The following is a 60,948-nucleotide window of genomic DNA, read 5'->3' as shown; positions in this document are numbered from 1 at the left end:
ATACAGTACAGGCCACAGAAAGGTTCTTTGCCGACATAGCACCTTATGGAGAGGTAAAGTTTATCCGTTCAGACTATGGCAGTTTACAAGTCGAGACTTCAAGGCACTGTTAAGAAAGAACAGCATTACACACGAGATGTCAGCACCATATTCACCCCACCAAAATGGAACAGCACAGGGAGGGTGGCGAACGCTGTATGATATGGGCAGCTGTTTTCTGATAGAGAGTAAGGTATAAGACAAGCTATGGAACTACGTTATCCAGATGGCTTACGTGAGAAACAGGGGCTACATCAGACGCACAAAGAACATGCCATACAAGCTGTTAAATATCAGGGAGCCAAATGTATCCAAACTACAGAAATTTGGATCAGTGTGTTTTGCTTACGAGCAAGAGAAAGGCAAGCTGCAGTCAAGGTGTGAACAGGGTGTGTTCATAGGCTATGAGAAAAACAGCCCAACTTACCTGGTGTAGTATCCAGACACAGAGAAAGTTCACAAAGCACAGGTTGGTGAAATTCACAACCGAGACAGCCATAGAAAAGGAAACACAAATGCCTGAGTCACACAAAGAATGTAGTGATAGAGAAGTACATCCCATGGTCAACAAAGATGAAAATGATGAATGTGTGAATGTACAAAATCAGGGTATTCAGAGTAGTGTTTCTGGGGCTTTACCTGAACAGACTGAACGCACACAGCCGAATAAAGTCACCGAGACTGTAATCAAAAGGAACCCACCAAGAACCAGGCCACCACCAGGTTACCTGAACGAGTTTGAGACCAAGGACACGGTTGACAAACTGCAAACATGCATGGACTTGTGTTACAGAGCCATATGCAACATTCCTCAAACCTACCAGGACGCCATAGTGTCACCCAAGTCAAAGCAGTAGAGAAATGCAATGGACAAGAACAATGGACTGGAGGTGAACAAGGCCTTCAGCCTCACCCAGTTGTCACCGGGAAAACAGGCAATGGGGGGTAAGTGGGTCTATACACTAAAGAGTGACATCAACGGGTCAGATAAATGCAAGGTGAGGTTTGTAGCGAAGGGATACAGTCAAAAAGCAGTGACTGACTATGAGGAGACATTCTCACCCACAGCTGACATGACGAGTGTGAGAGTAGTGATGCAAAAGGCAGCACAGGAGAATCTTGTCCTGCACCAGATGGACATCAAGACAGCCTATTTGCATGCACCAATTAACTCTGACATATACATGGAGCAGCCACAATGAGGATCTGACAAGGACTAGACTGAAAACAAGACTTAAATACACAGTGACTAAACAAGTGAACCACATTAGGGCAGGGAAGGCAATCACACAGGAGGGAGACACGACTTTCAAAATAAAACAGGACTTGAACAACACAAACAGAAAACTCAATCCCTGACACTCCTGTCTACGAACCTGCTCCACAACTAGCTTCCTCTTCTCTTTGGGACCTGCTTTACTCCACACCGGTTTGCCTGGGCCAAGCCACAAGCCTCCCCAGCCTATTTGTACATTACCCACAATCTCTGTATGCCTAAGAGTTGTTTTCTCTTCCTGCACTGCCATTCTTGGATTCCATTTTCTCCCCTTGGTTGGGTTTGGAACCACCTTACTAACTACCACATCTTTACTCCCAGATAACAGGAGCTCTGTCCTAACCTTAGTGCATTTAAACTACTCCACTAGACTAGATACTGGGAGCTGAAATATGCCTTTCCCATACAGTGCCATAGTGCTTAAACATCTCAGAACACCGAGCCACTTCCTGATGTAAAAGCTTCTTAGTCTTTCAATTTTCTCTGCAGCAGATATTGGAATCTCATATACCGACAGTGGCCACATCAACCTGGGAAATAATCCAAACTGCAATCACCACAGCTTCAACTTTCCTGGAGGTCTTGATTTGTCTATTCTATCCGCTCCCTCAGGAACATCCATCCGAAACTGCACTACCTGTTCTCCGCCATGCAAATCTGTCTTGTACCACCTACCTAGGCTCTTTACTGGTTTTTCCCGACTTATTGGAATTTTACTCTTCATCTATTACAAACTTTCACTTAATCTCCCTCTGCTTATTGAGATACTTCTAGACATACTACACTTCACTTTCATACTAGCCCACTTTAAGTTTTTATTAAGTTTCTCAAGTACTCTTTTCATAAATGGCACTGTTGTAGTTATCAACGTCATATCATCCATATATGTATGTATGTATGTAGTTTTCTCCGGCCCCCTCCCCAATGGGACCAGTGATGACATGTACAGCCGCATGTCGTCATTTAACCGCTGGCTGTCGAGGTGGTGTCCCGAAAACAACGTGGGCTACATAGATAACTGGAAGTCTTTCTGGGGGAGACCTGGTCTAATTAGGAGAGATGGTGTCCATCCCACCGTGGACGGGGCCGCTCTCATTTCTAGGAATATGGCCGATTTTATTAGAAATCGAAAATTCTGACAATCCCGGGTCGAGACCAGGAGGCAGAGCCGCAGTTTAACACGCTCCTCTGCACCTCAGTCAGAGCGGTCACCTGCTGAGAATAGAATAGAGCCTCTGTCTATGTTTAGGTCTATAGAAACTGTGTCTGTCCCCCGACCACCTAAATTTAGAAAAGTTAAAAAACCCAAATTAAAGAGAAGAGGAGCTAAAAACAAAAACCTAACTGTAATTAAAACAGCCACAAAGTCAGTCTCAAATAACACTGCGATCAAATGTGGACTGTTGAACATTCGATCATTATCATCAAAATCTCTACTAGTTAACGATCTCATAGCTGATCACCATATTGATTTATTTTGTATAACTGAAACGTGGCTGCAGCAGGATGAGTATGTTAGCATTAATGAAGCTACACCCCCAACTAATTTTAACTTTCATATCCCTCGTACCACAGGTCGAGGAGGGGGGGTGGCTGCAATATTTCAGTCAAGCCTATTACTCAACCCCAGACCAAAATCTGGCTGCAGGTCTTTTGAAAGCCTCACTCTTAGTCTTTCTCACTCAGACTGGAAAGGTGAAAAACCAGTTCTGTTAGTTACAGTATACCGTCCACCTGGTCCGTACTCAGAATTCCTATCAGAGTTTTCTGAGTTTATATCAGAGTTAGTACAGATAAAATCATTATTCTGGGAGATTTCAATATACATGTTGATGTAGAAAGTGACAGCCTTAGTTCTGGGTTTCTTTCCCTACTAGACTCAATTGGCTTTTCCCAGCATGTGAATGAACCCACTCACTTCTACAATCATATCCTTGATCTTGTTCTAACATATGGCATTGAAATTGACAAGCTAACGATTCTTCCCCAAAATTCTCTCCTGTCTGACCATTACCGCATTACATTTGAGTTTACTTTAATGGGCTCCACAGCATTGAGGAATAAATTCAGCTATAGAAGATGTTTATCTGAAGCTGCTGTGGCTAAATTTAAAGAGAACATTTGGTCATCATTCCCAACAATGCCATATCTAAATTCAAATGAGGATTTCTCCCATACGCAGGTTGATGACCTTGTGACTAGCACTATGGCCACACTGTGTTCGAATCTCGACAATGCCGCCCCTCTCAAAAAGAAAGTATTCAATCTGAGGAGGATGGCTCCCTGGTATAGTTACCAAATCTGTGCCTTAAAGCAGACATCAAGGAAATTAGACAGAAACTGGCGTTCCAGTAAGTCAGAAGAGTCTCACAGAGCCTGGAAAGACAGCCTAAAAACATATTAAAAAGCTCTCGGCAGTGCTAGAAGTTCATATTACTCAGCACTCATAGAAGAAAACAAGAGCAACCCCAGGTTTCTCTTCAGCACTGTAGCCAGGCTGACAGAGAGCCATAGCTCAGTTGAACCAGTGATCCCCTTAGCTCTAAGCAGTGATGATTTTATTAACTTTTTTTTACAGATAAAATTCTCATGATCAGAGAAAGAATTTATCAGCTCTTGCCTACGTTAGATAAAAATCTCCTACTGAATACGGCAACTTCTGAGTCAGCTGCGACGCCTCTTTTACATCTGGAATCATTCTCACCTCTGAATCTCTCAGAGCTAGCTTCTATAGTTTAATCATCCAGACCGTCAACCTGTCTATTAGACCCAGTACCAGCTAGCCTCTTTAAAGAGATCTTTTATTTAATTGAGCCGTTCATTCTAGATTTGGTTAATCTGACTTTATTTCTGGGTTATGTACCTCAGGCACTTAAGACTACGGTCATCAAACCCCAGTTTAAAAAGCCTAATCTTGATCCAGATGTTTTGGCAAACTATAGACCCACATCGAACCTTCCATTTATTTCTAAAATCATTGAGAAAGCTGTAGCAAAACAACTACACGAGCATCTGGATGGGAACAGTTTGTTTGAAGAGTTTCAGTCAGGATTTAGAGCCCATCATAGCACAGAAACAGCGCTGGTTAAAGTCTCCAATGACATTCTAATGGCCTCAGACAATGGATCAGCCTCCATACTTCTCCTTCTAGATCTTAGTGCTGCATTCGACACCATAGATCAGAATATTTTGCTACAGAGACTGGAACATGAAATTGGAATTAAAGGAACTGCACTAAGGTGGTTCAAATCCTACTTATCACATAGACATCAGTTTGTTCATGTAAACAACAGCTCCTCGTCATGTACTGTAGTCAGTCATGGAGTCCCGCAGGGTCCGGTACTTGGACCAATCCTCTTTACACTTTATCTGCTTCCTCTGGGCAACATTATAAGGAAACACAGCATCAACTTCCACTGCTACGCAGACGATACTCAACTGTACCTATCAATGAAGCCAAATGAAGTCACTCAGATAGTCAGACTGCAGGCATGTCTTGAAGACATAAAAGTCTGGATGACTGGAAACTTTTTACTTCTCAACTCTGACAAAACAGAAGTTATTGTACTCGGTCCTAAGCACCTCAGAAAAATACTATCCAATCATCTCATCAGTCTGGACGGCATTACTTTGGCTTCCAGCTCCACTGTAAGAAACCTTGGCGTAATTTTTGACCAGGACATGTCCTTTGTCCCTCACATAAAACAAGTTAGTCGAGCAGCTTTCTTCCACCTGAGAAACATTAGGAAAATCAGAAACATCCTTTCTCAGGATGATGCAGAAAAACTAGTCCATGCATTTGTAACTTCTAGACTGGACTACTGTAACTCATTACTATCTGGATGTCCAAACAAATCTCTGAAAGGCCTTCAGTTAATTCAGAACGCTGCTGCACGAATATTAACAGGAACTAGAACAAGAGATCATATCTCTCCTGTGTTAGCTGCTCTTCATTGGCTGCCAGTAAAATATAGAGTAGAATTCAAAATCCTTCTTTTAACGTATAAAGCTCTTAATGGCCAAGCTCCATCATATCTCAGAGAGCTCATAGTTCCTTACTGTCCTAGCAGGCCACTCCGCTCTCTAGATGGAGGTTTACTTGTGGTTCCTAGAGTCTCCGAGAGTAAATCTGGAGGCAGATGGTTCAGTTATCAGGCTCCTCTTCTATGGAACCAACTTCCAGTATCGGTCCGGGGGGCGGACTCTTTCGTAATTTTCAAGACCAGGCTTAAAACTTTCCTGTATGACAGAGCTGATAGTTAAAAAGTTAAAGTCCTCTACTCTTTAGGTATGCTGCTATAGGCCGAGGCTGCTGGGGGAAGGACTGAGCTTCTCTCTCTCTCTCTCTCTCTCTCTCTGTCTGTCTCTCCCTGTCACCCTCTCCCTCTTTCTCTCTCCCTCCCTCCTTGCATGCGCTGATAAGAACCATCCTTCCCAAAAAAAAAAAAAAAACACAGTTTCACCCAGTTCTAAGCATTTATACTGCATTTACTAACCATGTTCTGCCAAAGTCTCTGTCTCTCCCAGTTCCTCTCCTCTCTCTCCCTGTCCTCATCCTGCAGGTGGTGACTCATCTCCATCCCATGTTCCTGCAACACCTGCTGGTCCCATATAGCATGAATTCTGTATTACAGCTCAACTCCATGAACTTCATGCAGCAACATGTTCCTGCCTACACCCACCCCCCCCCCATCCAATGCCTGTCTCACTCTCTCTCTCTCTCTCTCTCTCCCACTCTCAACCCAACCGGTCGAGGCAGATGGCCGCCCCCCCTGAGCCTGGTTCTGCTCGAGGTTTCTGCCTCTTAAAGGAAGCTTTTCCTTGCCACTGTCACCAAGTGCTTGCTCATCAGGGGATCTGTTGGGTCTCTTTAAATAAATTTATAAAGAGTTTGGTCCAGACCTGCTCTATATGTATAGTGCCTTGATGTAACTTTGTTATGATTTGGCGCTATACAAATAAATCTGATTTGATTTTGATTTGATATGCCCTAATTGGTGTAAGGCCCATCCCATCCTGCTGCCTCTCTCCACCTACAACCCACCTAGAAGCTTTAATAATTACCTCCATTGCCATTGTGAAAGCTAACGGAGAAGTTTACACCCTTCCATTATACCTATTTCTAGCCTCTACCAACCAGTTGTAAAACCTGCTGTACTTAAACATAGTCTGATGTCCTGGAAATATGCTCTTAGTAAATTAACAACTACTCCAGGCACTCCAAAATAACCAAACGCCTCCCAAATAAGGCTATGTGGCACTGACCCAAAAGCATTTGCTAAGTCCAAGAATATCACATGCAAATCTTTTTTCTCACTCTTGGCTGCCTGAATCTGGTGCCAAATCATGCAAGTGTGCTCTAAACACCCTGTGAAACCTGGTATTCCTGCCTTCTGTACTGAAATATCTATAAAGCCATTCCTTTCTAAATAACTTACTAGTCTCTGTGCAACTGCACTAGAGAAAATCTTCCCCTCTACATTCAGGAGAGAGATCATATGGAAGTGACTCAGGTCTGAAGACTCCTTCTCCTTTGGAATAAGAACACCTCCTGCCCTGTGCCATGCTCCAGGAATAAAATGTTTCTTCCAAACTGTTCTTATTTGCTTCCACTAAAGTTTTAGGATATCAGGTGCACTTTTATAAGCCCGGTTGGGGACTCCATTTGGCCGTGGGGCTGAAGAAGCCTTCACACAGCTGATTACCTCCTCAACCTCCTTCCACCTAGGTGGTCTGACATCCATTTGCTGATCTGAAATCTTTCTACACCACAGGAGTAAATTATGTCTCCCATTTCTCTAATCTATCGCTCTCTATCAGCTCTGCCATACAGAAAGATTTTCAGCCTGGACTTGAAAATTGCTGAAGAGTCTGCCCCTACTGGGCTACAGGGACAGTAAGGAACATTGAGCTCTCTGAGATATGATGGAGCTTGGCCATTAAGAGTTTTCTATGTTAACAGAAGGATTTCAAATTCTACTCTGTATTTTACCTGCAGCCAATGAAGAGCAGCTGACACAGGAGAGATGTGATCTCTGTTTCTAGTTCCTGTTAATACTCATGCAGGTTGCAGGCCCTGTTTAAGTCCTGTTCTTAGCCCAGACTCTGGTCCACTGTTTAAAAAACCTGTTAAAGCTGGCAGAGGACTGGCCGAGCAGACCTGAAGGATGTACAGTGCAGAGCAGCTGGTCAGATCAGAGTAAATTAAATGAGATGGAGAGGAGAAGTCCTGGATCTGGATCTGAGTCAGACACTGACGGTCTCCAATGTGGCATAGGAGCCTCTGAGGAACCAACCGTGATGTGAGATACATGAGTCCATCAGGTTCAGTGGGGCAACATACTTCAGCATGTGAAGACTGAGACAAGGACCTGATGGAGCCAGTTCAAAGGCTCCAACAGATGGCAGCTTCCATGTATCCCATGATCCATTGCAGCATTGATGGAAAGGTGTGAGTACACAGATGACCACACTGTTATGGTCAGTGTTGATGACACATCACAGACTGAACTCAAAGGTGTCATGCCATCTAACTGTGTCCTCTCCATGTCCTTCAGGTGATTGACCTGAGTCCTCACATTACACTTCCACCATCACCAGCCCAAACACATTTCCCTCCCATTCATACAGGTGACTGTGGGCATTGTCCTGTGATCTCCTTCCTCCTCTTCCTTCCCATTAATAAAGATTTACACACGGTGACTAAATGACCTGAGATTTGTCCTACGTAGGTGACAGTTCAGTTAAGATTCATCAGGTGCAGAAAATAGATATAAAAATATATGAATAAAAAAGACTTTGACTTTGAAAGACGCCAGTTTTCACTGCAGTTTTGGTGTGACATCAGTGACCTTTGGGTTGAACTGGGATATCAAAAGACATCTTGGCTCAGACGACAGAACAGGAAGTAACATTGCTGAAAGAAGTTCATGCTGTTTCGTCCTGCTTTCCTGATGTGATGTCTTTATTTTTGTGCAGAAAGCTGAGGAGCACACATGGCAGCCAGAGGCCGAGGAGGCGAGCCCATCTGTCCCACTGTCATTTGTGTTCAGGTCACCTGAGGCTGTGAGGGGCGTGTCCTCTGAAACCTGCTTCTGTTTGTCAAGCAGATACTTGATGATGGTTTTAATCTGATCAACCAGAGCTGTAGAAAATCACTGTGGATTCTTTCAGATAAGCTTAAAATGGATCATTGTCAGATTGAAAAAGAACAATCTCATCTCTCAGGAGACCGGCTCTGACTGTCAGGACCACGTAGTGTCATTTCATGAGTCCAGTGTTCTGGCCTCCTTCTCTGCACTTCCTGTTTTATTTTGAAGTCTGTTTTGTACTCCTGTCTTGTCTTCCTGTCTAGTTGTGCCTGTATGATTGCTTTCCCCGCCCTTATGTGTTTCACCTGTGTCTCACTATCTCTCCCTCTCCCTAGTGTATATTAGTTAGTTAGTGGTCCTCATTCCTCCTGTGTCAATTTGTCTTTTTGTTTCCCAGAAGTGTTCCATCCTTTACGACCCCGAGTATTTCCTTGTTGTGACCCTTGTTAGTTTATTGTTGCCTGAGTTTTGCCTGCCAGACTGCTATACCTCTGCCTGAGTCTCTGATTTCCTGGATTTGACCCTACTTCTGAATACACAGCCACTGAGCCTGCCTGATCCCTGACTCCTCCACTGTGTTCACCCGGTTTGTACTTGCTACCAACAGGTAATAAACCACAAGAATTACAGTTTAGCTTCTTTGACATCAACAAACTTTATATTTTGGCCACAGTAAAATCTAAAGTCTAGCCTTAGACGGTGAATAAAACGTGTTCCTGGTTTGTTTTCCTCCTCATATGGCATGACAAAATATTACCAGTGTCAAAATAGTATGAATTCACATGTCTTCTGTACACTATGTACAAATGATTTTTGTATCAGATGTATGCTGTTAATGAAAATGTCATGTGAATTTTTTTTTTTTTTTTTTTTTTTTGGGTTCTTTGAAGATTGTGCAGCTCTATTTCAATTTTACATACTTAATGAAAAAGACTGCCTCCTACCAGCATGAACAATCATGGCTCAAATGATGAACTTTGATAATATGTTGAAGATGTTGTAAAACTCATTTGATCTCAATAATGGAAAAGGAAACTTGTCATGATTAAAAGTTTGATGCTGATGTTACCCTTTTTTAAAGTCAAATTCCAGTTTAGGTGCTTGTAGTTACTTGTGGTTGTAGGTCAAGTTGAATTTTTACATCAAATCACTTTCAACAAAGTCAAATGTATTTTCTTTATTGCATCTCAATATTCCTAGCCTTCACAATAATTAGACCAGTTTGTGCACTTTCTCTTTTGTAAAATGAATTTGTGTCAAGCAGTATCATATATAAAATCTGATTTTCATTTGAACTCAAACTTTATGGTCTGAATCATGGTGAAATTAATGCACTAAAAGATCCCAGTACAGAAACAAAATTATTGTAATTCACTCATTCATCTTCTACCTCTGATCTCTGGGTGAGTGGTGGGGTCACGCTGGACAGGTCTCCAGTCCATCACAGAGACAGACAGACCTATGGACAGTTTAGAGTCACTGATGAACCCAGACATGATGTCTTTGGAGGCCCCAGGCTGGGAACCCAACCAGGACATTCTTGTTTTGAGGTAATAGAGCTAACAACTATACCGCCATGCTATAATAATGATGATTATAATAATTATTAATATAATTATTATTGATGATAATGCTAATAAAAAACAATAATAAAGGTAAAGACATAAAAGCCCCCCACTAATCATGATAATAAAAAAACTTTTCATTTTGACTGAGCCAATCTTTAAAATTTAAAGCTTGTTAACTGTTTAGCTACGCTGTTTTAAGGTTAGACTGATGGGGGATTCACCGAATGCCTCCCTCTCTTAACCCAACCGGCAGAGGCAGAAGCACTCTCAGTATGGCTCTGTCTGAGGTTTTTTCTTCCACTGCCACCAAGTGTTTGTTCTTGGAGGATTTGGAGGGCATCTTTAAATAACTCCATAAAAAGTTTAGTGTAAAGAGCCTTGATGTGACTGTTGTGATTTGAGGTCTTAGAAATGAATTTGATATAAAATAGTGTTGACATTCATGAACAAACCAAATCTATTGAACCATTCTTTAACACAAACAATGGGAACTGAGTCGCAGTCCTTTTAATCCCCCCCCCCCCTCAGTATTTCACACACATCTGCCCCAGCGTTTTTTCAGGTATGACATGAATAACGTAAGTCAGAGTAGTTTTATTTAAACAAACACGTTTTATACAAAGAGTAAACCCAGAACAGTGATTTCACTGTCAGCAGAGGGATGCAGCACCACCATGTGGACTGTTCACAATGAATGCAGGTCAGACATTAAAAGCTAGTCCTGAAATGTCAAATAAAATTATAATCAATGTTTCAGAATAATCCAAACTCAATTATCCCATCAGTATATTGGTGGGTTGATTAACTTTGATTGATTTTTGATCCATTATTGACCAGATAAAATGAGTTACCCCCAGGCTGTCTGTTTAAAAATGTGCCAGCCTTTTCAATGACTCTTTCAAAGGAACTGAGCCACAAGATCCAGCTCCTTTTTGAAAAGCTGTAAATCCCATCTCTAATATTAAATCATTTCAATTTCTTATGTTGTATGTTTATATAAAGCACACTTATGAACTTCAGTATTATGCACATATGAAATATACTTATTGTTGCTGAGCTTTTTTGGAAACAGCTGTGCTATTCTGTGGGTCAAAGGTGAGTCCAAAGGGTCCCAGAAACTCTGGAAGTGGGGTTAAGGTGGTGTGAGTCTGTTTGTGTTCTTCAGGTTTATCCAGCAGGTTAAATAATCCATGTTGTGTAAACCCGTTTGTGTAAATTTGTCAAGGTGACCAGAATGAGCTCAGATAGGTACTTCCGGTCGTTGAAGGCTGCCTTCATAATAAATGCTAAAACACAGACAGGACTCTGCTTTAACAATGGGCTGTTTTTTTTTGTTTTTTTTTTTTAAGCTGTATTTAAGGAGAGTTTGTGTTAAACAAATTATTGATTTGTTCAAATTTTATTTAATGTTATATTTTAACCTTTAGCCAATAACCTATAGTATCTAGTGAACTGGGCAGCACAGCAGCGTAGTAGTCAGCACTGTCGCCCCACAATAAGAATTGTCTGTAGGTTTGAGTGCAAGTGGTTGGACAGACTGGAGACCTGTCCAAGGTGACCCCGCCCCTCGCCCAGAGTCAGCTGGGATTGGCTCCTGAACCCCCGTGCCCCGGAAACAGATGGATGACTGGATCTAGTAAACTGTGAGACACATGATGAACACGACTCGCAGTAAGTTCATGTTAGTTTGGAACTACTGTTTTGTCACATAAAACTTAAAACAACAAAACACTTCTGTCTTTAGGGTAGAAGTAGCTATAAACAACCATCACAGCCAGACTGCTAAACCTACCTGCAGGTCTCTGGGTTTTGAGAGGAAGCTGGAGGATCTGGAGGGAACCCGCAGGGAGAACATGGAAATGCCACTCAGAATCCAGAACCTACTTGTTGTGAGGCAACAGTATTAACCTACGACCCATCGTGTAGTATTTCCAGCCACAATAGGACAATTTCCAAAACTTATTTCTGTTGTAGTGCAATATTTGAGCATGATGGATTCGATCCCGGATCAGCTCAGATCAGAGCCTGCCCATCATTCAACACCTCGAGCACATTTCTATCCAAATCATTGCAATACAGAGTAATATGAAGTAAAATTTCCAAGTTGTATCATGCAACTTTCATCCTCTGACAAAAAATACATCAAGCAAGACAAATTCAAATAACTTATTTGTTTTACAGATGAAATAATTTCATTATTTCTCATAAAATGCTCCACCCTTGGGACATAAACCCCAAAATAAAAGCAGTTATTTTGTGACAGTGGTCACTGAGTCACATGGACAGTCTATCCAGCCGTTTTTATTTTGAAGGTGTAGACAGGAAGTACAGTGTTCCGGGACGAGCTCCGGCAGCTTCCTCAGCTTACTGACCGCAAACAAGATGGCGGCGCTTCGAGTCGTGGTGCTGTCGGCAGGTGGGAGAGCGCTGCTGGCGCCCAAAACTATCCCAGTGCCGAAGGTAGGTGGCCGGGGAGGGGGCCTAAAGCTTCTACGGAGGTCTACAGGGCTGGCCGACTGGAGGGTCACTGGCACCCCGCTGATATTACCCAGTGACTGAGCGGGTGAGACAAGGTCACCGGAGCTTCCATCGCCCCCAGGCCGTCGGTGACTTCGGCGTCTCCAAGTTCTCCGGTGTTCCGTCCTCCAGATCCGGAGAGACCGGCACGGTGACAGGATACACCGGAAAACTGGAGACTGGTGAAACCGGGAGCCTGCTCCTCGTGTAGCCCGCTAGCCATTTAGCTAACAGTGCCGTGGACGCAGCCGGTACACGGCTCAGTCAGTACGGCGAGACCCAAACCCATTTCCTGGTGCGGGAGACCGGGACCGGGTGTTTTTGGTTGTGTCAGTCCTGAACTCCGTGTGTAGCGTTGTTGGTTAATGTACTACAGCTAATCAGCCTGCTAGTGAGTTAGCATTTGAAGGTCTGAGAGGACTTCCGGTGTAGGACAGCGTCTTTGGGTTTGTGTTCCACCAGTTCATCTTTGTCCCTGGTCATCCTGATCCATGTCATATATATGCATATATGAGCTCCTCTGTCCCGATCTTAAGGCCCCTTCTTCTGGCCCTCAGACTCATGTTCTTATGAAGGACTCAGTAACTTCTTTGGTGTAAACTAACTCAGGGTCACCCCAGCAGTAAAAGCCCCATTTACAAATGTTGGTAGGTCAAAGTCACCTGATGAGATACTCAGATTAAACCAAATCAAATGTATTTATAACGAGCCAAAACATAACAGAATTACATAAACTTTACATACAGAGCTGGTCAGAGCAAAGGAGGAAGAGAGGAAAAACTTTTAAGTGGCAGAAACCTCAGACAGAACCAGACTGGTGGGGGGAGGCAGCCATCTGCCTCATCCAGTTGTGTTGAGAGTGAGAGAGATGTAAAGTGGGCAGAGGGATGGAGAGAGAACGAGAGCAGGAGGGGAGAAGATGCAACAAAAATGCAGCACAACATCTAGTTGTCTGCAGGGACTGTAGCTGAAACACGCAATCTGTCAGAGAATATTAACAGCAGGTAAAAAGACTTTTAGCAGAAGGTGTAACGATGGAAATGAATTATTTTGCAGTGATTGAAGAGTTTGTTAGTTTTGATGTTCTCAGGTCAAAGGACACCTGTCAACTCACTTGTATGCTCAGACAGGTATGAGATAACCCTCATCTGTATTTCTTCTCCTCATCCTCTGTAGGCCAACATGTCCTTTGCCACCCTGCCACGGAACAAAAAGGTTGCTCTGACAACGCTGGGTGTGGTCACAGCCGGGGGGGTGGGGCTTGCTCTGATGCTGCACCAGTCTGTCAAAGCCTCTGACCTGGAGCTCCACCCACCTCAATACCCCTGGAGCCATGCCGGTCCTCTGTCCTCTCTGGACCACGCCAGGTGTGGTGGACACACAGTTGGCAGGCGTCTTTGACATTTGGGGGGCAACTTACTCACCTGAACATCTGTCTGTTTCTCCCCAGTATTCGCCGTGGTTACCAGGTCTATAAGCAGGTGTGTTCTGCCTGCCACAGTATGGATTATCTGGCCTTCAGAAATCTGGTGGGGGTGTCTCATACTGAGGCCGAGGTGAAGGCCATTGCGGAGGAGGTGAGAGGGGGTCCCAGGTAGGGTCTGTTCATCTGGCAGGTGGAGACTGTGACCTGTATTCTCTCCCTGTTGTCTCAGGTAGAGGTGGTGGATGGCCCCGACGAGAGTGGTGAGATGTTCACCAGGCCTGGGAAGTTATCAGATTATTTCCCCAAGCCCTACCCCAACCCTGAGGCAGCACGGGCAGCCAACAACGGAGCCCTCCCCCCTGACCTTAGCTACATCGTCAATGCCAGGTAACCATGGAAACACCTAACAGTAATGAAATCTCCTGACTCGTAGTTGACTTATCATTCTATTGTCTCCATAGACATGGGGGGGAGGACTACGTGTTCAGCCTCCTCACTGGATACTGTGACCCTCCTGCCGGGGTCACCGTCAGAGAGGGACTCTACTACAACCCCTACTTCCCTGGACAGGCCATTGGCATGGCCCCGCCCATCTACAATGAAGTGCTTGAGTATGACGACGGTAAGGATACACTGTGTTTGTGTGTGTGTTAGAGAGAGTCTGACACCAAGGTGAAATACTCATATATGACAACAGAGACTAGTCTGGATCTGGGGTCTGTGGTCATGCTAATGTTGTGTAGATAACTGAACAAATGTTATTCACATTTGGTGGTGATGGTTGCTATAGGAACCCCTGCCACCATGAGCCAGGTCGCTAAGGATGTGTGCACCTTCTTGAGATGGGCTGCTGAGCCGGAGCATGACCAGCGCAAACGCATGGGACTAAAGGTAGGATCTGTCAGGGACCTGGTCTAGATTTCTAGAGTCTGACTGATGATGATGATTAAAAACAACAACAATAATAATAATAATAATAATAATAATAATGTATTTTATTTATAAAGAACCCTTAACAATCCTCAAAGGTGCAAAATTTTGGGGGGTGGGGGTCGCAGTGGTGAGGTGAATGTCAGAGGGCTAACTTGTCTCTACTCCTCCCAGATGCTCATGGGCTCAGCCATCCTGATACCTCTGATCTACTACATGAAGAGACATCGGTGGTCTGTGCTGAAGAGCAGGAAAATTGCCTACAGGCCGCCAAAGTAACAGGAAATCAAGGCACCCCGTTCTGGGCCTAAACACACAGACAGGGCTGCGTTCAACAACCCCACAATGCTGACCTTGGTCACATGAACACATCCTGCCCTAGGGGGAGCTAAACGAATATGCATCGTGTTCCTGTGTCGAAGGATTGTGTGTCTGATGTTCCCGTTGTGGTGTGATTGTGTCAGAGTTGTGGTGCCGTTGAATGCAGTCTCTACAAAGTTAATGTTTGTTTGATTTGCATTGCGTTGCCACTGGTAACAGATGATATCATCTGCTATCAGTCACTGATAACTTCATTGATGGCCCATCTTTGTAAGATACTTAGTAACGACCGAAGCAAAGGCATGATGGGATCTGTGTGTCAGACTGTGGTCACCTGACGTCATCCACATTTTGACCTCTGACTGTACAAATAAATTATGTTAAAAACGAGTGTAGTGCCTAAATTTTCTGCAGCAGGGCTCTACATGAGGAACTGACGTCATACAGCATCATCAGGTTGACAGGTCTCAGGGAGTCCAAGTCTACGTGGACTTCTGGCCCGTTGGAGTTTAATAAACACGAACCTTCTTGTCTTTGTCCATAGTGATGAACTGGACCTTAATCTGACCATCCAGGGAATAATTCCTTTAAGAGATAGAAACCTCAGACAGAACTAGACCTGAGGGGGTGGGTTTGGGAGTGCAGTGCTCTTTAAACTTCAAACTAGATTTAAAGGTGAAAATATTTGAAATACAAAGCAAGTGTTCCAGTTGATTGAGAAGCTGCTGCATTGTGGTAGATGGTAGATTACTGCAAATGGTGGGTAAAAGCTGTTGAATTTTGGCATTATGATTTTATTTGTAAAAAAGCACCATAAAATCATTGCTGCAAAGAGCTAAAGGAATCAGTGGTTCCACTGAGCTGTGACTGTCAGCCTGGCTACGGTACTGAAGGAAACCTGGATTGTTTTCTTATTTCGGCCTTGAATAGTCAGCTTCTGGCAATTTGATTTTTTTTTTTTCTATGTTTTTAAGCTTTCATTCAAGGCATCATCATTGTCGTCTTTGTCATTGTTGAATGCTGCAGCTAATCTGTTTTCCCTCCTGCTGCTTTGAGCTTCATCTGCATCACAATACGCAGCTTAGACTGAAGGCATCAATGAGCTGCTCCTCATTGTCTTCATCATCATCAGGTCACAGCTGGAGTCAGTGCTCCAACACAAACACGCTGATTTTCTCCATTGGTGACTCAGAAGAAAAGAGGACACACACACAATGTGTGTGTGTTTGCCCTCAGAGTGTCATTCACGTGTAAAAGACAGTCCTCCTTGTTAATTGGTGCCTAGTTTAAATCCTCCAGTCCCATTGAAACCACATTGTCTTCCTGCTGGTTCTCAGACCGAGGTGTATCACTTCACGACCTGGTCTGCACTGCAGTCAGACTGGATCATTTCAGGGCCTGGTTTTCACTTTACTCAGACTGGATCACTGGTAGCTGGTTGATTGTGTTCATGGCGTTTTCTCCTGTGACTGTGGATGAAGGTACCAGGTTTTCCATCAATCACATTCTGGAGAGGCCTGGAACTATTATGAGGCTCCATAGACCATGGGCAGGTGAGTTCAGAACCTTTTTCTGTTCAGGTGAGGCTGGAGAGAGACTGGTATATGGAAGTCACAGCCAAGGATCCTGGTCCTGAGAACATGAGGAAGTTTAAAAAACTCAGACAAAACATTTTAGAATAAAAGTTTTTTCCTTGGGGCTCATTACAAATCAAGGTTCTGCTATTTGATGAATTCTTCTTCAGTCCAGCTGATACTTAAGTTCATTTTAAACCTGAATTTCAAACCTTTAAACCACACGTTTCAGTTCAGGAGAAGAATGTTTAATTTAAAAGTTGTTGAAAGTTAATAACTTATTCAGGTTTTATGTTCTGCTAACAGAAGAAGAGGACATAGGAGGCAACTTCACACCTTGTTATCATCAACAGCAGCAGCAGGTCAACTCCTGCAGACCACCATCAAACTGGTTCCCTGGACGCAGACCTCGCACCAACTTCACCAATAGCCAGGTAATGAACCAATTAATTAATCCATCAATTAATCAATCCTCAGAGAGATCCTCTCATTGTGTGTTTGTTTGTGTGCCAGGTGGTTGTCATGGAGACAGTGTTCCAGGTGAACTCTTACCCAGGTATCCAGCTGAGGCAGCAGTTGGCCCAGAGACTGGAGCTGGATGAAGACCGTATCCAGGTGCTGAGACTTTGTTTGTTCAACAGCTGGTGGACAGAGATCCAGATGTTTCAGCAGAGCTTGTCCAGCTTCCTGTTCTCCAGAAGTTTCTGGCAGCTGACTCCTCCTTTCTCCTGCTCTTAGATCTGGTTCCAGAACCGGCGAGCCAAGCTGAGGCGGTTCCTCAGAGAAACCCGTCTGTGGCTACTCCAGACAGCTGTGGGTGACCTGGGGGTCATAGGTCAACTGAAGAGCAGGGATGTACCAGGTGATCTGGCCCAACGGTTGGCTGCCCATCTCCAGCTCCAGGAGAAGGAGTGGACTCTCTGACCCTGATCCTGTCTGTTTACTTGTAAATCTGTCATTCATGTCATCACTTTCTTTTTCCTTTCTTGTAAATTGTTATTTGAGGTAAGACAAGCGATACAGCGTGGATTCACATTGTCTCATTATGTGAAGAAGTTTCTGTTTCCTCATAATAAAGCTAATCAAAGTATCTGAAACTGGTCAAGTTAGTCATCGTTCTGGAAGATGCTCAGTCTCAGGTTCATTCCTCATAGGTCAGAAAAAAAGAAATATATTTTAAAAATTGCATTTACTTTGCTTCACACGAAAAAAGACGAACAAACCCACCAAAATTAATTTATAAAATAATGAATAAAGCATCAAGTCTTTGGGAAGGATTAAAGCGTCAAATACGCGGCCGGCTCTGATTGGTCCAGTCCCCAACCCGTGACCGTCCCGGAAGTGGAACCGCAGGACCGATGTGTGTCTGTAGTGCAAGACTCTGTTGGTAACAGCTGTGTTCAACGGCGGATTTATGCTTCACAAAATGGACACGTTGAACAAACTGAAGCAGTTTGACGCGTATCCAAAGACTCTGGAGGATTTCCGGGTGAAGACCTGGGGAGGAGCGACCGGTGAGCGGCAGATTTATCCCGGAGCGGCCGGTTAGCCGCCGCGGCTAACAACAAGGCTAACTGATTCATGCCTGTCTTTACCAACATTTACTATCACAGTTACAGTGTTTGAGATTAAAGAACTACTGACAATCACAGACCGAGTTTACAGTAAGGCGTCTGCTGACGGCAGACATACAGAATATTAAACTGATTTAATACCTTTCCGTAACGTTGTAATCATCAGTCCATGTCATATACGAATATTCAAAATAAAACTTTATTGATTCCCGGGCTTAGACAACATGACATACGAGGTTTTATGGAGAGTGATGAATAATCACAGTATGTGAGAGAAAAAACAGCTCGGCCATGATGACACGGTTGGTCTGTTGTGGACTTGGTCGTTGACTCCTGGACAGGAAAGAGGCTGCAGAGAAAAATTATATTAGAACAGATTTGAACTTTGATCCACTCTCTCTCTTTGTGTCTCTGCAGTGACCATCATCAGCGGTGTCATCATGTTCATCCTGTTCCTCTCCGAGCTGCAGTACTACCTCACTAAAGAGGTGAGTTCATCGTGATATCTGATTGGCTGTAGGTAAAACGGAAGCTTCTCTGCTCTGATTGGTTCAGGTGATGGGAGAGGGGTGGTAGAAGAAACAGTTCAAACGCTCAGCTAATTCCTGTTCGACAGGTCTGATGTTTCAGTGATGTGTTGTGTTTGTAGTTTAACCTAGACCTCAGACTCACATGTGTATGTTTGTGTTGTGTGTCTGTGCAGGTGCACCCCGAGCTGTACGTTGACACATCACGAGGAGACAAACTAAAAATCAATATAGATGTTGTCTTCCCGCACATGCCCTGTGCCTGTGAGTATCTTTGTTAATATCTCCCAATACTCCCTCCCCCTGTATCCCTGAGTATCTGTCTTAGCTAATCAATCAACCTCCACCCCCTGAAGACCTCAGCATTGACGCCATGGACGTAGCTGGTGAGCAGCAGCTGGATGTCGAACACAACCTGTTCAAACAGCGTCTGGACAAAGACCTGAAGGCTGTGACCCTGGAGGCAGAGAAACATGGTATGACCCCACCCCTTAAGTCACATGGTCAAACATCAAGGAATCGCCACGCTGGTGAGAGGGGCCAACTAATTGTCTGATCTACCTGATGATCACAGACCTGGCATTGTTGTTCTTGTTGTTGTGGTGTAGAACTTGGTAAAGCTGACGATGGTGAAGTGTTCGATCCCAGCTCACTGGACCCAAACAGATGTGAGAGCTGCTACGGCGCAGAGACTGAGGACTTGAAGTAAGACACACAACACACACAGACAGTATCTTCTCTCTGAGCCTTTATTCACCACCCCCCACCTCCTCAGATGCTGTAACAGCTGTGATGATGTGCGGGAAGCATACAGGAGGCGGGGCTGGGCCTTTAAGAGTGCTGACACCATTGAGCAGTGTAAGAGGGAGGGGTTCACCCAGAAGATGCAGGAGCAGAAGAACGAAGGCTGCCAGGTCTACGGCTTCCTGGAGGTCAACAAGGTCCTGTCCTTACCTGTCCTGTCTTCAACTGTCCTTTAGCCCCCCCAACAAAAGTAAATCAGGAGGCAGATTTTTCAGCTATCAGCCTCCTTTTCTGTGGAACCAGTTAAAAACAGTTAAAAGTTCAAGTTTAATTAGTCTTTAATTATGCTGCTACAGGCTGACTGCTGAGAGAATGACTGAGCACCTCTCTCCAGTTGCGTCTCTTTAAAAGTTACTCTTTTTTTTTCATTAACTGCCATGATTAATCATTTCTATTATCAGTTCTTCTGTTATTCTTACTTGCTGCTAATATTTACCAATGCACGTGTAGTGGTAACAGCCATTAATCCTCCATGCATATGTAGGTTTTTGTTTGAATTTTGGGCTGCAGCTATCAGTTATTTCTGTAATCCAGTATTCTTTTACTTCATTGATTAATCAGGTAATCTAATAAATTTTTCCTCTTATGAATAACAATAGTAAAAAGGAGAAAAATGGCAAAATATTTCATTAACATGTTTGCTATATTATGTTACCTTGTGTTGGCTCAGCTCTGTGCCATTAACATTTGCATATCACATCAGTCCCATTTTAGAAAAAAATCCCACAATAATTTTTTGTCGTAGAATTATTCGAATTACTCGAGACATAATTTTTATTTTGTTCTCTCTCCTCCTGCTATCATTCTCTCTCTCATGCTCCCCCCAACCAGTTAAGGTAGATGGCTCCAATCTCCCAGTCTGGTTCTTACTACTCATAAAGGAAGTTTTTTGCTCCATTGTCACCAAGTGTTTAATCAAGGTTGATTTGTTTTCTCTCTTTAATAAGAGTTTGGTCTTGACTTGCTCTATGTGTAAAGAGCTATATAAATTAGATTTGATCTGTGAGGACAGAGCCTGCAGTGATGTTGTCATTATGATGCCTAAGCTCACTTTCTGTTGCTTTGGCAGGTAGCGGGAAATTTCCACTTTGCTCCGGGCAAAAGTTTCCAGCAGTCACACGTCCACGGTAAGACATACCACCACCTCACCCCAGTCCAGAACTTGGGGACCAGGTCTCTCTGTTCTGCATCATCCAAGACCTGATGTCTGGGTCCAGTTTTCAGTCCATCACATCTTCATCTTTCTCTGTATTCTGAGTCAGCTGATCCTGAGTTCTTTATCCTCTGAGTTTGTCCCCCTGTTGTACTTTAACCCTCTAAACACAAACCTCTGTGTTAGTGTTGTTGTGTCCTCATGTCATTAATCAGTGTTGTGTAGCCACTCACACCTGTTGTGTACCTGTGTCTTCTAGTGACTCTTCTCTCTTCTTTCTGCAGTGCACGCTGTGGAAAGTAAGTCCACTTTTTTAACTGGTTCAATTACTGTACTGTACACAAATTAAGAGGTACAGAGGACACAGGATTTAGGAAAAGTACAGAGGACACAGCCACTTGGAGTGTTTGACCCATGAGACTAAGCATTTCTCAATAATGGTCTCTGACTCCCTGTGAACTCTGACCCCTGTAGTTCTGTAGGTGTAACAGTACAGTTTACACCTTGCTTGACTTTGTGGGTGTTTGTCCTGTAAAGCTGCAGATTGGAGTCACTCTGACTGCACCTCACTGTGATGACAGTGTGACCCTGCTTTTTCCTTTGTCCTGATCATGGGAGAAGATTCCGTCCCATCATTTGATTTTAGACCAAAAAACCAACAGTTGGATTGCCATTTAAACCAATGAGGTTCAAGGTCAAAGTGGACAGGAAATGTGTACGCTGCCGTTCATCTTTATCTTTGAACTAATGATCAATCAGACTAACGGCAGATCAATAACTGAAGACACTTTTGAATGATTATACCGAACTGGTGGAATAATGTGACACTTTTGTGTTTCAGTTCACGACCTGCAGAGCTTCGGCCTGGACAACGTGAGTCATTATCACCACTTAGCTATGACATCACTGTTCCTATTGTTGTATTTATTATATATGTTAATTTTATTAGTCCATGAGTCTGTTATTTTGTCAGACCAGAGGTGTCTGTTCTGCTGCGCTGACTGAGCTTATTGTTGATTCAAAACACCTCATGTCTTAAGATAATTTCCACTGAAGACATGTTTGACATTTTATCTTATTTGTGTTTACTGTTTATGCCATCCTCCTGCAGATCAACATGACGCATCTGATAAAGCATCTGTCATTTGGTAAAGATTACCCCGGCATTGTGAACCCTCTGGATGGGACAGACGTCACAGCACCACAAGGTCAGTGATGGGAGGGCTTCATAATGCTCAAAGTGATAGTGTTTTTCTCTGTGTGCGTGTCAGTGTCTGTAAACACAGTAGACCTGGGGGATGTTTATCAGCTAAAGCTACTGTAACATCTCAGATACACACATCACCTGTTCTTTCCCCGAGAGCCACAACTTAAGCATAGATACAGAATCACTGATGGAAGTGGGTGACGTAGGCTCACACTTTGTTGGAGAAACAACCTCATGACAAGACAGGTCAGTTTGACAGTTAGCACAGAATCTAACTACCTCTGTTCCCCTCTGAGTCTGTGTGTGTCTAATGATGTCACAGGTGTGTGTTCTCACTCTCTACAGTTGATGATCTGCAGACTACAAGACCAGGTTTAGTTCTCTGCTGCTACGAGAATAACTCAAAGTCTGACATACAATCAGGAGAGTTGTGGCTCTCCCACTTCACACAATCTAACACAAACACTGAAAACACATTGAACAAACTTTTATTGACAGAACTAGAGGCAGGGTGAGGGCGTGAATGACAGCTGTGGTTGTTGATTTCTGAAATGTCCCATAGCTGTTCAGTCAAACTAAGGAAGAGGAAGATCTTCCTCCTCCTTAGCAGCGGATCCCCATTCCAATGGCCATGAAGGTGCCAAATGTCCCCCCGCTCTGCATCATTGTCTTCCCCACGCCCCCCATCAGCTCCCTGCCACGCATGCCGATCCTGGATGAGGAGACATTGTCAGGTTACGTGGTCAATGACAATGTGTTCAGGTGATCAGAGGTCAAGGATACCTGAGACAGGAGAAAGTACCAAACATGGCGCCAGCAGCCATTCCTACTGCAAACCCCATCATGAAGCCCATCTTGACTCGGTCAAAACAACTGGGCTGGGTCTGACCATATGGACCTACAGCCACCGGCATCTGGAGAGGACAGATATGGGGGGTTCTTCTGTGAGATAGAAGACGTGAAATGACTGTCCCTCCCTAACCATGATCAGCTGTCTCACCAGTGGACTGTAATTGACTGTTCTAATTCGGTACGTGAGGCCAGAACTGGCTCTTACCTCCAGACACCTGAGCTCTACATTGATATTAAACCATCATCGGTTATATATATTTAATATTTAAAAATAAGTACCGTTAATATTTCAGCATAAGGTTAATATTTGTTTAACAATCTCAAAGTAATTGAGAAACTAAACCGGTTTTCAATAATGTTAACATGTTCCGGTGTATTTAATTTGAGCCATAATAATGATCGTTTGTTTGTGGTGTTAATCAAACTTGCTAACTAGCATGCTAGTTGGCCTAGTTTGGCCTCGACAAATAAACACGTTCCCGCGCTCAGCTCGTGTCTTCTCCCTCGTGAACCCGACCCGTCAGCCGGTTCGGACCTCACCGTGATTTCCGCTGTCGGGTCTAGTTCTGGTCCTGGATCCTAGTCGGGATCAGCCTGGTTTGAAGCGCAGCTACGTTCACACGGAATCAGACCTCCATCACCGGAAGAAGGAAGGGCAGCGAGACCGGAAGTGACGACGCGGCTCGTTGTCAAGAGACGTTTAAGGAAACATCGACAGAAATTAGTTATGTCCTTTTATTTCATGTTAAACGAAATGATTGTAAATGCCACAGTAAGGAATTGTTAGTATGAACAAAAAAACCGCCAATAGGTGACACATGTAGAAACATAAATAATGTAAATATGAATAGGCAAGACAGTAGAGGAGTTGGGGGAGGAACACCAGGACAACCCAGGTCAGGCTGCTGCCTCTGAGATCCAGATCCAGAGAAACAACAAATGGATGAATGACAATAACAGATTATCATGAGTTTACATTTATAAATCGAACAGGACTCTGTTACTCTGTAGATAAAGCAAGGTGACCAGTGAGTGTGGGAGAGTTAAATTATTACTTTTGAAATAAAACGGTTTAACTTTTTCTGTCTATGTTTACATTTGTTTATATTTTTTCTACATTGATTACCGAAGATATTTATTTGATATCTGTATTTAGGTATCACCTGGAGCCTTTTAGTCAAACTAAGGGTCACTTAACAACTCAATAAGGTCTTTGGAGCCCCAGGACAACAACATCAGCTAGTTCACACCTCAAAAAATGTCCAGGCTCTGTAGAGGAGTGCTCTTAATCCCCTGCCTTACATCTGTTTTATCTTCAGCCTCCATGATGTACCAGTACTTTGTGAAGATTGTCCCGACCATCTACGTGAAGGCCGATGGAGAGGTGAGTTCACATTGTCATCACTGTTATATTAACGAACTTGAGAGCTGAACCACAGACAGTACCCACTGGGGATGTGTCTCTGCAGGTGGTGAAAACCAATCAGTTCTCCGTCACCAGGCATGAGAAAGTGGCCAATGGGCTGATTGGAGACCAGGGGCTGCCGGGCGTCTTTGTGCTGTATGAGCTGTCGCCCATGATGGTGAAGTTCACAGAGAAGCACAGGTAAGAGTTGGATGGTGGTAAAATGCATTGTTAAATGACTCACCCTTTGTTTACTGATCAATTTTGAGGTTTCGGACCAACTGTACCCCCTCCCCCATGATGTTTTTTGTAAACCTGAAGAAACCATATTTTGATGAGAAGGTGAAGCTGAGGAGGAATGAGCAGTAGATCTGACCTACTCTCCACTTGAGTTAGTGGTTCAGCCTGTCAGTCACACAGTAGTCCCGCCCCCTAACCCCTCCCCTCCTTCCTGGTCTGTTCCCCACTAAATGAAGCATCATTTAAAAATGAACATCATGTTGTATTGAAGACTGTAAAGTAGAGACAAAAACAATAAACTCGTCAGGAAAACGTTTACTGAGGAGGAGGAGGGACATTTTCCCATAGATAAAAAAGCTATCTGACTTCTGACTACAGCTGGTGGAGTCGCCCCCTAACGACCATTGAATAGAATGCATGTTTCACGTGTCTGTGTCCATTGTTGTGGTCTTGGGTTTAAACAGAGCAGAATGATGCTGAATGAGTTATTTGACATCACTAACTCTCTCTGCTCAGATCATTCACTCACTTCCTGACAGGAGTTTGTGCGATCATTGGAGGAGTGTTTACAGGTCAGTCCCTTCTGCGAACACAACATTGTGTGTTAGACACCACAACACACTGATATTTGACAGCTTCCCGTTTCCTCTCTGCAGTGGCCGGTTTGATCGACTCGCTCATCTACCACTCAGCTCGGGCTATCCAGAAGAAGATAGAGCTGGGCAAGGTGTCCTAACAGTGCCACCTCCCCACCCCAAGGCCTCCATGGTGCAACACAGATCAGGATATGGACACAACAAAAGAGAGAGGAGGGGCAGTGGGTGGGACAGTTTTCCCTCCATCTCTTTGTCACGTTTCTCCTCTCCACCAATCGGGGCAGACGCTGACCACAGACTTTGTGATGCATCATCAGCTCTGATGAAAAAGGGAACTTCCCGTCCTGTTGCCTTCCTGCCTCCTGAGGGTCTGTCAGCAGGTCTGTGGTGGAGGAGATATCAGGACCAGGTTCAAAGTAGCTCAGCTGACTGCTGCTGTTCTTCATGAACACAACATCTTGCTGTCTCAACAAATCCCAGTTATTGTGATCACAAAGTGTTGATGTAGTTTCTAATTAAAATCTAGTGATAATCAATATTTCCTGATTGTGAGCAGACACTAAACAGCGGAAGTACAGGATCCATGTGTCCAGAGCTTGAGCACAACCCCCCTCTGAACTGTGCACTCCCACAGCATCTAGAAAAAGGTCCTGCTCACCTGACACACGTTGATGTTGTGTCTAGTAAAGCCATGATCTCTATGAATGTAATTAAAAACTGATCCCAGTCTTGAAGTGTTTAGATGATATGACTGATGAAAGCCTGACCACACGCTTGATGATTTATACCCACTGTGTTGTGTTGTAGTCTGGTGTGTCAGTCTGATGCTGTGTGTTGGTCTTGGCTGGTCAGTCTGATTTGATCCCAGCTTCAGAGGTCCAGGTCCAACTGTTCAACATTAACCTCAATTCCACTTACTGCTTCGAAGATAGAATTGACAACTGTTAACTGATGAGAAACATCTGTCTCCAGATGTGGACAAGCACCAGTGCTAACTCTATCGCAGCTTTAGCTATCAGGCTAACCAGCTAGCTCTGATTGGGAGTCACTGACATGAAGAAGACAACTACTGGGGGCGGAGTTACTGTGCTTCAGAGGGGATAAGGCAGCTGAGGCAGAACCAACCAGGTGTGTTCTGTCCTCCACCCACGCAATGACATGTTTGTCTGACTTTTGGAACAGGGTTTAGAGTTCAAGAGGCAAGGCTGTTCCCATACTCATCTCAAAGCAGCTTTGAAACAGGACCTTTGTCCTTCAGTCCTGGTCCTGGTGTTTGACCTCAGCTCAGACTGTTCCCCAAGTCACTCAGTGATGATGTCAGAGGTGACGTATTCAAAAAATGTGGTTCAGGTTCATTAGTGTAAAGTGTCCGTCTGGTCTGTGATGAAGAGCTGCACCTTTAATCAGGGTGTGTATGTGTGAGTGAGTGTGTGTGTAAGTGTGTTGTATTTATATCTTGTCCTCATCAGTTTTTAAAATGATAATAAATGTGGATTCACCTTAATCCTCTGCCACTGTTCAATTTATTGATTAATTATTAATTAACCCTCCGGTCGTGTTCACCTCCCGCCCCTTACTTTAGTGTTCCCAGTCAAAATTGACCGGTATGTTTTAACTGCTCTTAAATTAGCACAAAAACCATTTTTCACCACCAAATTTTTATTCAACATTCTTTAGCTGTGAACAATGTCTCAAAGTAGTGTTTAACATGAATTTATAGAATTAGACATAAAATAACTGCAGTGAAAATACAAATAGGCACTGAAAATGTATTACAAAATGAAAATGTAATGTAAAAACTAAATGGAAAACCAAAGACCAAACTCAACATGCAGTGTGTGTGTGTGTGTGTGCGTGCGTGCGTGTGTGTGTGCGTGTGAATTTGTGCACGAGTGGCATGTGACACTCAGGTCAGAGTGGGCCTTGCAAACATAGGCATCACATTTGCAGCATCTCAGGCTTGTTTTGTTGTCTCTTGGGGCACAGAGCTCACAGTGTTTCCTTTTCTGCCCATGTCATTGTTGGGGGAGAGCACCAAAGCTTTCCCCAGTCGATTTCTCTCCAGGTGTCCCCAAACACACGCTTCCCCTCCAGGTTTGTCATCTCGAGTATAATTCCCTCAATGGACTCTGGTGAAAAGACTTGGAAGCTGGACTTGATGTCATCCACACGAGATGTCGCATACCGTGTTGGCCATGGCGTCATCTTTATGATGTTTTCCACTCTTGCTCGACTTCCTCTGTCCTGGGGGGATGAAGACCAGAGCAAGTGTCCACTCTTGGACTGGAATGTCTCCTCAGGTGCCTCTCCCTCTCAATTTGTTGACTGGTCAGTCTCCTCAAAGTCTGGATCAAAATCTAGGTTGTCTTCCACTTCCGAGACATCCTCCTCTATCTCTGGTTCAATTTCAGTGCCCTCTTCATCATGTCCAAAAAGCTGGACCAGAACCTCTTCAACAGAACCGCTTGTTCAGTGGCCTACTCGTGCTCACAGTAAAAGGAGTGCAAGGCAAACATCATGCTATATATATGGGGTCTGTGTGAAGATGATACATTGATTAGTCTGGAAGATGTGGTTCACGTAGGGGATAGGCACAAAAGTGCGGGAAAGAGATGTGTACCCGCAAAAGACATTATTCAGTCTGAAATGTGTGTGTGTGTGTGTGTGTGAGTGAGTTGGGGTGGTGTGTATGAGGATGTTTTCTGTCTGATAGATGAATATAGTCTGGTAACCATTCATTTCCTATAGTGGTCACTTTTGACCGGGAACACCACAGGTGTAACAAGGTTGATTAAAACACTCAAAATTCAATGAAAGAGGTGATCATTACTTTTATATGTTCAAGTGCATAGTGTGGAGGATATCATAAGGCCTTGAGGCAATCAGATGTAAAACACAATATTTGTGTTTTAAGTTGTAAATCGGTCAGATTTGACCCAAACACGACAGGAGGGTTAATATACATCACATTTTCTTACTGAATAGGAGCTGGTACATTAGCGGCTCAGAGCCCTGACAGGACGCTACTGGAGAACAGAGTCATTTGAAAGCCACCAGATGGAGACCATGCACTCCAGGGTATGTAGTCCCCACACAGACACACAGAAAAAATTAAGTGCGCCTCACTTCCACTCTGCTTAAATGAACTGTGGTGGAACTGGCTACAATTGTTGTATAAAGTTTTGAGCTTAAATACTAGATACAAATTCTATGTATTGGCACAATCACTTATCTTGCAAATCAGTTTTAGATTGAAATATGTCCCAGTGAAGGACAACTTGTCCAGCATCTATTCATGTGGTCAGATTGAAGGAACATAAATTGATTAATTGTTACAGCTCTACTGTGCTGGTGTGTCTACCCGAAGATGCATTGCACACATGACAAACAGCAACAAAGGTAGAAATTCTGATCCATGCTGAAATCTTGATGGGTTTTTAACTGTAATTGAATCACTTTCTGTGATGTCCTGTTGGTGACATCAGCAGCTCCTGAGGTCACCGGCTGGCACGTTTCAATAAGGAGTTAACACAAACAGATTGTGCTTTAATAACATATCATTTGATTTTAATTATTGATCATCAGATTTGAAGTGTGTATTTTACTGCCCTGTTAGTTCAGTTTATCTCTGTTTGTGTAGCTCTGATTATTGTGTCACTGTCAGAATCCAGTGTTTTGACTGAGATCAGCAAGAACAAACTCAAGAACTATCCTCCGGTCTTATTGAATTTGGTCAGATGAGAACACTCAGTCATCCTCACCTTCATCTTCTCCATAAAGGTTTCTTCTGCTTTCACATATTTGATAGTGATACAGTCAATAGTAATTTAAGATTTGATTAACGACTGAAGAAAACTGAGATACCGGTGAGCTTTACATGCTGCATACTTCCTGTGTGTGTGTGTGTGTGTCCAAGAGGAGGATTTCCTATCTCTGGATTATGATGCACCAGAACTGCATCACCCGGGATCTACCAGTTAGGGATGTTAGCTTTGGGATTTACACACACACAGTCACAGCTGACGTGGCGTTCACACATCCATGGAAAAATGAAGAGAGGAAAAAAACAGGGAGGTGCGTGTGTGTGTATGTTACAACCATGGATGCATGTTGTCAATGATATCAGTTCTATAAAGATGTTAGTCATTTAAATGTTATTTCTGATTTAAAGATGTAATTGTTTCCAATATTATTAGTAATTATTTGTAATTTGTTGTTTAGAGATGTGTGTGTAGCCTACCTGCTCCTGACAAAGAGACAGATTGGCACTGGGACCAGGACATGCGAGAGTCCTGGTCCTGGTCTAGATTGGTCTGGCTTTCCTTTTGTCCCCTGAACTGTCCTTGTTCTTATAGCCGGGTGGAGGAAGACAAGTCAGGACTTAAGTCTTTGTGGGGCCTGGGCTAGGAGATCCACATCAGACTGACTGTGTTTCCATCCCCTCCTTATGAGTCCTAAAAATAAAGTCCTGGTAAATCCATGACACTGACCCCAACCTCCCGCTCTATTTTCACCCCTCCTCTTTCTGCTCTTCCACTTTTCCCCCTCCTCCTTCTGCTCCTTGTCCCGATCCTAATCCCGATCCCAGTTCATTCCTGGAATCGCCCTCCAATGCAGTTTCAGGGAACGTAGGGAATGTCAGGAAGCTGCCAGTTCCAAAACCTCAGAATCTCAGTCTGTCCCCACATGTGGTTCATGTGTGAGCACGCTCTGTGAGCTGCTCTCTGATTGGTTGAGTGTCAACGTGTCTGTGCATCAAATCTGAACACAATAAGAATGCTGCTGCACGGATCACCGGTGAAAATGAAACGATGTTTGATCTGATCAGGATGAACTTTGACCTCTGATTACTAACATAAGTAGACGATCAACCTCAGAACCCTAAAACTTGACCCCTTGGTTTTAGTTTAAGACCCGATTTCCAGACTGCCAGTTGTACTAACGTTTATGAAGGAGCTTTATGTTCTAATTGTAATTTCAATAATATAAATGGATAAAAGCTAAAATTGTCTGCACCAAACTGATCCTAACGTCACTGCAGTGCGGTTCTTGTCAGAACCAGATGTCTGTGTTTCTTGAGAACCTCACAGCACTTCGTTTTACTTGGCTGGTGTCAGAAGAAGTTCAGCACGACTCGAACTGTTTAGAGCAAAAAGAGGAAGAGAGAGCGGGGAGGTGATGGAGGCCTCTTCCTCAGAGTCATGAATGAGCAAGTTTTTATCAAACTGATTCGGGAAGTGTGTTTTTGTGTGTTTTTTGTGTGTAGCTCTGTCATTACACAGTTGGTCAGAGTCAGTTGTGTTAGCCTGAGCTGTAATTTCAGAGGAATGAAGTCAATATGTTATTTTCTTTTAGTTACTTTAAACACAACGTCCAATGATTGCTGACTCCCAGTCATCCAAAACACAAAGTGGATGACAACTGAGTGTCCAGTCTGATTAGGATCCAGACTTTGAGATCCAGATATTAGGAGGGTTAGACTTTAGGATCATTGTGACAGTTAAACTAACACTGTTTGAAATGCAGTTCATCTGAAACAGATCCCAGCTGAAGGGGGGCAGTCAGTCAGTGGCACATTAACCTCCTTCTGCTTACTCCTCCTCTACAGCTGTGACAAAATGTTCTAACCCCCCCAAATCTGTGTCCCTGGTTATTTGTTTTAGTTTGGTTCAGTGGTGCGTTCAGGGAGCCGCTGCAGTGAAATAAGTATGTGTTATTTTTTAAATTTAAGGAACAGCAGTGAGTCTGAGTGAGACGGTCAGTAAACATGAGCTCCCCCGAGCTGTCCTCCAGGCTGCCTGTGGTACGGTCGGTATGAAGCCCCCCCCCCCCCCCGGGGTTGCTGAGAACTCACGTGAACTGAGGCTGTCTCGCTCCAATTGGCTGACGTGACTGCACGTGTACCGGCGTGTCCCCGTCCGTTATGTAACGCACAGAGAAGAAGCACTGGGGGGGGCAGAATCCGGGTTCATTCATCTGGCATGTCGGTTCTTTCACATGTATGACGGTTCATGAGCTGTTTTTATTAGTTGTTGCAGAAATCAATAAAACCCGGTGACGTGGAATGAAATAGAATTTATTTTCAAAGTTAATGATAATCATCATAACGTTATTGTGATTATGATGATAATGATGATGATGTCACCATGAGCGTCTGTAGTCAGTTTATTGATCTTCAGTCTGAGTAGCAGACTGTGGTGGTTGTAAGTGTGTGTCTGTCTGTCTGTTTGTCTGTCTGTTGGGGGGGCTCTGACGGAATCTGTCGGTCCCTCAGAGGAGAAATATCAGCAGCTGTTCATTGACCCCCTGTTGCCCCCCAGCAGCGCCACGATTTCATTTCAATGACAGATTATTGATCTGAAGGTTTGAACTGACAGACAGACAGACAGACACAGACACACAGACACACACACACACACACACACACACACACAGCAAGAAGACAGCTTCCTCTAAGTCCACGTGTGTTTCTGTCCTAACTTTTACCCGCCACCATTTTCCTAGAATCCAGAGATGCATCATATCCCTCCGCCATCACGTCAACACAGTCCCAACTTCAGTCAGAAATCTACTGCAGTCTCACTCGATGTTGGTTTTTCCGCTCGAACCCGATCGACCCGTCATTCGGTTCCGGTTCTATAGTCCATATTTCGGTTTCTGTGCAGGACCTGCAGCCGGTTTTCATATTTTGGCGCGGTTTTAGTTGGCGGAGGGACACGATGGAGGGCGGAGGTATATGATGTGTGAGCGGCCGCCGGCCACACCTTCTGGAGGACCTGCCGAGGACTGAGGACGCCATGCGGTCTGCCTTTACACAAAGACCCGGACTCTGCCTGCATCTCTGACGGCTCCCAGAGGTCGGTACCGGGCGGTTCATCTTCTCCGGGTCTCTCCGGTTTCTGGTTTCTTCAGTCTGAGCAGTCGTTAAGGATCCGTGAAGGTAAGAAAAGGGTTAGGCTTTAATATGTCAGTTAAATAAACCCACATGGGACCGGTCCGCCGGGTCCCCGTTCGGTTTTCAGCCACATTTAGAGGGTTTAGTCGGGCTAAGGTTTGGGTAAAGGTCCTGGAGCCGGAGCCGGTCTCACGTGGGGCCGGTGCAGCTCAGCCATGCCGGTTTTAAAGGACCCGGCAGAATACTTAATGTGCCGAGTCCGCCTTTATGGACCTTATGAACCCGGTTTCTCTTCAGTAGAAACGGGGGTGGTTCGGAGCCTGACCTAGATGTTTGGACATTTTATACAATAAATCTGTTTAAAATCTGGTTTGAACTGAACCGGCTGCTGCTCATGCGCAGTGAGCGCAGGAGGAAATTCAGCACGTGACTGTTTAAAGGCTCAGCCGGTTCTCCGATCTGAACCCGACCGGCTAATGGTCAAAGGCAGAAAGGGACAATTCTGTTAATTCTGGTGGTTTCGTCCGTGTTAAGACCACGGAGGACTCTTTCTGGCCGGCTGGGCTGTAGTCCGGGTCAGGTTGCTCAGACTGGAGGACTAAAGACGGGCAGTGTTCAGTCTTTTGGCCGGTTGGGGGAACAGAGGTCGGCTCCGTTCTCCGGTACAGCCCATAATAGTACACATCGGGGTTCGATATGGCGGCGTCCATTTGAGGAGGGCCAGGGTCCTGGGTTTGAACCCTAACAAGCACCTGTTTGTTTCTTTCACGCTTGGAGAAGGAAAAATGTGAACTGCGGACAGAAGTGTAAAGTTTCTGGGTCCGCGTCACCCAGCTGTTCCTATGATATCATGCGGGGGGCGGTGATGTCGGCCCTGGGGGCGGGGCCAACGTGATGTAAACACAGTCAGAAGGAGGGATGTGTTGGTTGGCGTCTGAGTTTGGAGAAATGGGTTCACTTTCTTAACTGCACGTGCTGCTGAGTCAGAGCTCTGAATGATTCTGATTGGTGGATTCAAATCCTTCTCCCTCTGTTTTTATTCCAGATTCTACAGTCATGTTGCAGAGCTTCGCCCAGTCTCAGGACTGGCTGTACACAGAGCCGCTGCTCTTTGATGATGAGTTCTGCCAGAGTTTGATGAAAGACCTCCAGTCCTTGCCGACCCCTCCCCAGTCCCCTCCCATGAAGGCAGGATTGGACGACAGCAAGCCGCTGTCCAAGGAGGACCAGCTGAGCTACATGTCCGACATCCTGCTGGACGATCATGACATGCAGCTCAACTGGAACTTCTTCCGCTCCACTGCCACAGAGAAAGGAGGTGAGCCCTGCCAACCCTGCTCCCCCTTGGAGGAGAGTGGTGAGGATTGTCTGTGGCAGTGCCTGGCGGCAGACAAGAGCCTGGAGGAGAAGCTGGCCTCCTCGGTTCTGGGCTCCAGTCCGCTGCTCTCTGACATTGATACCAGCATCTTTGAAGAGATCGCTGGCTCGACACTAGACTGTCAGAACCTGGTGGAAGGTCAGAAGCCTGCCGAGACCACATCAGACTACGGATCTGCTGGTGGCGAATTGTCCACCTACTCATCCAGTGACTCGGGTGAGTTTGTCTTCACATTGGAACAGTGTGAAGACCACAAGGCAGGTCCCTGTCAGTCCCTTTGATGTATTAGTCCGTTCCCAGGATCAGCTCCACTGAGACCGACGGGTCTTTGTCCTCTTGTTACAGGAAGGCTGGGTTTATCTGTGGCATGATATGGGTAGGTGGGAGGTTTTGGAAGGGGTGTAATTTACTGTGTGGGGTGAGAGCAGCTGCTTCATTGATTAACTAGTAATGGCTGTAGTTGTGTGACTGGGCTCAGCTTGCTGTGTCTGAAGCAGAGGGATGTATCATCTTTGTGTTGTCTGTGCTTCATGTGTCCTAAAAGTAATTTCAGGGGTCAAAGGCCTAACTGATCTGTTCTTTTCCTACCCAGAGGAAGAAATTGATGTAGTGACGGTTGTCCGCTGTCCTTCCCGTCCCTCCTCTCTGCTCCCATTGGCTGAACTGTCTGTTCATCAGCAGAGGCAGGAAGAGGAGCAACGGGCTCTTCAGCGCCACCACATTGAGATCCAGCTACAACACAACTATGCGGCTCCCTGCCCCGCTTCACCTCCACCCTCATCCTCTTCATTCTCCTCCAACAAGCGCTCCAGAGGGAGTGACAGCTTGGTACGCTTCCACCACTCTTCATCTTGCAGTTCCTCCTCATTGTCATCCTCGTCACGCTACTACCACCACTTTTCCCGGAACGCAACAGAGACAGAAGATGAGGAGGAGCGGCGACGGACTCACAACGTGATGGAGCGCCAGCGGCGCAATGAGCTAAAGAACTGCTTCATGCGCCTGCGCGACAATGTGCCCGAACTGTCGCACAATGACAAGGCTTCAAAGGTGGTAATCCTGAAGAAGGCCAGGGACTGCATCCACAGCCTAGAGGATGCTGGCCTCAGGCTGCAGGCTAAGAAGGACAAACTGAGAGCCAGACAAGAGGAGCTGAAGGCCCAGCTGGACCAGCTGCACAGCTGAGGCTGTGTAAAGACACAGAGCAGGACGGGGACAGATGATACTGTGTCATGCTGAAAAAGCGCACAAAGTTTGACACTTCAAATACTTGTTAAGGACTGTGTAGACTCACACTGCTGCTGTGGACAAACACAACACACTGCTCTCTCAGGCTGCCACACACACACACACACACACACACACACACACACACACACACACACACACACACAAACGCACAAACAAGTCATACAGCACCAGTGTTCTCAGAGCTGAGACCACCTGGAGCAGGTGACGGGGCTGGAGCTACCTGTGTCGCCTGGAGCAAGTGTTGGTCTAATCCTCAGCAGCTGAATCAAACTTGAATCTTGTTTTCAGGAAGTCTTATTGTAGCCATAGTAACCAGAGATCCCTCCTCCTGGATCTGTTCTTGGTGTGCGTCTTCAATGTGTGTGTCCAGCGGGTGATTGGATTGTGTGTTCAGGTCCCTCTTCAGAGTGTGTTACTTAATTTTGTTGTGAGTTTTGCTCTTGGAGGAAGCCATGTGAGGTCTTGACTGGTTGTCACTTTCAGGTTCAAGGAGACTAGAACAAGTATCATGGTGACGCGTACACGGCACCACAGCTACATGCTGCAGGTTCTCGCCTGGCATGAAATGATAATGGTCTGCTAACAGTTGAACCATGTGGCTAACATTCCCCCTGTGGCTCAGCTGGACATGTCCAGGCGCAATGATGATAAACATCAGTGCTCTCAGAGGTTGTGGTCACATGGAGTTGTGGAGGTCAAAGATGAAACCGAGGCTGGGCCATGAACATGATCATCATTGTTAAACTTGTTGAACTATTTTCTGATGAACTATCTTAATGCCTCCTGTTTTCATGGATCCAGTTCTTCCTCCTCTGTTGGAGTGTACTTGAACACACTGTGGCTGGTAGGAAATGCTAAGGTGAAACCTGCTCTGCCTTGAATCCTCAGTTTTGGGCTCTGTCATGAGTCTGCCTTGTTGAAACCTTGGTACTGACCTACCTCCACCCGGTCTCTTATTTTAATATTGTACATATTTTATAAAATAAATATTTGATGTAAATATTTTCATTCATTCACTTTCACCACTTATTTGTTGGGGGGGCGGATCCCAGGTAATGTCCTGGGTGGGTCATAGAGACTGAGGTGATTAATGTGATCAATTTTGCAGTTTATTACACACAGCAGTAAAACCCACAGACTTTCATGTTCAATATAAGAATAATGATAAAAGCATGATTGTTCATTATTGATGGATTAAAAAAATTATTGAAATTAGAATTGGTCTGTTATTGATTTGAAAGTGATTGATTGTTGTGATGACACTCTATCCTGGAGGTCTGCACTCTAGACCTCTGAAGCTGAGCTGTGAAATCTGAACCAAGAGTTTACAAACAGATCTTTTTAAGTCCTTGAAGTTGTGTGATGGAGCCTCCATTGATCTGGACTTGTTTGTTCAGTTCATGCTACAGATGCTGGACTGAGATCTGGGGTATTAGAGGTCCAAGTCAACACCTTAAACTTGTTGGTCCTCAAACCGTCGTTAAGTGATGCAGTGAGCCTGATCCTGAGGAAAGAGGACTGCCTTTGGGGAATACAGTTTCTTTGAAGACCTGGACTTGGTCTGACTCAGGTTTAGGTTTGTGCTATATGTCAAATTAACGAGAACATGAATGAAGGACCCCAAGTGTCCCAGAAGGATGTTGTCCAAAACATCAAACTGTCTCCAGCTGCTGCTTTTCTTCCCATAATGCATTTGTATCAATCAGAGCTGAACTTTGTTCTCAGTCACCTCTGCCCATCTCATCCATCCTCACCTCACACACACCTGCCACCTATTTAGCCTTGCCCACTGCAGCTGTGTCACTGCTCTCAGGGGAGAGTGTGAAGAGGTGTTGAGCAACCTGAGCACAGTCCATGTGTCCCAGTGGACACGTGCAATACAGGTGTATGTGCTTTGAATGTCAACTCAGTGTTCAGACATTACACTTGACAGTAGTCATACTATGTGCGTAGTCATGTAGACCTGGTCCAGATCCACACACACCATGTGAATCTGTCTGACTGAGTGGAGCTAAACCCATTTTCTGAATTAAGCTGACAATTGTCAGCAGTGATAACTAATCTGTAACGCTAATTAACCCATTGAGTCACAGTTTATAAATGTTCCAGCTGCACAACTCAGATTCACTACAAATATGGAGCATATTGTGTGTGTTGTACAGAAGCTGTGTTTGCTTCTTGTGGCTCAGACACCCAAATTTTGTTACTCATTCATTCTAAATTGGCAACACACACATAGGGAGGTGTGGTTGGGGTTCTAGACCACAGACTGGATCATTGGACTTGACCTGTCTTCCTAGTTATCTATCTAACTGGGCTAAACCACTGTACAGACTGGAAGGTTCTAGTTACTCACAATTGTCCACAGCAGCTGTGAAGATCATCTTCATCTTCATCATCATGTAGGTACTCTGATGTCTCAGATCTACATTTAGTCCGGATGTGACTCAGCAGCCAGGAAGTCCACAGTCTTTTTAGGCTGTTCCAAGGGTGAGCTATCTGCCCTACATTGCCCTCATCTGTAACCCATTACCAAGATGCCTTTTCTCTGGTGCCTTGGTAGGAACTGACATCCAGTTCTGATGATGATGTGTTTCCTGTTTTTGTTTCATGGTAAAATAATAGAGCTATTATTTCAGAGCTCCATCACAAGATCCTGAGCTGGACAGGCTCTGTGTGTGTGTGTATCCAGCTATTGGGGATGCCAGGAAAGTGTGACTGCCCTAGCTCTTAGGTTTTTGTAGCTACTGCTGCACAATGAGTTTCAAGAAGAGACGATTAATGTGTTTAACTGTCTGAGTTGAAACAGACCAGGGGCCTCGTTTATAAAACTGTGCATATGATTGTTGCTAAAAGTGTATGTACACCCAAAAAGCCATGGGTCAGAGTTTGCTTAGGGGTGCGCACATTTTACTGTCAAGTCTGTTTTTTTATAGATCACAACCTTTGTGTGGAAAGTGATGTATGCCAGTTTCAGGCCCTGTTTTGTGCATACGTCACATTTATAAATGAGGCCTCAGGAGAGAAAAGGACCCAAGGTTACAACAACATCCACCATCACCATCTTCACATAAATACAGAGTAAACAACCTATTTCAGGTTGAGCTTATTCTAAACATATATCTACTAAAACCACTGAATCAGCTAAAGGAGAATCACAAGAATGTTTGACCCCAGCTTCCTTTCAGCCTCAACTTTTGTACAATTGTAACTGTGTTGGTTGAGTGTTGAAATGTTGATGTGCAAATGTAGCACATAGACCCCACCCAGCCCACACACACACACATACGTGTGAAGCTACTCACATTGATTCTAACCTCATCAGAACACTGAAAAACTGATACTGAAGACTTCAGACCGGCTGCCGGAGAGGCTCTGTTTGAATAAAACAGGAGCTGGTGGGGAAGATTTGAGGGGGGAGGGGTAGTTAGGTGTTGAAAGCATTAGGAGGAGGTCACCAGTTAATGTCAAATCCTTCACATGTCAAGGGTCCTTTGAGGATTCACTCCCAGGACACAATTAGAGTCCTGTTCCTCTTCTGAGCTGGATGAGTCTGTTTAGGTCCAGATCCCTGACCTCTGATTCTGAAAATTTCTTGTGGAGATACAGAATTTGTTTTTGACTTTTTAATGAAGTTCTGTAGAGTATGGTAAGCTTCTGAGACCGGAGACAACACAGTAGAACCATCCAGGTCTTTGATGAGCCAAACTCTGATAGATGGCGCTGGAGAATCAAGAAGATCCAGAGATTAATGAATGCCTCTTGCCCACTCAGGTGATGTGAACCGAGTTATATTAAGGGATTTCCATTTTTTCATGTGTTTGTATTTCCTGCATTAAAAAATAAAAAAAACATCCGTAGTGAAGCACTGATCCAGTCAAATTAAACCACATCAAATTTATTTATATAGCACTAAATCATAAGCGTTACATCAAGGCTCTTCAAGTAGAGAAGGTCCATATCAAAATCTTTTTACGGAATTAAGCGCATCAGACTGATCCAAAATTGAACTAGCTTCAGTCATCAATTTCTTCTGAAGTCAGTGTCACACAACAAATCAGGGATTGTTAGATGGCACCATCCTATCTCCGTTTCTCCCCATGTTTACCCCCTCCCAGGGTTTCCTGGTTTGCCTGTGTGGGTGTGGCTATTTCCAGGCAAACAACCTGCTCAGCTGCCTCCACTCTCGCTCTGAAGTCACAGCTGATTTCCATCCACTAATCACGACCACATCCACCAGCTGTTCTGTCCCCTTATTTCCAGATTGTCTGTTTCCCTGAGTGATAATACAACTAGGTCATTTCTCTTGGGAGGGTTTTTGATCTCTCTTTCAATTACCCCAATCCTCTGTCCGCCTCTGCTCAGGCATCTCTGGTTACTCACCTGCCTCACCCAGCTCTGGATACAGTTCATTCAAGACTTTCTGCACAGCCTACCTGCCCACTCCACCACTGTCCTCCAGTGTTGGACTCAAGTATCAAAAAATATGTTCAAACTGCTTAACACATTTTGCAGTTGTTCTTCACTTTTGGATCAACTTATTAAATCCTTAACAGCCTGATTCTCTAGTTTTAGAAGGAAAACAGAACAGACCTAGACTGAGCAGTAAAAGCTCTAAATACTACCTGATTTATTAGTAAGACACTTCTTGTTGACTAAACAGGGTTAGGAAACTGAAGAACAGAGGGTTGGGTTGAGAAGACAGAACTGAGCTGATTTTCATCACCTTTAAAGGTGGGTTTTATCTCAAATCAAAATTAAAACAAACTAACTTTATGAATAAAAACCAAATAATCCCAGTCTGTTCCTGTGACTAATATGTGTAGGAGGAAGAAGCTGGAGTATACCTGGACTATATAAAATATTCCTACAGGGATAAAGCTGGGGGGGTGCTACTGTAAGATGCCCTCACTTGACAGCATTGTCATGTGACCACCATTTGTCAGAAATAAGGTGTTTTAATGTTCTATGTTTGCAATGTGCTTTTCTTCTTCCTCCAGCTTCAAATCATTTGTTTAAGACAAACATAATTATGCAAAATGCATCAAATATGATTTATTTACACATCAAGGCACGTTACACATAGAGCAGGTCTAGCCAAACACAAAATCACCATGTACATATTTCCGTGTGCCTGTTAGGAGAAATAAGAAACAGTAGATTCTAACTGGTGATGTTTGTGGCCTGAGATAGGATCAGTATTTATTATTACCCTCTGACTTCTGAAACACTGAGGAATGTGAGTGACAGTTTAATTGCAGCCTGAGGCAGCAGAGCAGCTCTGGAGGCTGAACAGCTGCTGCTCAGATACCAGATCTGTAGCTCCACTCTCACAGTTATTTAGTACTTGATAGAACTGCACCTGATAGCGCTGCATTGTCACCGCAGGCTGTTGTACAGTGTTATTACAGGTATTGCTATTTCTGACATGAAGCCTGAGTCTAAGATATAGATGTCCAACTCTCTTCTGAATCAGACTCTTGATGAATCTGAACCCTGATCTTCACAGGTATTGGAAACGTTGAGGTGCAGCCACAGCTGACCAATCACAGCTCTACAGGTTTTGTATTTAATAAATGAACCAAGTCATCACATGTCTGAGGAAAAACATGTTAGTTCTTGCATCACCCAAGGACTCAAAATCCTGGTCCCGAGTCCTGAGAAAGGAGGGTCTGGTTTTCTAGAAACACTTTTCATACACACACACACACACATTGTCTCAAGTTGATGAAAATTTTTTAGGAGACTTATCATGTTTGGGTGTTTGTTTGAAACAGTTTCAGAGACAGAAGGTGAATCCTCAGCTCTGAGAGTCTGTACCGACTCGTCATCTGGATGTTTGTGAACCAAATGATAGGAAACGTGCGTTCATTAGTGGGATTGGGCTCAGCTTCCCAAATGGCTGCATATTAATGTGAATCCTCATCAACCCTGAAGACTCACTGTCATGCCCGGTTCTTTTCAATTCTTTGAAACTTTGCCACATTAACAGAATTCAGCTCCTTGACTCACATATTCTACTGTCCAAATCAAAATATTTCAGATTTGTTTCCTCCATTTTGATTTGTTTACACCTTAAACCAACAAACAATCATTTTCAGTCTGTAGTCCTTAACTGAGTAACCAAGGTCAAACACTGTTGCGGCCCACATTCACCCCCTTCCATTTATCACAGTTGATCTTCCTCTGATTAATCACAACAGATAATACATCCAACACTGCATCCACTATAAGGACTTCATAAATCATAAATTAGAAGAATTCACCTCTTAAGATTTGTGTAAATATAATTTGTAAAGAAACAAGAAATCGGCTATAACACACACACACACACACACACAGGGTTTCCAACTTCCTGAAAAATAAATAAAGGCCAGCTAGTTGGCAGAGCCGGCCGACCTGATTGCGGGAGGGGTGAAGTCATGTTTTACAAAGTGCTTCCCTTTTAAGCTCAATACGCGACAAATATTTTTGTTCCTAAATACGGGACAATGAATGAATTCCTCCTCATGTTCACTTTTAGTAGAGAAGTTGTTTCAGTTTCATGATGAACACAGTTCTTATCAGATGAGTGAACTTAGGCCCCCTAATTTACTCACAGGTATGTCTGTGGTTTCCTGTTGGCATCTGTCCCCCCCTGCTTTATTTAAATATCTCAGCGGTTTGAAGTAGTTCTCCAAACTTGGAGGCTTTACTTTCTGATCAAATGTGGTTTGTAAAAAAAGTGACTGAGGTGAAATGATGCTTTGGAAAAACCCTGAAACGAATGAAACGGAAAAGATGTAGATGAGCTCTTTGTGGTGGGAGCTTTGCAGAAAGTCACTGACTTTGTGGCTCCACTGTTTTCACTGCAGTTTACTGTGAATCAGTTTGATCAGCTGCCTTTAAAGGTCCCAAGTGAGTGCATATGTTGCAGTAATTGACCTCTGTCAATGACCTGTATGTCAATAAGGATTTCCACCAGTGCAACCAAAGCAATTTTTATGAAACAAACAAACCATAGATAAAATTCACTAAACTTTATTTACACACAGTTTCCTTCAGAATCTGATGATAAGTCCTGCACAAAGATAATCTTTGAAAACTGAGATGACAGGATCGTTATTAGGGAACATGAGAAAGAACTTAGAATATATGGAACTTGGCACTACAACTTCTGTTAACGTGATAAGGATGAAGATGATGGTGATGATCCCCACAGGGAAAGCATGCAATCTCCGCAGGTCGAAGTGCCAAACTCTGCACCATCATGCCAAGTAGCAGGTCTGGTTTCAGATCCTTTTCAACATGTCAAAGTCAGATTTAAGGGAAGAAACATTAACTGTCTCTGTACGGTGAAACTAAAGCTAAGCTATAGGGATATAACAATGAGCAAAGGACAGTTTTGAGTCAGGAGAGTTTTACAGCCACAAAAACCCGAGACCAGTTCAGTTTTGATTCTTCTGGTCTGAGAACTCCTCAGTGTCATTTACATTAACTCAGAGCTCCACAATTTGACTCATTCACACAGAACAAATTCAATTCACTTGCTCTTCAGAGTTTTACTTTGAAACACCCACAGAAACTGTAGATGTGACATAAAGAGAAAGAGGCCTTTATTCATATCACACCTCTCACTTGGGGCAGCTCAGGGCGTTGACACAGTGATGCCTGGTATCTGGTATTATCCGTTATTATACTCCTGTATCTGGAGACAAGCGAAAGCAAAAGAAATTAGTCCTAATCCTCAAGAGCATGGGCTTTGAAAAGTCTTATGTTACCAAGTTGTCACACAGGAAACATATCATGATGGGTAAACGCAAACAGCTCATCCAAGACATTTGCAATCTGACTGTTGCAAAACACATCTCTGCAAATGGTTACAATTCATTGGTTAGCCCAAAGGCATTGGGATTAGTGTCATTACCTCACAACAAGAAGGTGGTGGGTTCGGTTCGGGCCTCCAAAGACATCCTGTTTGGGTTCATTGAGTGGTTGTTGGTCTCTGTCTGTCCAGGGTGACCCCGCCCCTCACCCAGAGTGAGCTGGGATTGGCTCCAGCAGCACCCGTGACCCAGAAATGGATACAACTGTCATAGAAAAAAACTAGACGCCATGCCCAGGAGCCAAATTGTAGTGTGAATAACAACATCGCAAATACTGTATAAATCAAATCAAATCAAATTTACTTATATGGTGCCAATCAAAAGGAAATTACATCAAAGCTCTTTTCACATAAAGCAGGTCTGAACCAGACTCTTAATTGAGTTCCCAAAGAGACCCAACATTTTTGATTTCTTAAAAAAAAATGTTGAGGTGTTCAACACTTATTTTCCCCCACTCTAGGGTTAATAATTAAACGGTTCACTGTTGTTGATGATTGTATTTGAACAAAAAGTTTAGATTATGTCAAAAAGCGACAGAAGTGACAGAAAGCAGAATTACATCTGTTTTTTTCCACTTCTGGGGGGTTTGGTCTGAAACCAGTTGAAGAGTGTATTTTCCAGTCTCATTCAGTGACTGAGGAAAATACAGCCTGTCGTTTCAAGCCTGAGTCACTTCAGTTTCAGGTTCAGTCCCACTGGTGAAACAGAAGATCTGGGTTCTGGTCTGGTGATCTGGTGTCAACCAGGGAACCACTGAGCAACATGTCAGACCCTTCTGTGTTAACAAGACACAAATCCCGACCCGGAGCAGAGGGGGAAGTTTTTCTTCAGTGTCCATCCTGATCAGGTCATGATCAGGTCCTCCTGCTGCTCTGAAAACTTCAGCCGCTGTGTGTGTGTGTGAATCATGAGTCATAATCTGTGTGTGTGTGTCCTTTGCAGGTGTGGATGTGTTTGACTATGATAAACTGCGAGCCCAGTGCCTGATGGGAAGTCCCCCAGAGAGCAAGGTCATGAGGACGGTTAGAAAATCTGACACATGAGAAATGATAACAGGACATCCTCAGATATCAGACTCAGGTGTCAGACATCAGACAAAAAAGCATCAGGTCTCAGGCAAAAAGGCATTGGAGTAAGCTAAAAGTCAAGTCTGAGAAAAACCACTGTCATCGTCATACAAAAATGCATCACATTTCAGGAAAACGGCCTCTGACCAAAAGTACTCAGTCTCACAAAAACCTATGTCAAGTTTATGAAATACCAAGTCAGGTCTCACACCTAACAGTTTCAGAAAAAAATATGAGTGAAATAAGGTAAGAATCGGTTTTGTTGTTTTATTTTTCACGGCTCTAATGTTAAATGCTGGAGACATATGAATAAGCAACTCATGCAGCCTTAACAGAGGTGGCTTTTCTTTAATTGTACTACTTTGAAAAAAAAAAAAAACTTCAATTATAGTACTACCAAACTACTAACTAACTAACCCTAACCCTAACTCGTATTATTTAGCTGATGGATTTTATCACTATATCTTGGGAATATCTGCACTTTTTAAACGCAAAAGCTCTATAACGGCTATCTAGCTATCTAAACTCAACCCTAACCCTAACCCTAACCCTATTGGACAGTTAAAAGTCAGAAATAGGGAGCGAGAGGAGAGGAGACGTGCAGCAAAAGACCTCCAATCTAAATTCCAATTGGGATCTACCACATGGGAGGCCTGCATGCTAACCACTCAGCTATCTGAATACACATAGTGCTGCTGGTTCAGCAGGTCCCATAGCCTATTCCTCATCCTCAGTTGCCTCAGCAACCTAAGCAAACAATTCTGCTATGCATTCTGTTTCTGGATACCGCTACATGACGTTACTACATTAGTTTAGCTGGCTACCGTAAAAACTGGAGATTTTTTTCTCTCCCATTCATATCAAACTGCTTATTACAGTAAGAATACGTTCAAATTTACACATTACCTGTTGATTGTCCTTGAAGTTCTTCCCAACACGCTTGATCATTTGCCGCAAATTGAAAATGTAAAATAGGCCTTCTGCCAGAGCCTTTGCCTCTGCCAAACGAGCCCCCTCTGCTGGGCAATATCTGTCTGCTTTTTCCCTGACAATGTTTGGTCTGAGGCCATTTTGTCTGATGCCATTTTTTTGACAATGATTTTTGCAAGGGTGATTTGTTTGAGGCTGTTTGGTTTGATACCGTTTCACCTTACAATATTTTTTCTGAAACTGTTAGGTCTGTTCTAAAATGAACACCGCATAACAGGTCTCTTTCTTAGCAGCTGTTACATAAAGGACAGCTGACAGACACACAACACAAGAACACAACACTGTTAGTGTGAAGTTTAACAGCTAAGTGTGTTGCCTGCCCTCCCCCCTGTCTTGTTACTCAATGCTTGACTCCACGTGGCTCAGGCCAGCTTCCTCTGGACAATATTGGCTGAGAGATATGCGGCCCCTCACTGCGATTGGTAAGGAAATATATTGCTCTCACCCCTGGTCCTCAGCTGTAGCAACGCATTCACCATCAGCTGTGTGGATGGACTGTGTGTATTTGTGTGTCTCCCACTGTGTGTAAAAGCAAACTGGTGGCTAATAGCAGAGAAAGCTAATGGCTATGTTGACAAAACCATCTTCTGTTTGTTTGTTTGTTTGTTTGTGTCTTTGCTCTCTGAGCTGGTTTCAATTTTGACAGAATGAATTCGACCTTTGACCCTATTCTACGGTGGCCGAGATGTGCCAACACACATTGCAAAATCTGAAACACTTTTACAAATGCCGAGACAAATTTACAAGTGCTGGAACAAACTGGAAAGGGAATGTCCCAACTTCTTCTTCTTTAAGGTTTTAAGGCAGCTGCATCCTGTTAGTTGCATATGTCCTAATAGCATGCTCTATTGTGTCAGCTTGTTAACAGATATCACACAAGTTGGATGTGTTCCAATGATGGAAAGTGTCCCTTTTAAATTACTTTATACAACAGGTAGTTCCGACCAAGTACATTATTTGGGCAAGAGACATTCCATGGGTGCTGATATAGAGTGTAACAGCACTGGGACTGTTTCCAGACATTGCCACAGTTATTAGAACGCCTGTACAGCAGAGTGATAATGTCTGGAAACAGTCCCAGTGTGGTGAGTGTGGTGAAAGAGGGCAAGGCCGGAGTTATTTATTTGAATTTCTCTCCTGTTTAATGCTCAGTCCTCAGGAATGAATGGAATACTGCTTGTGTCACTCAACACTTGTTCCTCATTGGCTGAGAGTAAACCTGTGGGTGGAGAGGAATATTGTCATTGGCTGGTAAAGAACACCAGGGCCATTTGAACTTGCTGATCTTCAAGCTTCAGTATTGGATGTCAGAGTGAAGAACATTTCTGCTGATGGGAAGAATTGGGAAGAATTTTTTATTCACTTGAGAGAGAAAGGGACAAACCACAACACCAAGAAGGTTCAAGAGTCGGACTCACATGACCACAACCCAACAGAATCAGGATTCGTTTTGTCAAACCTCATGTAAACATTTTTACAGTTTTGTTTTACTAATTAAACCAAAACACTGAAGCGGTTTGACAGCAACTCTATCATGGTAGTAGAATGGAACCCCTCCCTGCCCCCCTACCCACAGGAATGCAGCAAACTGCTGCTATTGTGTGACACTTTGGTGAAAGTCTCTAAAAAGAGCAGCAAGACTGGACTGGATCTGCATAAATCTGATTATTACTGTAGTATAACCACAGTAAGAGGTCCTGTAAGGCCAAAATATATCTTTGATGAACTAAAAGGCTCTTGAATCAGTATTTGCCTGATTCACACTGCAGCTTGAAGTCCTGGGGCGATATTGCTTTTCCTTATGTCATCACCCTGATTTGCACTAACAATAAACTGCCAGTCTGGTAGGTGGTGGCCAAATGACGATACTGTATATTTCCTTCAACATAAATGCTGAGCAACGTCAAGATATTGTTGTCAAGATGGATCAGGGAAAAACTTCCTTTTAGAGGCAGAAACCTTGAGGAGACTCAGTGGGGCGGAACTATCTGCCTCAATTCTGATAAGCAAAACTTGACTTTGTGGTTTTTAAACTCACAACTCTATTCTAAAAATTCTATAAAATTATGAATTTATTCTGGTAATATGACAGTACGAAATCAAAGTTTTAGGGTTAGGGTAATGAGTAAGCATCTCTCTGCCTGACTCTCTCTCATCTGCTCAATCAATGCAGTTTTTTTATAGTTGGGGGGTACAGGGATTTAGTAGGGTCTGTGTTAGGTGGGCATTACTAAAACTTTTATATACACACACTTTGCCACAATTTGGGGGTGGGAAGTAGGAAGTCACAAAAATTAATGTGGAATCGGTGTGTACTTTTGCTAAAACGATGTTGGACACTGTAGTTTTCTCCGGCCCCCTCCCCAATGGGACCAGTGATGACATGTACAGCCGCATGTCGTCATTTAACCGCTGGCTGTCGAGGTGGTGTCCCGAAAACAACGTGGGCTACATAGATAACTGGAAGTCTTTCTGGGGGAGACCTGGTCTAATTAGGAGAGATGGTGTCCATCCCATCGTGGACGGGGCCGCTCTCATTTCTAGGAATAAAATTTATAATTTTATTAGAAATCCAAAACCCTGACACTCCCGGGTTAGGGTTAGGTTAGGGTTAGCCAGTTTAACACGCTCCTCTGCGCCTCAGTCAGAGCTGTCGCCTGCCGAGAATAGAATAGAGTCTCTGTCTATGTTTAGGTCTATAGAAACTGTGTCTGTCCCCCGACCACCTAAATTTTGAAAAGTTAATAAACCCAAATTAAAGAGAAGAGGAGCTAAAAACAAAAACCTAACTGTAATTAAAACAGCCACAAATTCAGTCTCAAATAACACTGCGATCAAATGTGGACTGTTGAACATTCGATCATTATCATCAAAATCTCTACTAGTTAACGATCTCATAGCTGATCACCATATTTATTAATTGTGTATAACTGAAACGTGGCTGCAGCAGGATGAGTATGTTAGCATTAATGAAGCTACACCCCCAACTAATTTTAACTTTCATATCCCTCGTACCACAGGTCGAGGAGGTGGGGTGGCTGCAATATTTCAGTCAAGCCTATTAATCAACCCCAGACCAAAATCTGGCTGCAGGTCTTTTGAAAGCCTCACTCTTAGTCTTTCCCACTCAGACTGGAAATGTGAAAAACCAGTTCTGTTAGTTACAGTATACCGTCCACCTGGTCCGTACTCAGAATTCCTATCAGAGTTTTCTGAGTTTATATCAGAGTTAGTACTCAGTACAGATAAAATCATTAACCTGGGACATTTCAATATACATGTTGATGTAGAAAGCGACAGCCTTAGTTCTGGGTTTCTTTCCCTACTAGACTCAATTGGCTCAATTCAGCTATAGAAGATGTTTATCTGAAGCTGCTGCGGCTAAATTTAAAGAGAACATTTGGTCATCATTCCCAACAATGCCATATCTAAATTCAAATGAGGATTTCTCCCATACGCAGGTTGATGACCTTGTGACTAGCACTATGGCCACACTGTGTTCGAATCTTGATAATGCCGCCCCTCTCAAAAAGAAAGTGTTCAATCTGAGGAGGATGGCTCCCTGGTATAGTTACCAAATCCGTGCCTTAAAGCAGACATCAAGGAAATTAGAAAGAAGCTGGCGTTCCAGTAAGTCAGAAGAGTCTCACAGAGACTGGAAAGGTAGCATAAAAACATATGAAAAAGCTCTCTGCAGTGCTAGAAGTTCATATTACTCAGCACTCATAGAAGAAAACAAGAACAACCCCAGGTTTCTCTTCAGCACTGTAGCCAGGCTGACAGAGAACCATAGCTCAGTTGAACCAGTGATCCCCTTAGCTCTAAGCAGTGATGATTTTATTAACTTTTTTTTTACAGATAAAATTCTCATGATCTGAGAAAGAATTTATCAGCTCTTGCCTACGTTAGATAAAAATCTCCTACTGAATACGGCAACTTCTGAATCAGCTGCGACGCCTCTTTTACATCTGGAATCATTCTCACCTCTGAATCTCTCAGAGCTAGCTTCTATAGTTTCATCATCCAGACCGTCAACCTGTCTATTAGACCCAGTACCAACTAGCCTCTTTAAAGAGATCTTTTATTTAATTGAGCCGTTCATTCTACATTTGGTTAATCTGACTTTATTTCTGGGAACAGAGACTGGAACATGAAATTGGAATTAAAGGAACTGCACTAAAGTGGTTCAAATCCTACTTATCAGATAGACATCAGTTTGTTCATGTAAACAACAGCTCCTCGTCATGTACTGTAGTCAGTCATGGAGTCCCGCAGGGTCCGGTACTTGGACCAATCCTCTTTACGCTTTATCTGCTTCCTCTGGGCAACATTATCAGGAAACACAGCATCAACTTCCACTGCTACGCAGACGATACTCAGCTGTACCTATCAATGAAGCCAAATGAAGTCACTCAGATAGTCAGACTGCAGGCATGTCTTGAAGACATAAAAGTCTGGATGACTGGAAATTTTTTACTTCTCAACTCTGACAAAACAGAAGTTATTGTACTCGGTCCTAAGCACCTCAGAAAAATACAATCTAATCATCTCATCAGTCTGGACGGCATTACTTTGGTTTCCAGCTCCACTGTAAGAAACCTTGGAGTAATTTTTGACCAGGACATGTCCTTTGTCCCTCACATAAAACAAGTTAGTCGGGCAGCTTTCTTCCACCTGAGAAACATTAGGAAAATCAGAAACATCCTTTCTCAGGATGATGCAGAAAAACTAGTCCATGCATTTGTAACTTCTAGGCTGGACTACTGTAACTCATTACTATCTGGATGTCCAAACAAATCTCTAAAAGGCCTTGAATTAATTCAGAACGCTGCTGCACGAATATTAACAGGAACTAGAACAAGAGATCACATCTCTCCCGTGTTAGCTGCTCTTCATTGGCTGCCAGTAAAATATAGAGTAAAATTCAAAATCCTTCTTTTAACATATAAAGCTCTTAATGGCCAAACTCCATCATATCTCAGAGAGCTCATAGTTCCTTACTGTCCTAGCAGGCCACTCCGCTCTCTAGATGGAGGTTTACTTGTGGTTCCTAGAGTCTCCAAGAGTAAATCTGGAGGCAGATCGTTCAGTTATCAGGCTCCTCTTCTATGGAACCAACTTCCAGCATCGGTCCGGGGGGCGGACTCTTTCGTAATTTTCAAGACCAGGCTTAAAACTTTCCTGTATGACAGAGCTTATAGTTAAAAAGTTAAAGTCCTCTACTCTTTAGCTATGCTGCTATAGGCCGAGGCTGCTGGGGGAAGGACTGAGCTTCTCTCTCTCTCTCTCTCTCTCTTGCTGTCTGTCTCTCCCTGTCACCCTCTCCCCCCCTCTCCCTCCCTCTCACTCACTCGCTCTCCTTTCCTCCCCCCTTGCATGGGCTGATGAGAACCATCCTTCTTAAAAAACACAGTTTCTCCCAGTTCTAAGCATTTATACTGCATTTACTGACCATGTTCTGCCAAAGTCTCTGTCTCTCCCAGTTCCTCTCCTCTCTCTCCCTGTCCTCATCCTGCAGGTGGTGACTCATCTCCATCCCATGTTCCTGCAACACCTGCTGGTCCCATATTTCATGAATTCTGTACTACAGCTCAACTCCATGAACTTCATGCAGCAATATGTTCCTGCCTACACCCCCCCTCCAATGCCTGTCTCACTCTCTCTCTCTCTCTCTCTCCCACTCTCAACCCAACCGGTCGAGGCAGATGGCCGCCCCCCCTGAGCCTGGTTCTGCTCGAGGTTTCTGCCTCTTAAAGGAAGTTTTTCCTTGCCACTGTCACCAAGTGCTTGCTCATCGGGGGATCTGTTGGGTCTCTTTAAATAAATTTATAAAGAGTTTGGTCTAGACCTGCTCTATATGTAAAGTGCCTTGATGTAACTTTGTTATGATTTGGCGCTATACAAATAAATCTGATTTGATTTGATTCATCATAAATAAGTCAAGACCTCTGAACTGTGCAGCTTCTTTCAGAGAAAATTAAATAGCTATGATTTTTAAAACTCTTAGGTGGAGGATTCCAATTGTTGGTCCCTCTGTACTGACTCACCCTGAAAATATCAATGCCAGATCACATCAGTTAAATGCATTCAGGATCTAATGAGCTCAAAGAGTTCAGCCTCAGCCTCAGCCTCAGTTCAGCCTCATGGCTCATTTTTCTACAACTCATACTTCATGTGGTCCTGGGTAATGTCAGAGCTCTGATAGCTAAGCGATAGAAACAGAACTAAGAAACATTTCACCACTAGCTACCTTTAATAACAACCAGTAACACACCAGTTGCTCTGGATAAGCTGCTCACTGTACATTTTAATATTAACTCAAGAAGTAGCATCAGAGCTGAGCTTCATTCAGCAGGAATCTTTACATCTATCTGTAGAATCCAGTGAAATTTATGCCAGATAAAACAACAGTGGTGGCTCACTGTTGTGATATGGTACTTCAGTGGTACAGTACAGGCACTTCCACAGCTGCAGCTCCAACAGCCTTATGGTGTTTGCTAATTTATAGCTAATGCTCAACTTCTCTGTGCTCTGGTCCCTAAGGCACCTATGGCAGCATTCACAATGCTTGTTCTTTTCCTTCCGCTACTCACACCACCCACAGTGGCTCAGCTGGACCAGATGGTCAATTCTCTGAAGAAAAGCATTACTGTAATGTGGAGACCACCTTACAAACCACCTGATCATGATATTGATGATCCTGAATATGATCAAATACGATGAACCTAAAAAACCTAAAAAAAAATTGATATAGAGGAGGTCTTAACCAAACTCTTTACAGATTTATTTAAAGGGACCTAACAAATCCACGACAAGCAAGCAGCTGGTGACAGTGAGGACAGATGCAGATGATCTCATCACTGGTTTGGCAAAAGCGTTTTCAAGTGTTTTAGAAATGAAAGGAGAATTAGAGGTGGGTCTATTGGCCACCAGAATTAAGTTCTTTTAAGAGGTTTCATTACTGCAGTATTAAAAGTCTGCAGTACACAAACTATTGATAGAAGCAAATTGAGCAGATCTAAGATGGAATGATGAAAAGTATCTTGATTATGATCCTGCTCATGACAATGATATGTCTCAGCTCATATCTCAGCTGACTGAGAGGTGACTTGTACTTGACTCTTTGAGTCCAGTTTCGATCAGGATGCTGTGTCTTTGCTAGTGAAAAAACAACAGACCTGAATCAAACCTAATATTTTCCACTTCTTCCTTCATGTGGTGATAGGAACCTGTGAACAACAGGAAATGACAAAATCACTAAATAAAAGTCCTAAAAACGCAGTTTTTTAGCTGCAGAACAAAAACAATTACATAATGATAAGGTGAGAGCTCATTTTTTTCACGTTTCCAAAAAGTGGATTGTCGACTGTTATGTTTGTTGCTCTGTATAAGCACACTGACCTAGGTTTCATGCAGCTTTACTGACCAACTTCAGGTAGACATCTTGTACAGTGACATCACAAGCAAATGGGTGCTTATATTACATTGTGGGTAATGCAGTTCACCCACTCCTATCAACACAACTTCTCTTCTTTTTGAAGAAATATAACATATATCTGTTTTCTTCTGCCGTGTCACCAAACTGAAAAATCTGCAGAACACATCAAACCACAATTAGAAAAAATATCTTGCGCAAAAACATCGAACCAATAAACAGTGAACATTATCACCCACATTCACCAATGAAGCCCCTTTTTTTCTTCACTTCCTCTCTGACAGGAAGCTTCCTACAACTCGTCATAATCAAAACACAATACTGCAAACCACAGAAACACGTGAAGCAGGAATAAAGAAAGAATGAAAGAAAGAAATGATGTGTGGAGAATGAAAAGAGGCTTGTGGTTCTTCTTTACTGTCAATAAATGAAGAAAAGCTCCCAGAGGAATTCCATTCACATTTCTAAAAAAGCCAGGGGATCTGGGAATTCCTTGGAAGATCCAGCTCAGGGGAGAAAAAACATTTTCCACTTGAATAATGTATCTTAAGCTGCCAAACTGAAAGGAGTTAAATTGTTAACACATTTACATCAACCGCTTCCCGTTTTTGGAAACTGTTTGCTCGACTCACTGGAAATCTTTTCTTTGATTGTGTCGTATGTTGTGTTGTTTTCGGTGTCTTTTTCATTTGTGAAGCTGTTTCCAACTCATGTTCTGGTTAGTTGGCTTCATCAGAGAGCATTTTCACAAACAATGCTTCAGCCAGCCACAGAGACTGAGCACATTTATTTGTTGGAAACTGGAGCTTAAAAAAGAAAAAAATGGCTTCACAATCCTGGCAGTGGCCAAAAGTCTTTTCAAATGTGGGTCTGGTTCTGACCATGAAGCTTCAAGATATTTCTTCACCACCAGAGAGAGAGAAAGAACATTTCCACTTGTTCTTCTGGAGAAAAATGGTCATTGGTTCCTCACTGAAAACATAGCTGTTCTTTAATCAAAGTCTTGATTAACAAAGTTTATCACTTTTTACCTGTGCATTATTCTTATTATTCTGTTACTAATTTGTGAGCATATAATCAATATGTTGTATATATTTTTGTTGTTGTTTCAGGAGATAACTGAAACCAGCATTCAGTTTAGTCTGATAATAAGAAATTAGCTCCACTAGAGTGATAAATAATGATGATTTCTTGAAACAGAAAGAGGAATATTTTATCTTCCTTTTGTGTAATGACCCATTTCATCTTCACAACAGATTGTCTGGAGGCCTAATTAATTGTTTCTTTCGCAGAAGTGTTGCATTACTGTTGGGGGTTTCTCAAGATTAGATGTCAGGATCCCCAAATGGTTTTCGGTTGCTTCAACAACCCCAACCCTCATCACAGTCTTCACACAAGGTTGAGCTTTATGTGCTGAGAGTAGGAGGGTTAGGGGAAGATGTTTGACATCTGAAGCGTGAAAAATTACCCAAACCCCTTAAAGTGAACAATAGTGACTTCAAAACCAGCTGTCAAAGTGTCAGGGGGTTGGGGATGTAGTCTCCTCAACATCAGGAAATCTGATGTTGAAGAAGAAAAAAAACAATAAATCGGGTACTGACACGAACACAATGACTGACAAGCTTCTGCTGTGACTTAATGCTTCCACCCAACTAAAGTTTGTCACATTTGTTTGCTGGGGTGAGGACCCAAATGCAGGGGCAGGTGGACGTGGGTTGAAGGTGGTGGCAGAATATTTTTTAGATTTTTTATAATGAAAAAAAAAAAACAAAAACTAGGAACAGAAAACCATACAATTAACAGGATTCAAAACAGGAATGACTACAAAAACATGGCAGGGCTCTCAGAAAAAAGAGGCAAACAGGACAAGGAGAACCAGGAGAACCAAGAGGACAAAGGACCGGACAGAAACCAAAACTGAAATACAAAATGAACTTAACAAGACAACAAGGGGCAGGCAGGGATTGGTGTGCAGTCTATAAATGTATAAATTACGGGTGTGGGGGGGGGGGGGGGGTCACAACCATTATATTTTATTTTCTTAACTCTTGTTTGATCCACCTTTAATTTTTTATGCTAATATCTTAGCAGTTAAATAAAGCATTTAGACCATCAATACTTCTCTGCCATTTTTTAACAGTGGAAAACCACATTTGCTGGTATAGCTAAAAGAACCTCACACACTCCTGTGTCCAGTGTGTCAGGTTTTTAGTTCTCTAAGGTTTTGAGTTCTGCTGTCTGGTTTCTAGTTTTCTGTTTGTGTTGTCACATCCTGTTTTAATTGAAAGTCTTGTTCTGGTTCTGTTTCTCTCTTTTGATTGCCTTTTCTGCCCTAATGTTGGTTCACCTGCGTCTGGTTTAGTTCACTGTCTATCACTGTGTATTTAGTCCAGGTCAGGTCCTTGATGTTGTCTTTCTGTCATCTGAGTGCACACTAGCATGATTTGGCATCAAATGCAGGCAGCCAAGAGTGAGAAAAGAGATTTGCATGTGATATTCTTGGACTTAGCAAATGCATTTGGGTCAGTGCCCCATAGCCTTATTTGGGAGGCGTTTGATTATTTTGGAGTGCCTGGAGCAGTTGTCAACTTAGTAAGAAGATATTTCCAGAATATCAGACTATGTTTAAGTACAGCAGGCTTTACAACAGGTTGGCAGAGGCTAGAAATAGGTATAATGGCAGGGTGTACGATTTCTCCATTAGCATTCACAATGGCAATGGAGGTAATTATTAGAGCTTCTTGGTTGGTTGTAGGTGGAGAGAGGCGGCAGGATGGGCTGCGCCTTACACCAATTAGGGCATATATGGACGACATGACGTTGATAACTTCAACGGTGCCATGTCTGAAAAGAATACTTGAGAGACTTAATAAAAGCTTAAAGTGGGCTAGTATGAGAATCAAGCCTAGTAAGTCTAGAAGTATCTCAATAAGTAGAGGAAGATTAAGCGATCGAAAGTTTGTAATAGATGAAGATGAAATTCCAATAATTAGGGAAAACCCAGTAAAGAGCCTAGGTAGGTGGTACAAGGCAGATTTGCATGACGGAGAACAGGTAGTGCAGTTTAGGAAGGATGTTGCTGAGGGACTAGATAGAATAGATAAATCAGGACTTCCAGGAAAGTTGAAGCTGTGGTGTTTGCAGTTTGGATTATTTCCCAGGTTGATGTGGCCACTGTCAGTATATGAGATTCCAATAGCTGCTGCAGAGAAAATGGAAAGACTAGTAAGCTTTTACATTAGGAAGTGGCTCGGTGTTCTGAGATGTTTAAGCACTGTGGCTCTGTATGGGAAAGGCATACTTCAGCTCCCAGTATCTAGTCTAGTGGAGGAGTTTAAATGTACTAAGGTTAGGACAGAGCTCCTGTTATCTGGGAGTAAAGATGTGGTTGTTCGTAAGTTGATTCCAAACCCAACCAAGGGGGGAAAATGGAATCCAAGAATGGCAGTGCAGGAAGCAAAAGCAGCTCTTAGGCATACAGAGATTGTGGGTAGTGTACAGATAGGCTGGGGAGGCTTGGGGCTTGGCCCAGGCAAACCGGTGTGGAGTAGAGTAGGTCCCAAAGAGAAGAGGAAGCTAGTTGTAGAGCAGGTTCGTAGACAGGAGGAAATATTAAGATGTGTGAGGGCAGTGGCTCAGGCTAAGCAGGGACAGTGGTTGAATTGGGAAGGTGTAGTGAAGAAAAAGCTTAGATGGAAAGAGCTGTGGAGTATGGAGGAAAGTAGGATTAGATTTTTTATAGGGGCAACATATGATGTACTGCCAACTCCCCAGAACCTAAAACTCTGGGTAGATGGTGACCCGTTATGTTCGTTCTGTTCAGGTACTGCAAATCTAAAGCACATCTTCATAGTCTCAAGGCCGATATACGTGGCGACATAACCATGGCGACATAACCATGTTTTAAAAAGCTTAGCTGCAGGCATTGAAGATATACAGAGGCAGGCAATTTTAGGAGGTCTAAGACAAAGAGAGTGGCAATTCAGTTTGTTTAGGAAGGAGGGAAAGTTAATAAGATAATAAGGAAGCAAGGCAGCTTAGAGGATGCTAGTGACTGGGAGATGCAGGTAGATTTAGGAGCAAAGCTTGTTGTTCCCCAGGAAATAGCCTGTACAAAGCTAAGGCCTGATATAATTTTGTGGTCTAGGAGTAGAAAGAAAGTATATTTCATAGAGCTGACTGTGCCGTGGGAGGATTCAGTTGAAGAAGCATATGAAAGGAAAAAGCTCAGGTATGCAGATCTAGGTAAGGATGCTGAGCAACAAGGATGGAACATTAGGATTTGTCCAGTGGAAGTAGGATGTAGAGGGTTTGTAGCAAGATCTGCTGTTGCTTTGTTGAAGGAGTTAGGAGGAAGGGGACAGAGTGTGAGGAAAACAGTGAAGGAAATGTCAGATGAGGCAGTAAGATCCAGTCAGTGGATTTGGTTTAGAAGAAGTAATAGTAGCTGGGGGACCAGCAGGGGGAGCTCTTAAGATAGACAGACTCTAGGGAGAAGCAGAGGAAGAAATCCACGAATAGGAAGTGTATTTAAGTGGAGGGTGTGGCCTGTTTGAGCCTCTTTGTCACCATGCGGTTAGTCCAGGTGAGTTGGCCTGTGTTGGTGTGTTGATTTTATTTGAATATAGGATTGTTCAGGTGAGTTTAGTTGCTGAATCTGCTAGTGTAGCTTGTATCGCCTCCACCTCCGGCACCCTCTACACTTTCATGCCCCCTACCCGAACCAGGGGCTGTATCCCATCCCTACTTTTATCTCCACCTCTTCTATTTCTCCCCCCTACCCAAACCAGGGTCTGTAACCCCACCCCGCTTTCACTGGTGCAGTTGGTGAGAGGTCAGTAGTTGACAGTCATGCTGTTTGAGATAGTTGTCTTTGTGTGAGGAGTGGTGATGGCTGGCATTAGGAGGTGACTCTGGGACGCCAGTGTTCACGGTCTAGCCTTCTAGAGGTGTTGTGGGCCTAACTAGACGAAACACCAGTGAAAGGAGGTTCCCACTTGATGACCCCAAAGACATGATAGCTATCACCGCTCACTGGCCTAGTTGGATATTATCTGTAGGGCAAATAGAGCAGTGTGAAAGTTTGTTGCTAGGAAGGTAATCACTGAGTCTGGTCCATTTTTTTTGTCGCACAAGTTTCTTGTTTTTTCTAAAAGTCCTGTTTTCTGTTTAGTCCAGGTCAGGTCCTTGATGTTGTCTCTCTGTCTCTGAGTGGTATACTTCGACGGAAGCTCAACAGAGCTGGGCTTTCTTTGGGTGAGCTGGCTCGACAAAGCTGAAAGCTCCAACCAGAGATAAGGAGTATCCCAACTGATATTAAATTGCTGCTGATGGCCGAAAACAACACAACATACAACACAACCAAAGAAAAGATTTCCAGTGAGTCGAGCAAACAGTTTCCAAAAACGGGAAGAGGTTGATGTAAATGTGTTAACAATTTAACTCCTTTCAGTTTGGCAGCTTAAGATACATTATTCAAGTGGAAAATGTTTTTTTCTCCCCTGAGCTGGATCTTCCAAGGAATTCCCAGATCCCCTGGCTTTTTTAGAAATGTGAATGGAATTCCTCTGGGAGCTTTTCTTCATTTATTGACAGTAAAGAAGAACCACAAGCCTCTTTTCATTCTCCACACATCATTTCTTTCTTTCATTCTTTCTTTATTCCTGCTTCACGTGTTTCTGTGGTTTGCAGTATTGTGTTTTGATTATGACGAGTTGTAGGAAGCTTCCTGTCAGAGAGGAAGTGAAGAAAAAAAGGGGCTTCATTGGTGAATGTGGGTGATAATGTTCACTGTTTATTGGTTCGATGTTTTTGCGCAAGATATTTTTTCTAATTGTGGTTTGATGTGTTCTGCAGATTTTTCAGTTTGGTGACACGGCAGAAGAAAACAGATATATGTTATATTTCTTCAAAAAGAAGAGAAGTTGTGTTGATAGGAGTGGGTGAACTGCATTACCCACAATGTAATATAAGCACCCATTTGCTTGTGATGTCACTGTACAAGATGTCTACCTGAAGCCTCTTTTCATTCTCCACACAGAGGCCATACTGGAAGTTGGTTCCATAGAAGAGGAGCCTGATAACTGAACGATCTGCCTCCAGATTTACTCTCGGAGACTCTAGGAACCACAAGTAAACCTCCATCTAGAGAGTGGAGTGGCCTGCTAGGACAGTAAGGAACTATGAGCTCTCTGAGATATGATGGAGCTTGGCCATTAAGAGCTTTATACGTTAAAAGAAGGATTTTGAATTTTACTCTATATTTTACTGGCAGCCAATGAAGAGCAGCTAACAGGAGAGATATGATCTCTTGTTCTAGTTCCTGTTAATATTCGTGCAGCAGCGTTCTGAATTAATTCAAGGCCTTTTAGAGATTTGTTTGGACATCCAGATAGTAATGAGTTACAGTAGTCCAGCCTAGAAGTTACAAATGCATGGACTAGTTTTTCTGCATCATCCTGAGAAAGGATGTTTCTGATTTTCCTAATGTTTCTCAGGTGGAAGAAAGCTGCCCGACTAACTTGTTTTATGTGAGGGACAAAGGACATGTCCTGGTCAAAAATTACTCCAAGGTTTCTTACAGTGAAGCTGGAAACCAAAGTAATGCCGTCCAGACTGATGAGATGATTAGATTGTATTTTTCTGAGGTGCTTAGGACCGAGTACAATAACTTCTGTTTTGTCAGAGTTGAGAAGTAAAAAATTTCCAGTCATCCAGACTTTTATGTCTTCAAGACATGCCTGCAGTCTGACTATCTGAGTGACTTCATTTGGCTTCATTGATAGGTACAGCTGAGTATCGTCTGCGTAGCAGTGGAAGTTGATGCTGTGTTTCCTGATAATGTTGCCCAGAGGAAGCAGATAAAGCGTAAAGAGGATTGGTCCAAGTACCGAACCCTGCGGGACTCCATGACTGACTACAGTACATGACGAGGAGCTGTTGTTTACATGAACAAACTGATGTCTATCTGATAAGTAGGATTTGAACCACCTTAGTGCAGTTTCTTTAATTCCAATTTCATGTTCCAGTCTCTGTAGCAAAATATTCTGATCTATGGTGTCGAATGCAGCACTAAGATCTAGAAGAAGTATGGAGGCTGATCCATTGTCTGAGGCCATTAGAATGTCATTGGAGACTTTAACCAGCGCTGTTTCTGTGCTGTGATGGGCTCTAAATCCTGACTGAAACTCTTCAAACAAACTGTTCCCAATCAGATGGTCGTGTAGTTGTTTTGCTACAGCTTTCTCAATGATTTTAGAGAGAAATGGAAAGTTCAATATGGGTCTATAGTTTGCCAAAACATCTGGATCAAGATTAGGCTTTTTAAGATGGGGTTTGATGGCCGCGGTCTTAAGTGCCTGAGGTACATAACCCAGAAATAAAGTCAGATTAACCAAATGTAGAATGAACGGCTCAATTAAATAAAAGATCTCTTTAAAGAGGCTAGTTGGTACTGGGTCTAATAGACAGGTTGACGGTCTGGATGATGAAACTATAGAAGCTAGCTCTGAGAGATTCAGAGGTGAGAATGATTCCAGATGTAAAAGAGGCGTCGCAGCTGATTCAGAAGTTGCCGTATTCAGTAGGAGATTTTTATCTAACGTAGGCAAGAGCTGATAAATTCTTTCTCTGATCATGAGAATTTTATCTGTAAAAAAAAAAGTTAATAAAATCATCACTGCTTAGAGCTAAGGGGATCACTGGTTCAACTGAGCTATGGCTCTCTGTCAGCCTGGCTACAGTGCTGAAGAGAAACCTGGGGTTGTTCTTGTTTTCTTCTATGAGTGCTGAGTAATATGAACTTCTAGCACTGCAGAGAGCTTTTTCATATGTTTTTAGGCTACCTTTCCAGTCTCTGTGAGACTCTTCTGACTTACTGGAACGCCAGCTTCTTTCTAATTTCCTTGATGTCTGCTTTAAGGCACGGATTTCTGATATAAACTCAGAAAACTCTGATAGGAACTCTGAGTACGGACCAGGTGGACGGTATACTGTAACTAACAGAACTGGTTTTTCACATTTCCAGTCTGAGTGGGAAAGACTAAGAGTGAGGCTTACAAAAGACCTGCAGCCAGATTTTGGTCTGGGGTTGATTAATAGGCCTGACTGAAATATTGCAGCCACCCCCCTCCTCGACCTGTGGTACGAGGGATATGAAAGTTAACATGAGTTGGGGGTGTAGCTTCATTAATGCTAACATACTCATCCTGCTGCAGCCACGTTTCAGTTATACACAATTAATAAATATGGTGATCAGCTATGAGAGAAGCATTTGGTCATTGTAAAAGATCTGTGAAAAGTGACTCATAAAAAATGTGTTTATTTCATCTTGTTCTTGTTTGTTTCTTTTAATCAAATGTAAAACATAGAGCAACTGACACTCCCCTAAACTAACTTACCTTTCTGCCCCCTGCCTCCAGGAGAAATCCCATGGGAATCTGTGTGTGGGTGTGTTTGGCTTGGCACATTTCATCTGTAGATGATGTGTGTGTTTTAGTTTCCAGGCTGTGAACTTTGATACTATGAAAAGAAATTCTTGATTTTATTTGAAACTCCAAGGTTGTGTTGCTGTCTGGATGTTTTATCTGAAAACAATGACATGGACACACCCATTTCTGTGGTTGGCTCTTATTTGCAGAAGAAAAAAAATAGGCTGTTACTGAAATATCCAGGTTGTTCAGTTACACACAACTGTCTTCAATGTTTCTATTAGTTCTATGACCAACTGTTTCCTGTTTATGCCAGCCTGCATGTGCTCCATGCTAAATGGTCATGTGACCTGTGTTGACAGGTGTGTTGATGTGGACAGTTGTGGTTTTAGTTCTAGAAGGGAATCTTTGTGTTCATCATGAGCTGCTACCATTTCTATTGAATCACTTCCTGTCCCAGCAGGTGTTATCTTGCACACACACACACACGCCGCTGTTTTGCTTTGAATACCAAAGATGACAAGTCTGCTCTGCTGGA

The 60,948-nt window shown here is 43.4% G+C and overlaps 5 protein-coding genes across 6 annotated transcripts; 4 read left to right on the top strand and 1 right to left on the bottom strand.

Moving 5' to 3' along the window:
* The first annotated feature begins 12,318 nt into the window (after positions 1-12,318).
* cyc1 (cytochrome c-1) lies at positions 12,319-15,556 on the top strand. The gene is made up of 7 exons (XM_029502160.1): positions 12,319-12,434; positions 13,668-13,858; positions 13,942-14,068; positions 14,147-14,304; positions 14,379-14,539; positions 14,708-14,808; positions 15,022-15,556. The coding sequence occupies exons 1-7, from the start codon at positions 12,357-12,359 to the stop codon at positions 15,124-15,126; spliced, it is 921 nt and encodes a 306-aa protein (XP_029358020.1). The 5' UTR covers positions 12,319-12,356; the 3' UTR covers positions 15,127-15,556.
* Positions 15,557-15,701: 145 nt separating this feature from the next.
* On the top strand, positions 15,702-17,803 carry LOC115043573 (homeobox expressed in ES cells 1-A-like). Its single transcript, XM_029502161.1, has 4 exons — positions 15,702-16,721; positions 17,049-17,176; positions 17,256-17,357; positions 17,481-17,803. Exons 1-4 carry the CDS (start codon positions 16,619-16,621, stop codon positions 17,664-17,666), a joined length of 519 nt encoding a protein of 172 aa, XP_029358021.1. The 5' UTR covers positions 15,702-16,618; the 3' UTR covers positions 17,667-17,803.
* A 286-nt stretch (positions 17,804-18,089) lies between these two features.
* ergic3 (ERGIC and golgi 3) lies at positions 18,090-26,598 on the top strand. Of its 2 annotated transcripts, XM_029502603.1 has the most exons (14): positions 18,090-18,256; positions 18,734-18,804; positions 19,020-19,107; positions 19,200-19,319; positions 19,452-19,548; positions 19,619-19,784; positions 20,717-20,774; positions 21,085-21,099; positions 21,642-21,673; positions 21,912-22,008; positions 24,179-24,243; positions 24,329-24,465; positions 25,021-25,076; positions 25,161-26,598. In XM_029502603.1, the coding sequence occupies exons 1-14, from the start codon at positions 18,157-18,159 to the stop codon at positions 25,238-25,240; spliced, it is 1,182 nt and encodes a 393-aa protein (XP_029358463.1). In that variant the 5' UTR covers positions 18,090-18,156; the 3' UTR covers positions 25,241-26,598. The 2 variants fall into 2 exon arrangements, with proteins under 2 accessions (XP_029358463.1, XP_029358464.1); XM_029502604.1 differs by lacking the exon at positions 21,085-21,099.
* On the bottom strand, positions 22,480-23,520 carry romo1 (reactive oxygen species modulator 1). Its single transcript, XM_029502605.1, has 3 exons — positions 23,400-23,520; positions 22,791-22,921; positions 22,480-22,719 (listed from the first exon to the last, which is right to left on the bottom strand). The coding sequence occupies exons 2-3, from the start codon at positions 22,919-22,921 to the stop codon at positions 22,611-22,613; spliced, it is 240 nt and encodes a 79-aa protein (XP_029358465.1). The 5' UTR covers positions 23,400-23,520; the 3' UTR covers positions 22,480-22,610.
* A 5,277-nt stretch (positions 26,599-31,875) lies between the features above and the next one.
* mych (myelocytomatosis oncogene homolog) lies at positions 31,876-35,831 on the top strand. Its single transcript, XM_029502494.1, has 3 exons — positions 31,876-32,040; positions 33,041-33,589; positions 33,966-35,831. The coding sequence occupies exons 2-3, from the start codon at positions 33,052-33,054 to the stop codon at positions 34,556-34,558; spliced, it is 1,131 nt and encodes a 376-aa protein (XP_029358354.1). The 5' UTR covers positions 31,876-32,040; positions 33,041-33,051; the 3' UTR covers positions 34,559-35,831.
* Positions 35,832-60,948: the final 25,117 nt, after the last annotated feature.

Source organism: Echeneis naucrates, chromosome 5 (genome assembly GCF_900963305.1).
Source record: "Echeneis naucrates chromosome 5, fEcheNa1.1, whole genome shotgun sequence".
Classification (NCBI taxonomy): Eukaryota; Metazoa; Chordata; class Actinopteri; order Carangiformes; family Echeneidae; genus Echeneis; species Echeneis naucrates.
Note: the sequence above shows the minus strand (reverse complement) of the source record. Positions and strands in the feature narration are given on the sequence as shown.

Excerpts from the sequence above, each read along its gene's own strand:
- cyc1 (XM_029502160.1), top strand. The coding sequence starts at position 12,357 with ATGGCGGCGCTTCGAGTCGTGGTGCTGTCGGCAGGTGGGAGAGCGCTG. Across the intron at positions 14,069-14,146 it reads TGAAGGCCATTGCGGAGGAG|GTAGAGGTGGTGGATGGCCC; the intron begins GTGAGAGGGGGT and ends CTGTTGTCTCAG. Across the intron at positions 14,809-15,021 it reads GCAAACGCATGGGACTAAAG|ATGCTCATGGGCTCAGCCAT; the intron begins GTAGGATCTGTC and ends TACTCCTCCCAG.
- LOC115043573 (XM_029502161.1), top strand. The coding sequence starts at position 16,619 with ATGGCGTTTTCTCCTGTGACTGTGGATGAAGGTACCAGGTTTTCCATC. Across the intron at positions 16,722-17,048 it reads GCTCCATAGACCATGGGCAG|AAGAAGAGGACATAGGAGGC; the intron begins GTGAGTTCAGAA and ends TTCTGCTAACAG. Across the intron at positions 17,358-17,480 it reads TGGATGAAGACCGTATCCAG|ATCTGGTTCCAGAACCGGCG; the intron begins GTGCTGAGACTT and ends TCCTGCTCTTAG.
- ergic3 (XM_029502603.1), top strand. The coding sequence starts at position 18,157 with ATGCTTCACAAAATGGACACGTTGAACAAACTGAAGCAGTTTGACGCG. Across the intron at positions 19,549-19,618 it reads GCAGAGACTGAGGACTTGAA|ATGCTGTAACAGCTGTGATG; the intron begins GTAAGACACACA and ends CCACCTCCTCAG. Across the intron at positions 21,674-21,911 it reads AGAGCTTCGGCCTGGACAAC|ATCAACATGACGCATCTGAT; the intron begins GTGAGTCATTAT and ends ATCCTCCTGCAG.
- romo1 (XM_029502605.1), bottom strand. The coding sequence starts at position 22,921 with ATGCCGGTGGCTGTAGGTCCATATGGTCAGACCCAGCCCAGTTGTTTT. Across the intron at positions 22,720-22,790 it reads GGTACTTTCTCCTGTCTCAG|GATCGGCATGCGTGGCAGGG; the intron begins GTATCCTTGACC and ends CTCCTCATCCAG.
- mych (XM_029502494.1), top strand. The coding sequence starts at position 33,052 with ATGTTGCAGAGCTTCGCCCAGTCTCAGGACTGGCTGTACACAGAGCCG. Across the intron at positions 33,590-33,965 it reads CTACTCATCCAGTGACTCGG|AGGAAGAAATTGATGTAGTG; the intron begins GTGAGTTTGTCT and ends TTTCCTACCCAG.